General features: G+C 40.5%; 1 protein-coding gene across 1 annotated transcript; it reads left to right on the forward strand.

Moving 5' to 3' along the window:
* The first annotated feature begins 14,143 nt into the window (after positions 1-14,143).
* Positions 14,144-51,407, forward strand: LOC109404426 (transmembrane protein 26). Its single transcript, XM_029871980.2, has 7 exons — positions 14,144-14,354; positions 39,983-40,650; positions 40,844-41,012; positions 47,260-47,328; positions 47,877-48,173; positions 49,821-50,168; positions 51,002-51,407. The coding sequence occupies exons 1-6, from the start codon at positions 14,161-14,163 to the stop codon at positions 50,125-50,127; spliced, it is 1,704 nt and encodes a 567-aa protein (XP_029727840.2). The 5' UTR covers positions 14,144-14,160; the 3' UTR covers positions 50,128-50,168; positions 51,002-51,407.
* Positions 51,408-72,089: the final 20,682 nt, after the last annotated feature.

Consider the following 72,089-nt stretch of genomic DNA (forward strand, 5'->3'; position numbering starts at 1 on the left):
CTGCTATTGATCCCGTCACAGAAACAACACAGTCATCCACAAGCTGTCTTAACGTGCAATTTTCCATGAGACAATCATCTATGTCTCTGACATAAAAATTGTAAAGAAGGGGGCTTAGACATGAACCCTGGGGGAGACCCATGTAACTAATTCGTGAAACTGTCAAGTCACCATGAGCAAATCTCATCTGCTTCTCTAACAGCAAATTATACAAAAAGTTGTTTAAAATTGGTGAAAGGCCACTTTCGTGGAGTTTGTCGGAAAGAACATCGACACAAACTGAATCAAAAGCCCCCTTAATATCCAAAAACACTGAGCCCATTTGCTGTTTTTGAGCAAAGGCAAGCTGAATCTCTGAAGAAAGTAACGCAAGACAGTCGTTCGTTCCTTTGCCTCTGCGGAAACCAAATTGTGTATCTGACAACATGCCCTTCGATTCAACCCATTTGTCCAGTCGAAAGAGAATCATCTTCTCCAACAACTTCCGTAGGCAAGACAACATCGCGATTGGACGGTACGACGGTCCGACGCGGGCTTCCCTGGTTTTTGAATAGCTATCACTCTCACTTGCCTCCAATCATCCGGAACGATGTTGTTATCCAGGAACTGATTGAACAAGTTCAACAAGCGCCTCTTAGCAACGTCAGGGAGGTTTTTAAGCAAGTTGAACTTGATTCGATCCATCCCTGGGGCAGAATTGTTACATGAAAGGAGAGCAAGTGAGAATTCCACCATCGAAAACGGTCTATCCATGTCATCCCTATCTTCGGAAACGTTACGAATTATTCGCTCCACGGGTACGGAATCTGGACAAACTTTTTTTGGGAACTTGAGAATCCACCGGGGAGAGCTTTCCCGATCCTCGTTAACCGACGACGCGTTACGCATTCTTCTCCCGACGTTCCAAAGAGTTTTCATCGAAATCTCGCGCGACAAGCCCTCGACGAAGCGACGCCAATAACCGCTTTTCTTCGCCTTGATCAAGTTCTTAAACTTGCGTTCAAGGGAAGCGTACCGCTCAAAGTTTTCGACCGTACCGCGTTTACGAAACTCTTTAAACGCCGCGGATTTCTCGCGATAGATTTCTGTACACTCACTGTCCCACCATGGATTGGGGGGTTTCCTACGAACCGACGGACCTGGAACTGGCCGACGTTGTGCCTGAAGCGCGCTACTGATGATCAGTTCTGATAGAAACTGATACTCTTCCCGCGGTGGAAGAATTTCTACCGATTGCTCACCGTCGATAATTGCTTCCGCGTACTTTCCCCAGTCAATTTGTTTCGTGAGGTCGTAGGAAATGTCGATACATGGAGGTTGACGTGAACCATTGGAAATAAAAACAACGATCGGCAGATGATCACTACCATGGGGATCCTGGATAACCCTCCATGTGCACTCCAGCGATAGTGAGCTCGAACAGATTGAGAGGTCTAATCGGCTGTCTCTAGGACTGCCATCTTTAGCTGGAGGTGCTACTCGCGTAACTTCCCCAGTGTTCAAAATTGTCATGTTGAAGTCGTCGCAGAGGTCATATATCAAAGATGAACGGCTATCATCGTACAGTTCCCCCCAGCCTGTACCATGGGAGTTAAAATCTCCCATCAGCAGCCGTGGCTCAGGCATAACCGAGCAGATGTGAGCGAGATCTCTGCGAGATATCGCAGTTCTCGGTGGAAGATAAATGGAGGCGAAACTTAGGCGTCTCCCCCGGATAGTCACTGCACATGCGACGGCTTCAATGCCTGTCATCGGGTGTAAATCGACTCTATAAAATGAGTGCTGCTTTTTAATCCCTAAAAGCACTCCTCCATACGAGTCGGATCGATCAAGGCGGATGATATTGAAATCGGTAAAAGGTAGGGTCACATTAGGTGTCAGCCATGTTTCGGAGAACGCAAAAACATCGCATTGTAAATTGCTAAGTAAAAATTTAAAAACGTCTAATTTCGGTACTATACTACGACAGTTCCAGTGTAGCACAGAAATCATATCTTCGACCTCGGTGGTTAAATTAGCCATCGAAAGATACGATTGTCGCAAGAAGAGGCATTTTAGAAGCCAGCTGCTTCAAAAGAGGGGACACACAAGGAATAAGTCCTTTAATAATGTTCTTCACTGAGTCGGGAGCGTTGAAGAAGTTGAGAATGATGTCTACGATGCCAGACAGCGTAAACATCGGAGCACCAAGGGGTTGTTCCTGGTTCTCTGAATGCTGTCCCTCTGGCTGAGAAGTCGAAAAAATTGGAACATCTGGGATTTTTGATGTTCCTGGGAGCGAAGGAAAGTCCCGTTCATCTTGGATTTTGAATCCAGGAGGTGAACGTTTGGTGCCTTTCTTAACACTCCTAGAATTTGTCACGGTGGGTTGGGGGTCACTGCTAGGCAGATTCCGAGGTTTTTTGGTTGGTCTCTGGAGCCTCATCCGTTTCCTCGTTTCACCTTTGAAAACAAAGGGAACCCCGTCTCCAACCTCAGAGTCGGAGCCCTGATCATCGAGAGACAAAGACGAGTAGATGTTGCGTGATTCAACGACCGGAGCAGCTTTCTTCAGCATCTCGGCGTAGCTTCGCCTTGAACGCTGCTGCAACGACCGTTTTTGATGTTGTTTTTGCTGTATGTACTTCGGGCAGACATTGAGATCATGTGGACGGTCACTGCCACAATAAACACACTTGGGCGGCGTTTTACACGCACCGTCCACATGTCTCTCCCCGCATGTTGCACAGCGAGGTTTGTTGCCGCAGTACTGAGCAGTGTGGCCCAGCTGCTTGCAATTGGTGCAGTTCATAACCTTTGGTACATACAGCCGCACAGGTAGCCGAAGTTTGCCAATCACCAGCAGGTCTGGTAATGCTGATCCGGAGAAGGTCACACAAAACTCATCCGATGGTGTGTAAACCTTTTTCTCGCCCTTCTGGCAGACCGAATGCAGTTGCCGGCAGTCCAGTATCTGGACAGGAGGAAGAGAAGGGTTCTTGAAGCGACCACAACTTTGCATGATCGTTTCGCAGGTCAAAGATCCTTCGGCGACCTTCCCCGAGATCTCGACCTGATGGCTTGAAATGTAAACGAAATATTCAAGTGTGAAGAGCTCATAGGCCACAATCTCATTAGCCTGCTTTCGGTCACCAACCGAAACCCGAAGCTTTCCTGTACCAACCATGTCAATGGCGATAACAGAAGAAAACCGCTTTGTCAAGTCCTTGCTAATCTGAACGGTGTTCAAACGTTTGCCTTTGGGTCGGAAGAAAACAACATATGGCCCGCCAAAGTCGGGAGGGTAGGCCTTGAGGCGGGGGGACGTCGAAACAGATTTACTGTTGGTGTCCATTGCAGAAGCGTCAGGGTGAAGGGAGACAAAGGGATTAGCATTTACATCGCCATGTTGGCTCGAGCAATCCGATGCCAATAATGTAGCTTCGTTGATGCGGTACGACGTACCCCCGCCATCTTCATCATCGCCCATTGTGGTAGCTAACTACCACCACGGGGCACTCAAAAATTAACACTACCACGGGGACGAGAAATAATCGAAAAACAAGGGACAAAAATAACGCTACAGGAAAAGTGAGAAAAAAATGCTTATATACCAAATTAAATCTAATCAAAGAGTCAGTGGAGAGGGGGAACAACGAAGGGTAACTTTATGTACTTATCTTTGTGCACTCTGTATAGCCACAGGCTCGACGACGACAGCGATCGGATCGCCCGCACTGTGAGGAGGCGAGCTGCTGCTGAGCGCCCGTCACGCTCTCTGCTCTTCTCTCGGTGGGCTGCTGCTGTCGACGACGATGAGCTTGGGTATTCACTGGAAGAACCCGATCACGGCCGCGCGAGCGGCGTGGTATGCGGGGGGTGCTGCACTGCTGTGCTCGATAATCGGTCAATCCGCCACGTGATACAATAAAAACGTGAAATTTTCTCAAACTAACTGAACTTTTGCGGCAAAAATAGTGGCCTAGCCAACCGCACGCGTCCCACTAGGGATAACCACTTAAACACTTGATCACTCGGAAAACTAGCGCTTTGGAAATTAGCTACCGAACTGGGAATATCTGGAGGCAAACCGGACGAACGAAAAGTTGCTACTGTCTCACACGAACGCTCGCCAAAGAGTGACATTCGATTTTTCTTTCGATTCAAAATATTAGATTTCTTTTTTTAGAATGCACTGTAGAATTTTACCATAAAAACCAGATTAATCCACCTAGTGGTGATAGTGCCTTTCTCGTCGAATATGTACTTATGAACTTTTCGTCGACGTTAGCCAAAATGTTCCTGAATCCTGAAAACACTTCATATAGTAAAGCAACAATTTTAACAAAGCCATCATCGATTTTCGAAACTTATTGATGATACATATTCCGATGTTATGTTCAACAGCAAAACAGAGCTGAAAAATATCAGACCTCTCAGTTGACTGCTAGATCACCTTAACCCTAGTCGTGTATTGGGGTCATTATGAAAAAAAAAATAATAAATAAATAAATGTAAAATTTGACCTTCCTACGAGAAAAATGCGAAAAATGTAAATTTTCCGTTCAAATTTCAATCGCAATGAGAAGAGTGAGGGCTCAACCAGCCGCACCCAAATTGGGAGCAGTAATTTTAGAAGCATAAGGAGATTGAAGATTGAAAAACTGAATGTGTTGATGCGAGAAAATTATATTTTTTCCATAAAACGTTGATCCATCCTTCTATACATGTACACTGCAGGAATCTGAAATGGTGTGAAGAGATCGCTTTGGTCACGATTTTGTTCTCTAGCATATATGAAGACTTTGACCATTTCTTCACTTATAATCATGCCCAACGTTTACATGCTATCAAAAAAGCCACAATTTGATTTATCGCTTTGTCATTTATTTTGTTCACCTTTATAATTCCGCTATTTGATGTGCAGCTTGCATGGGTTTTGTTAAATTTTACGTTTGACCACTTCCGGCGGGACGCCTAAAACCGATTCCGGTTGTCTCAAATATGGTCTGAGACTATGTTGTTGTCAACTGTTCATCGGGTTACCTGAAAAGCCGAAAATTAATGTGATCTGAGGCTATTTTCTTGCTAACCATTCGGCAATTTTTTGCAAAAGCCGCGATTTTATATATCGCATGCATGATTTTGGTTCACTTCTATTAAAACACTTCCGATGGAACACCCGCAACCGATTCCGAAATATTATTACAAGTTCTAGATGTGGCCTGAGACTACTTTTATGTTGACCGTTCATCAGATTATCAAAAACGCTGCTATGGTTTAGTTCCCTTCTATATTTTACCACTTCCGACGCGTTACTCGTCTTGTCACCAGTTCTGGAACACTACCGGTTCTCCCAAATATGGTCTGAGATTATTTGTTGATTAACCGTTTATCCTGTTGCTGAATAAGTCATTGATATGTCGCATGTTCTCTTTTACATTTGACCATTTCTGGTGGAACACCCATAATCGGTTCCGTAACACACTGATATGGCTTGCGTCTTGTAACTGTTCACCATGTTGCCTAAAAAGCCGTGATTTGAGCTATCGCATGCATGGGTTTGGTGTCACTTTCGGCCCGGAATCGGTTGCGGAATACATACTGCCGATAGTCTCTTTAATAGTCGGAGCCTATTTGCTTGCTAAAGTTTATTAGTTCATCAAAAAAGTCATGGGTTTGGTTCAATTTTATGTTTAGCCGCTTTCGGAGGGAAACCCGGAACTAGTTTCGGCACTACTGACAGTCCATAATGTGGTCTTAGCCTACTTCCTCAATAACCGGTCATCAAGTTGTCGAAAAAGCCGTGATGTGCCGCATACAAAAGTTTTGTCAACTTTTATATACGGCCACTTCCGGCGGAACACCCGGAACCGGTTCCGAAACACTACCAGTTCAGATATGGTCTGAGACTGTTTTCTTGCTAACTGTTTATCAGTTTATCCAAAATGCCGCAGTTTGATGTGTCGCATGCATGGATTTGGTTCACTTTTACATTTGGCCACTTCCGGCGGGACATCCGGACCGGTTCCGGAACACTACCGGTGCAGATATGGTCTGAGACTGGTTTCTTGCTAATTGTTCGCCAAGTTATCCAAAATGCCGCAGTTTGATGTGTCGCTTGCATGTATTTGGTTTACTTTTATATTTGGCCAACTCTGGCGTGTCAGCCGGAACCGGTTCCGGAACACTACCGGTTCAGATATGGTCTGAGACTGTTTTCTTGCTAACTGTTCATCAGGTTATCCAAAATGCCGCAGTTTGATGTGTCGCATGTATGTGTTTGTTATATTTTTAGGTATGGCCCCTTCCAAGGGTACTGGTCCGGAACACGTAAATGGGCATAACTCCGGAACGGCTGGACCGATCCAAACCATTTTCAATAGGAAATGATGGGACCAGATTCCGCGTCGAATGAACCATCGGTCATTAAAATCGGTTGAGGTTTACTGCCAAAAAGTGATGTGAGTTTTTTTGTACACACACATACACACAAACAGACATCACCTCAATTCGTCGAGCTGAGTTGATTGGTATATGTGACTTGACCTTCCGGGCCTTCTATCAAAATGTCGTTTTTGGAGTGAACATATAGCTTTTCCAGTACACTTAGTGTACGAGAAAGGCAAAAATGTACATTAAATCGAGGTCAAATATACATAAGATAGAAGGACATAAAATCGAAGGTTTATATAATCTAGGGTCCACTAAATCGAGGTATACCTGTACATCTCAGGTTTCTTGGGCAATCCCTCCCAGGAGTCTTATTCTAATGGGATGTCCTTCAATATTGCAGGAGAATTTATCTCAGGATTCTAGGAGAATCTGCCAGGAAGTTCTGGGGATATCCTTAATAGGAATCAGGGAAAATTCCTATTGGAAGAGTTTTTCTCTCTTTTCTGCGATAAGAGTTGTGTGATAATTTTGAAGCATTTTGAAGAACAGAATTTTAGAGGAATCCTCAGAATTATGGAAAAGTATCTTTAAAAATTCTCAGCAGTATTATATGGGAATACCTATCAGAATTCTAGGGAATCTCTGGATTCTAAGGAAATGCATCTCAGGATTTGGAGTATTCCCTACCAAGCATGAAATCCCATTCAAGATTTTAAAAAATTTCTGGATGATCTGGGTTGATTTTACTAAAGATTTTGGAAGACCCTCATTTAGGATCCCACTCAGAATTCTGAGGAAATTTTTCTCAGCATTCTCAGAATTGTGGCGAAATTCCCCTCGGAATTCTGGAGGAATATTCTTCAGGATTCTACGTAAGATCCTTTCGAGAGTATGGGGGGGAATATCATTATGTGTTCTGCGGGTACGCTTCCCCTGATTATCTGAAAATTTGGCTTTCTAGTGTAATCTCCGTCAAGATTGTAGGAAAATTTCTCTCAAGATCCTGAGCATTTTGTCTTATGACTGGACTGGAGAAATCCTTGGGAATCTGGCGCTATATTTTTCAAGATTCTAGAGCACTTTCTTTCAGAATTATTAATTATTGAATAATCTGGGCAGAATTCTCTTGAGAAATTTGGATTTTGAAAAATCCCTCGGATAGATTTTGTGATTTCTCTTAGGGTTCGGAATAAATCCTTCTCAGTATTCTACGAGAACCCCAGTAGAATTCTGTTTTCTGTATTCTGGAGCAGTTGCTCCCAGAAATCCCTTTCAGGGTTCGTGGAGAATCCCTCTTAGTTATCAGGGAATTTCCCTGACAAGATCATGGAAAAAATCTTTTGAGATTCTGGTGTAATATGTACTTCGAAGTATTCTAGAGGAATCACTCTCAGAGCTCTGGGACAATCCCTTCCAGAAGTTTAGAGGATCCCTTTCAAAGATTCTAGGGGAATGCCTTTCAGGAATCTGAGGTAATTTTTCTGTTTTATGTGGGAATACTTCTCAGAATTGAAGAGAATTCTTCTCAGGATGCTGGGGAAGTTCTTTCTAGAAGTTTTCGTAATCCTTTCCAGGGAGAGTTCTTATCATATTTTCGGAAAAATCCCTCTTGGGTGTCGAGATATATTCTGAAAGAATCCCTCTTATGATCCCTCTTAGGATTATGGAGAATCACTCGTAGAATTCTGGGGAATATTTAAAAGGATTCTGGAGGAATTCTTCTCAGGATTCTGGGCGAATCCTATCTCCCAAAATTCAGTGAGAGTACAACTCTGGTTTCTTTGGTAATCCCGCGCAGTATTTTAAGGATCCCTTTCTGAAGATTCTAGAGTAATCCTTCAGGATTCAGGGTCATTTCTTTTTTTCTTGAGGAATTCATCTTAGAATTCCGAAAATCTTTTTTTTTTTTGTGAGAACCTCTCTCAGTTTTCTAGATGAATTTATCTGAAGAATACCGCTCTTGGAACTCCTCTCAGGATTTTGGGAGAATTCCTCTCGGGACTCTGAGATAATCCGTCTCAAAGATATAGAGTAATCTCTCTCAGGATTCTTGGAAAATCTTTAATAGGTTTCAGAGAGAATTTCTACCAAGATACCGGAAGAGTTTTGCTTTCTTTTCTAGAAAATGTTGCTCAGGATTCTGGTGTGTTTTCAACATTCTAAAGAAATCTCTCTCATAATTCTAGAGGAACTCCTTTCAGAATTTTGAAGGAGCCACTTTAAAGATTCTGGGGGAATTTCTCTCAGCAGCCTGCGGGAATTTATCCCAGTACTATATGGGAATATTTCTCAGAGATCTGGGGAATCTCAGGATTTTTCTTTCGATTCAAAAATATTAAAATATTTTTTTTTTTTTCAGAACGCACTGTCTCAACGTTATATCCATTTTCGAATCAGAGTCGCGAAATATTTAATATTCAATCTTAAATTTCGATATTAAATTTATTAAGATACATAAAAGATACCATGAACTTGAGCAACATGCAGCAAACGAATCATTTTATAGTTTTGTAATACTTTATAAGGTACACCGGGGCAAGTTGAAACGGGTGGGGCAAGATGAAACACGAAGTTTTGAAATAGATTTCAATACAATTTGGAATATTATCCTTTGCTAAAAGATGGTTTTAATCAAAAACTATATGCTATGGCGATCAAATAGAAAACATCATGTTAACCCGCTGCTTCATCTTACCCCAACCGTTTCAACTTGTCCCGGTGTTCCTTAAGGTTGAAGAATTCGTCACTGACAAAATCGTCATCATTGAAAATTGAAAAGCAGTTTTCTCACTCGAAACATAAATGTTTGCATTGAAAATATATTCACTATATTCATTCTCCACTCGCAATACAGTGAATACATTTTCACTGCGGAAATGTCAGTTTTGAAGGAGAAAACTATTTTCAAACGATTTGTCAATGACGAATTCTTTAACCTTATCGAATCGATGTGAAAACATCGGAACGATCTGATTCGAATCGATTCACAAAAGTCGATGTCTCAGCCAGATTCGCCCAATGCTTAATTCCCACCTCTAGGATAGCTACGTAGCCTGTAGCAATGAAGATCGATGGTTCGCTTTGAAAAATCTACCAAGGTAGCATGCTGATGTTTAGCCAGTTTTCCGAGTGGTTCTTACCAATTCCTTTGTCCTCATTAGGCAAGCAGGGTCAACCTCTACGCCCGCGCTTGAGGTTGAAGAATTCGTCATTGACAAAACCGTCACCATTGAAATTTCGAAAGCAGTTTTCTCCTTCAAAACTGACATTTCTGCAGTGAAAATGTATTCACTGTATTGCGGATGGAGATTGGAATAGAATGAATGCATTTTCAATGCAAACATTTATGTTACGAGTGAGAAAACTGTTTTTGAATTTTCAATGATGACGATTTTGTCAATGACGAATTCTTCCCAAGTAACACACTTGTCACACAACAGTTACGGCGGCACAGGTTTTTGTTTCGCAGAAGTCACTGTGACTTACTTCTAGCAAGAAAGTATTTATTTGTTAGAAGTAAGTCCTAGTAACATCTGAGCAACATAAACCTGCGCCGCCGTGACTCTTCTGTGACAAGTGTGTTACTTGGGTTCAACGTTAACTATTCTGCAAGCGTCTGATACTGCTAATACTTGCGTGAAACGCGATTTTACCTGAAGGCTCGACCCTATCAGCTAGCAGCAGAAGGAGTTGCTGATGATGGGACCTCCACTTCCCCGACCTTGCCGGGGACCCCTTTCCAACCACGGGCTCGGAGACAACCCAGTAGACTAACGCCATACAGCAACCCTACCGCAGCCACTTAATCGCTGTACCCGAGCAGAAGAAAATAGCTGTGTAATACGATATTCAGGTATGAACAATCCAATACCAACATCCAGAATAAGGTATTGAAGAGCCCTTCATACGAGGTAATTCACTTCTAAAATAATAACTTGAGTGTTTTTAACGAATATCTAATGAATAATAACATCATGTCTTGCAATACCTCAATAATAATCGATGATTTTTCCATACAAATAACGATTTCTCAATTATTGAATAATTCCTCAAACAATTCTTAATTCCAAAACAATAACTCAGCGAGGTATTTTCGGTCGGTGAGCTAATTTCACTTCTTCTCCTTCTTCTTTGTGGCTCTAAGTTCTCACTGGAACTTGGCCGGCCTCTCTTCAACTTAGTGTTCCAGCACTTTTTTAAAAAGACACTACACCGTCTTCAACCAGAGGTTGTACAGACTGAACAAGCACTAACATATGACAACGGACAACACACATAACACCCAGTGGCCCAGTGGAGAATTTTCCGTTTGACGAAAAGTTTTCCCCGACTGGAGCGGGAATCGAACCCACACTCCGAGGCTTACGAAACGACTAGATGACTGACGCCTCTAGCCGCATGGCCACGAAGCCCACTTCCACAGTTATTAATTGAAGGGCTTTCTTTGCCTGCCATTGTATGATTTTTTTTATATTGTGAGGCAAGTACAATGATACACTGTGCCCAGGTAAGTCGAGAAAAGCTCCCGACCGGAACGGGAATCGAACCCGTCGAATGGCAATTCATAACCACAAGGCAAACGGGAGGCCCCCTTTTTTCAATACCTCGATTACTAATCAATACCTTGTTTTGAAACTATACTTGACTTTGGTATGCTGCAGTTATGTGGCAGTTATTCATTCCTGCTCGGGTCGATTTTGACTGCAGGACACACCGGTATGATCTACGTAGCCAACTCTGAACCCTCTGAGCTATTGGACATTACCCGGCACAGTGCCTCTATAGCTGTGGAGGCTCTCTTGCAGGCATAACTAACGTAACTACCAAAGGTAAGTTTATCGCCGATCGTCAAATTCTTGACGATGAAGGAGCGCTTCTAAGTGATAGTGCAATCGCCTACAGTGATCACCACTTGCTGCTCTGACTTTTGGTTGTTCACAACAACCACCTCAGTTTAGTAGTAAGCCAATCACAGTTTCCTTGATCTCATCCACTCCTCCACAACTGCGATCGAGTGGGCAGCAGTCAATTCCACTTCTTCGATCGATTCACCGTAGATCTTCATCGTAATGTCCAGCGAAGCCGACGAACTCCACACCCACTGGGAACTCTAATCTCAACACTTCGTCGTACATGACATTCCATAACACCGGACCCAGAATGGAACCTTGTGGGACTCACATCGGTAATAGCCTCCTAACTGGTGCTATTGAACGAGTTCCTTACATTAAGAATCCCTATTGCACAGTAGCGAATCCCCTTCTTACGATAGAGCGCTAACCCAGCTACGGTCTACCAGTATGTACTTTCTGTTTGACGCATTCAACACCAGCCCAACCTTTGCAGCTACGCGTTTAAGGCGGGTGTCACTGTACAGCTTTCCCGAGCAAAGGCGGATAACAAAGTGATATCACTTTGATAATAAACTGTGTTATCGGTCTTATCATTTTGTTAGTTTTGTTATCATCTTTTTCAATTGATGATAATCAGATGATAACAAATTTAGTTATCGATAATTTTGGTCTATCGCGATAACATAAAAATACTAAATGATAACAAAATATGTTATCTGTTTCCAAACGCACATTTCAAAGCATTCCCAAAACTGAGAGTCTGATGAACCTCGAATCTAAAAATAGATTCCGCTTCCCACCTACAACGCGACTGCAGTACGAAAGCGTAGCCTTTCATTACTCTTACTCTCAATGAGTCCCGTTGGTATAGGGGCTATCGGCTGCGACCAACAATCACTCGATCAGGGTTCGAGACCCGCCTGGGCGCAATAGTCGAAAACATTGGTTGTAAGTTACAAGAAACTTTTTTCAATAGGTGACGATGTCGGTAAAGTAGATTTTTACTATTTTGGTCGATAAAATAGCTCTAAATGATAACTAATTGATAACAAAACCAGTTATCAGTCACATGTATTTTTTCATGTTGATAACTAAATGAAATGTTGAACAAAATATTGTATAACACAATTAGTTATCAACTTGAACTCAATGATAACTTAACTTCTTATCATCTTGGTATTCGAGAAGTAAATATGAGTTATCATTTTTGTTATGTTGGCTCTTAATTCAACCTAAATGATAACAAACTCAATTATCAAACGAATGATAACCAGGTAACAGAACTTGTTATCATTTTCTTATCCGCCTTTGCTCGGGTTGTCACCGTTCTAAATATTCTGGCGATCATTGTCGTCCGCAAAGCCCAAGACGAGTCTTGCTCATCACATTACACCATCCAGAGTGATGAGAGTCGGTCACCTTGTCGCAGTCCCTGGCTAGATTCGAATGAGCTGGATAGCTGGGTACCCGAAATCCTTACTTGAAGTCGCTGAACAGATAATGCGTTGGCACCTGGTGTTCACGGCATTTCTGGAGGATTTGCCGTGCGATGAAGATTTGGTCCGTTGTTGATTGGGCATTCGTTTAAGATGACAGACATCGAAAAAATGATCTGGAATAGCACTCTTCCAAATGGTCGCTTTTCTTGTGAATGGGAAAGATCACCCATTCCTTCCACTCCTCCGGTAGCTATTCGGTTACCAGATCCTGCCTATCAACTAGTGCAGACAGGTGGTCAACTATTTCGGGTTCTGCGATACCACCCTTACCTTCCTTTTTTTTGGTTTTGAGCTGGTCCATGGCATCATTAACTTCCATCAGCACAGGAGTTGAATGATTCTTATCGTCTGCTGCACTGGCGAAGTCGTTTCCTTCCGTTGCCATGGTCTCCCATGCCTACGTTCCCCACACCATTTAAGGGCTCATCGAAGTGCTTTTTCCACCTTTCGGTCACCTCATGTCCATCCATCAAAAGGCCCCCGTCCTTGCATATTTAGGCTCGATGTTTCCGTTCAACGTTCTGCCTGTTTGGAGCTTTCCAGGTTCTGCCTGATTTACTCCAGCAGCCATCCAGAGGAGCCACGTCGAGCTTGCTGACTGCTGGAAACCCTGCCTCGAGCGTATGCTGAGGTGATACCGGTTGCTTTAGTCGCTCTAGATTGTACCGTAATGGTCGCCGATACCATACATTGTTGATGGCACATTATTGTGGACGCAGTTTGGCTAACACCAGTGAGCGGTCAGAGTCAATGTAAACGTCATGTTCCTGAAAAGAGGCTAATGATCTCAATAGCGTCTGTATTTCACAATTCCCAACCTTTACTGTGCCATTTCTAAACAATTTAAGATTTGAAATAAAAAAAAAAAGCTGAACAATTGTTTGGCCCGCGAATAGTAACAGTTTAAGTGAATTGTAATCAAATATGGGAAAAAGAAACTGAACAAAAGTGAGACACGTTCTAGCTTTTTAGATGGTTATATTCTGAGGGATCACATTAAAGTACATTTAAACTTCGTTGCCATTCTTCCATAAAATATTTCTCCTCAAAACACGACGACCATTGACCAAGGCACGTCTTGTTATGCATATAAGCAATCTGGCGCGTCATTTTCCACGACCAGGAAAAACTTGCAACTCATGATCCGACCAATCGAAGTCCTTTTGTAATGCACGATGACTTTTCAGTGTCATTGGTTTTTGATTCCGTTCGCGCCTCGACACCTATATTTTGTATATGATCCAGCCACCTACAATGCACTACCCCTAGGTAAAAGTAAGTAGCAAATCAAACCACCAACGAATTTGATTGATCCGAGGATTTAACGCCATTAGTGTTCACCGAACCGTGATTCGATTCAGACTCGACCCCCCAAAAGTGGCGCGAAACAGTTCCGAGGTTGTTCAGTGCTGCAGATTTAAAGTGCTAGGAAAATGGCTAAACTGCTGGCAACCATCAAGGCAATCATAACGCGCATTATTTTCAGTGCCCACGGGTTCATAGCCATCTGGCAAGTGACGCAAAATAAAAAGGATCCCCTGTACTGGTGTCTCTGCGTACCGATTGGAGTGCTGTTTGTGGAAGGAATATTCACGCTGGCGATTAAGAAAAACCAGGAATGGCGCTGGTAATGCGGGTTGCGTAATATGCTGAGTTAGATTTCTGGGAGTGTATCATTATTCCGTTATTTTCCTCTTCAAAGTTTCAGAACTTTTTTGTGTAATTGGGGCCCTTAACCTTCGCGTACCCAACGTCTATTTCGGATGATTTTCGAATCTTGAATCAGCTATGAAAAAGGCATTTCCCAACCGATTTTTTTGAAGTCAATTGCATTCGCTCCAGGTTTGTCCAAATTGTCAAGGACTACTATACGGAACCGGTTCACCCATCCGTTCCGGAGTTATTCCAGATTCCGTTAGGGTCATGACCGGTCAGAAAATGACACATTAATGCATTCTTCTCTGAATCTATAGTTATTTTGGAAATTTGCACATATTATACGCCAGGAATACATAAGCTTTATTACTACAAGGAACCATTGACTTGAAATGACACAATCAAGCAGTCTCATGAACCGGATATGTCCCGGGTGCCCCCAGGGATGTGGTCAAAGTGTACATTCTAGCAACATTGTCAGAATCATGCATGCGGCACCTCAAACTTCATGATTTATCGAAACATGAAGCAAAATAGTCCTTCCACACTCCTAAGACTCCTCGCTAACGGTCTGGCCATACCCGGAATGTTCCGGGTGCCCCCAGGAATGTGACAAAATTGGCCATTTCCACAATGTTATCAAAATCAACCGTGCGACACCTCTAACTTCATGATTTGTTGAAACCTAAAGGAAAATAGCCCTTCTAGGCCCTTATGGCCACTTGGGACCGGTCTGGCCATCCCCGGAATGTTCCGTATGCCCTCAGGGAAGTGGTCATTTCTCAAACATAGTCAAAATCAGCTGTGTGACACCTCAAACTTCATGATTTGTCGAAACATGAAGGATAATGGTCCTTTTAGGCTCCCATGACCTCTTAGGGTGGCTCTGGCCACACCCGAGATATTCCGGATGTCCCCAGGAGAGTGGCCAAATTGGCCATTTCCGCAACGTTGGTCAAATCAATCGTGCGGCACCTCAAACTTCATGATTTGTCAAAACGTGAAGGAAAATAGTCCTTCTAAGCTCTTATGACCCCTCGGGAACGACCTGGCCATACCCGGAATGTTCCGGGTGCCCCAGGAATGTGACAAAAGTGGTCATTTCTACATTGTTATCAAAATCAGCCGTTTGCCACCTCTTACTTCATGATTTGTTGAAACATAAAGGAAAACAGTCCTTCTAGGCCCTTATGGTCCCTTGGGTCCGGTCTTTCCATACCCGGAATGTTCCGGATGCCCTCAGGAAAGTGGTCATTTCTCAAACATTGTCAAAACCAGCCTTGTGACACCTCAAACTTCATGATTTGTCGAAACATGAAGGATAACAGTCCATTTAGGTTCCCATGACCCCTTAGAGTGGTTCTGGCCACACCAGAAATGTTCCGGATGCTTCCAAGAAAGTGATCGAAATGGCCATTTCCACAACGTTGGTGAAATCAATCGTGCGGCACCTCAAACTTCATGATTTGTCAAAACATGGAGGGTCCTTCTAGGCTCTTATGACCCCTCGGGAACAACCTGGTCATACCCAGAGTGTTCCGGGTGCCCCCAGGAATGTGACAAAAGTGGAAAAGTCCACAACATTGTCAAAATCAACCATGCGACACCTCAAACTTCATGATGTTAAAACATAAAAAATAGTCATTCTAGGCCCTTATAGCCACTTGGGATCGGTCTGACCATACCTGGAATATTCTGGATGCCCCCAGGCAGGGAAGTGGTCAAAATGACCATTTCTACAAAGTTGGTCAAATCAATCGTGCGCACCTCTAACTTCATGATTTGTTGAAACATGAAGGAAAATAGTCCATCTAGGCCCTTATGGCTCCTTGGGATCGGTCTGGCCACACTCGAACTATTCCGAAAGGCCGTAGGGAAGTGGTCATTTCTGAAATATTGTCAAAATCAGCCGTACGACACCTAAAATTTCATGATACATGATGTATGTCGAAACATGATGGAAAACAGTCCATCTAGGTTACCATGACGTCCTGGATACACCCGAAATGTTTCGGATGTCCTCACTCCCAAAATTTTGGTCAAATCAATCGTACTACACCTTAAACTTCAAGATTTTCCGAAATGTGAAGGAAAATAGTACTTCCAGGCTCCCATGCTCCTTCTGAGCGGTCATACCTGTCATGGCTGTCAGGGAGATGACCAAATTCGCCATTTCAACAATGTTATCAAAATCAAGCGTGTGATTTCTAACTTCATACTTCGATGAAGCGATGAAGTCATTCTGGAGAACTTCAAGCATTTGAAACTTAACCCGAAATGTTCGAGATGCCATCTTTACAGTGCTGTAGTTTTTTCGAAAAATAAAATAGAATAAAGAAGATTGAGAGCAATGAGCATTCGGGATCAATCTGGTTGCATAGAATATGCTTCGAAGAATTCACAAAAATGGTGATGATTGCAATGTTGAGAGCATCAAACGTGAAATTGAGATATAAGATTTTTGAGACATGAAAAGAATGTTGTATTTGAACATGCATGGTCTGAACTTTGGTTATATTCAGGATGCCGGGTAAATTACATAACTTCAAAAATAACGTTAATTGTTAAACTTTTAAATTTTCATATTTCAACCGTTTGCAACATTCATTTTTCTTCGCATTTGCATTTGCAACAGAATGTTTGTATAATTCCGCTTGTTTCACGTTCTCTACAAATTGCCTTGACACATGAGGAACATTTACTATGAATTTTCACATCCTTGGATCGGCATCAGAAAAAAACCTTTTTTTTTCGATCGGAGACGAATCTGAAATCAGGATGCAAAACCCTCTCTGGTAAACCCTTTTGGCACAACATCAAATTAGCAGTATAAAAATGGGTTTTGTATGCAATGCATTGCAATGGTTGAACACTTATACCGCACTTAGTTCACCACTGGACTGCGCACTCATCTTCATAAGTGCGAATACAAATTAAAATGCGCGATTGCATCAAATCAATTTGATGTCTTCGGAGCACTATTTCTACGATCTATGATGAATAAGTGCTCTGAAGACACCTAGTTTATTTGTTGCAATCGTGTACTTTTATTTGCGTTTTCACACTCGTGAAAACTAGTGCGATAGTCAAGTGGTGAACTAAATGCGCTATATAACAATTGGACAAGTTATCGTTACTCGAACACATAATACAAGTCTTTGTCAAAGGAAGATAGTTACCATACATTTCCTCATAACTTTTCAGATATGTGGAAATTTCATCGATTACATTGCTTGACAAACCGAAAGGTTTTTATCGTTGTTTTGAGTGTTCAAGGGCCAATTCCTTCGCAAGCCAGTCCAGAAATTTACGTTTTATCGTTGCGGTAGTAATGAGAGTTGGCTGCTATGAACAGAAAATATGCATTCGATTCATGCGTTTACATGCGACACCACCATTCAACTTATTACAAACCAGAACCACATTCGGCTTTGGTATTGATAGTCTGAGCGTCAAATAGTCTAAGGTCTTTAGGATGATTATAATAGCATCATGCACTTTGATGTGTCGCAAGATTGAATTCGACACGTTGTGATATGGCGCTGTTTTTTTTTTATAAACTGCCATTTTGACCACTTGCCATGAGGCATCCGGAATATTTCCGGTCTGGCCAAAACCACTCTAAGGGGTCATGGGAACCTAAAGGGACTGTTATCCTTCATGTTTCAACAAATCATGAAGTTTAAGGTGTCATACGGCTGATTTTGACTATGTTTGAGAAATGACCACTTCACTGATGGCATCTGGAACATTCCGGGTATGGCCAGACCGATCCCAAGTGACCATAAGAGCCTAGAAGGGCTATTTTCACTTAGGTTTCAACAAATCATGAAGTTAGAGGTGTCGCACGGTTGGTTTTGATAACATTGTGGAAATCGCCACTTTTGTCACATCCCAGGGGGCACCCGGAACATTCCAGGTATGGCCAGTCCGGTCCCAAGGGACCATAAGGGCCTAGAAGGACTGTTTTCCTTTATGTTTCAATCATGAAGTTAGAGGTGCGCACGGCTGATTTTGATAACAATGTGGAAATGACCACTTTTGTCACATCCCTGGGGCACCCGGAACATTCCGGGTAAGGCCAGGTCGTTTCCGAGAGGTCATAAGAGCTTAGAAGGACTATTTCCCTTACATTTTAACAAATCATGAAGTTTGAGGTGCCGCACGATTGATTTGACCAACGTTGCGGAAATGGCCAATTTGGCCACTCTCCTGGGGACATCCGGAATATCTCGGGTGTGGCCAGAGCCACCCTAAGGGGTCATGGGAGCCTAAACGGACTATTATCCTTCATGTTTCGACAAATCATGAAGTTTGAGGTGTCACACAGCTGATTTTGACTATGTTTGAGAAATGACCACTTCCCTGAGGGTATACGAAACATTCCGGGTATGACCAGACCGGTCTCAAGTGGCCATAAGGGCCTAGAAGGGCTATTTTCCTTTAGGTTTCAACAAATCATGAAGTTAGAGGTGTCGCACGGTTGATTTTGATAACATTGTGGAAATGGCCAATTTTGTCACATTCCTGGGGGCACCCGGAACATTCCGGGTATGGCCAGACCGTTAGCGAGGAGTCTTAGGACTGTGGAAGGACTATTTTCCTTCATGTTTCGACGAATCATGAAGTTTGAGGTGCCGCATGCATGATTCTGACAATGTTGCTAGAATGTCCACTTTGGCCACATCCCTGGGGGCACCCGGGACATATCCGGTTCATGAGACTGCTTGATTGTGTCATTTCAAGTCAATGGTTTCTAGCAGTAATAAAGTTTATGTATTCCTGGCGTATAATATGTGCAAATTTCCAAAATAACTATAGATTCAGAGTAAAATGCATTAATGTGTCATTTTCCGGCCGGTCATGACCCCAACGGAATCTGGAATAACTCCGGAACGGATGGGTGAACCGGTTCCGTATAGTAGTCCTTGACAATTTGGACAAACCTGGAACGAATGCAATTGACTTCAAAAAAATCGGTTGGGAAATGCCTTTTTCATAGCTGATTCAAAAATCGAAAATCATCCGAAATAGACGTTGGGTACGCGAAGGTTAACCCGGGATGGTAAACGTACGGATATTCAGCAATCCACATGGTGAGGATGTATGGATTCAATTATTGGTCGGGCGTGAATCTATCCGTAATGGAAATATACTTATCGTCCTTGGATACACAGTATCTTCGTGTCTGCCACATGAAATGCAACTGCAAACTGATCATCGGCAGAGTAAGCTCTCAGTCAACAATTTTTATTTAAGTCAAACGAAATCATCTCACTTGCCTCGTCTAAACCCGCGATTCATGTGATTTGGTTTGCTCAGGCTCAGTGGCGTAGCAAGGGGGGTGCGATGGGTGCGGTCCGCACCGGGCCCCCGATTCCAGGGGGCCTCCAAATCAAGGAAGGTTTCTAACACTAATTTGAATAAAGTTCTTGAAATACCGAAAGATTCCTATAAGTTCAACACTTCGCAGAACTGCTGATAGGTATGTGGGGGCCCCTTCGTGATTATCAAGAGTTATTTTGAATGGGGCACACAGATGGCCCCAAAATTACAAGAAAAATATGTTAGAATTATTAATAGCAGGACCAAACATAGTTGCTGACTTAGGTTAAGGTAGCAGTTGAAATTCAGGGGCCGCATTTATGAAAATTAAGATCTGAACCGTCAAAACCGTAATTACAATAGTTTGTCGTTTTTTTTTGCTTTCGTATTTGATAAATAAGTACAATCAACGTATTCCAACGATTTTATGGATTGCTTCAGAAATTCGTCTAAGCATTGATTTTGGAATACTTGAATTGATACCTTCAGGAACACCTCCAAGAATTTCTTCAGGAATTTCTTCAAAAAATTATCAAGGAATCCTTCGAAAATTCTTTCAAGGATTTTTTTACGAGTTCCTTCAGGAATACCTTTTTAGATCCATTTATAAAGTTCTTCAAAGATTATGCAATGAAGTCCTTCAAGGAATCCTTCATATAACCTTAAGGATTTTCTTCAAGTATTATTTTAGAGACATCTACAAGAAGGAATCTTGCATGGAAACTATCTTTAAAACCCCCTGAGGGAATTTGTACAGGAATCCTTTGGGGATGAATGTGTTCACCCTTATAGGATTATCTGAAGGATAACTTTGAGAAATCCCTGAAGGAATTTTTGTAACGTAGCTTGAAAAAATCCTTGGAGAAAAAGAAAAAGTCTTCACTGGAATTTCTTGAACGAATCGTGATGGAGTAATTGAAAAAAAAAAATGCCCAAAGAATCTTTGGACGATTTCATACAGAAATTATTGGAAGAATTTCTGAAGAAATCTTTGAAATGCTTGAACAATGCTTCGTAAGAAATCCTTGAAAGGACTTCAAGAAAAGCCATTTGAGGCATTGCAAAAAGAATTCTTGCTGAAATTTCTAAAAACAAACCTTGAAAGAATTCGTAAAGGATTCCTCTGGGAAATTTGCTCAAGGGATCATGTGGGGTAGCTCTAAAGGAATCGTTTGTTGAAATATTTAAGATATTCTTTATGGAATTCTTGGGAATATATATTACTGGAGAAATTCCTTCAGAAACACTTCGAGGAATTCCCGAAGCAATCGCTGTAGCTACTTTCGAAGCAAATCTTGGAGGAATTTGTAAATAAGTCCATGAAGTAATTCCTAGATGAATCGTAAAAGATATCTAAGAAAGAGTTCTTGAAGTTCCTCATTTGAAACAAATGCTTGACGAACTCCTTTGAAAAGTTTCTTAGAAGCTTCGTGAAGAAAATCCGGACGAAATTGGTGTTATCGCTAAGTTAATATTTAATGGTATCAATGGATGGAAACCTTGGAAGAATGCCTAAAGTATTCATTTAAAAAATTCCAATAAAATTCCTTTGAGGATTTTCAGTGAGAATTCTTGAATTCTTACATTTTTTATGAGAATTTTCCTTTGAAATTTTCTTTTTGGATCTTTTTCAGTTATTACTTTGGAAATTCGGGCAGGAGTTCATAAAGGGAATATCTTTGAAAATTTATTTGGAAATACCTTCGGCAGTTACTCTGAAAATTTCTTTCCGAAATTGGTTTGGGAATTCCTTAAGTATTTTTTGTTCTGAATTCATCCTTCATTGTTTATAAATTTTTTTTTGGTATTTATTTTAAAAATTGTCTCGGCTATTGCGATGCAATTGCTTTGGAAAAAAATATCAATTCCTACGGCAGTTCTTTTGAGAAATTGTTGGGAAATTCCTTTGGAAACTTCTTTGATCAACTCTCGGCAATGCTTCAGCAATGACATTGCGAACTGCTTCACAATGTTTTTTCTACGGAAATTTCTTTGGATATTCCATTTAAAACTTCTCGTTGGTTTTTTTTGACAATTCGTTTGGAAAAGCCTCTGGTGATTACTTTGAGAATAACTTACTTTGGACATGCATTCGGCGAATTTCCTGTGAGCTACTCCATGGAAATCTTTCATATTAATTTTGGCGGAGTTTTTTTTTTTGACAAAGCCTTTGGAAATCCTTTTAGTCATTTTTATTGGGTTTGATCCTAAAATTTCTATAAGATTTTTTGGGTTTTTCTTGGACAAAAACTATTTCAGAAGTTCCTTTGAAATTTGATTCGGAAACACATTCGTAAATTTCTAGGCAATAATATCCGAAATTGATTTAGGTTTTTATGTTTGAAAATATCTACGGCATTACTTTCCTTAATTCTTTGTGCAGTAGCTTTTGAAATTTTTCAGGCAGACCCTGCTAGATTCCCTTCAGTGATTTCTTTGGAAGTTTCACCGGCAGTCCCTTTGCTAATATACCTGACAATTACTTTTGTAATTCTTTCAAGAGTTCCTTTCGAAATTCATTTGGCAGGTACTTTGAAAATTCCTTAGTTAATTCGTAAATTGAGGTGGCAATTTTTAAAAATTTCTCCGTTAATTTAGTGTTTTTTCGGCTTTCAGCCACAGAAAAAGCGTTAATTTCTCAGAAAATTCCTATGGTAATTCCTCTGGAAGATTCATTTGATAGTTCTTTGCGGAATTCCGTCCATTGTTACTTTTGAGATTCTATGTGATACACTCTTGCGAATTAAAAAAAAAACAAGCATTTAAAATGGAACGGCCGAAGAAAATCTCAAAGACACAAACAATTTCCTAAAAAAAATCACAAAATATGTTTGAAGGAATACCAGTAGAATTTTTGTTTTTTTTTTTATTTGCCACTGTTCTTGGGAGAATTTCTGTAAGAATTCTTGAAAGAAGTCTTACATTTTTTTATTTGAATCAGTTGAATCTTTAGAGAAATCGCAAAATAATTTATTGGATGAATTAATAAAGAAATCTTTGGAAAAACTTCTGAAGGAAGTTTGGGAGGAATTTCTAAAGGCCTCTTTGAAGGAAATTCTTTAGAATTTTGAATAAATCCTAAGTAGAATTCCTAAAGGAATCCCTGGAAAATAGTTCAAAAGTAAACCTCTGTAGAAATTATTGAATAAATCAAACAAATTTATACTTTATCCGATTGATGAAACCTTCACAGAGGTTCCTAACAAGATCTTTAAAGAAATTCCAAAAGATTTTTTTGAAGAAATTTTTAAAAAATCCCTGGAAAAAATCCCGTAGGAATTTTTGAAGCGATTCCTGAAGAATTCTCGATTGGCAGCCTCATGAAATCTTAAACGTGCCTAATCACTTAAAAGATGCTTCTAGGAATTCTTTAAAAATCCTTGAAAAAGTTGCAAAACAGTCTTATTAGGAATCCTTGGAGAAACTTCTGAATAAATCATTTGAATTTATCTTATCATATCAGGTATCTGTTCCCTTACTATTTAAGCATGTACGCTCATATTTTCATCCCACTGAAAACAAAGAAATACAGCGCTTTTTTGTTAAAAGTGGGCACGAATGATGACAAAAATTACGTAATCAATGGGTGCGGTAATCCCTTTGTTTTCGAATAGGATGAATTTGGGATTGTAAGATTACTAAGGCAAGTTGACCCTACGAGGAATCCTCAGAGATTGAATAACGTATTTTCGGAGGAATTTCTGGATGAGTCAATAATAAATCCTGGTGAAATGCTTAACAGAGATGCTGGATGGCAACTTAGAATGATTTTTGAAAAGGTTTTTTGAAAGAATTTCATAGGAGTCTGATCAGAAGTCTCTATAAAATTTTTATAAGAGTTCTTAGAGGAATGCTAGCAAAATTCCTGAAGGAATCCTTGAAGAGACTCCTAGAGTTGATGGATATTAAAGAATTCGTCGAAATCCAGAAGGATTTCCTACACAAGTTCCTCTAAGAATTTTTTTAGAGGAACTTGTGTAGGGATCCTTGAAGGTTTTTTTAAAATTATTATCCATGGATTCTTTTGAGTCTTCTTGGACGATTTCTAGGACGAACCTCGTAATAAAACTTTAGAGAAACTCCTTGAAGAAACCCTGCAAACATTTTTCGAAAAAAAAGCGTTGCTGTAGTTCTTAAAAGAATCCTTGGAGGAATTTCTGAAGGAGTCCTTGGAAGAAATTCTCAAGAAATCTTCAAAGGAACGCCAAGATGAGTAATGAATGTTTGAGAAAATGCCAAGATAAATTCTTGGATAAATCAATGGAGAAATGCTTTACTTCCGTGGAAAAATCATTTAAGGGATCGTTGGAGGATCTCCTGAAAGAAACTATGGAGGAATGTTTGAAGAAATTCTAGAACAGATGTTCCCAACCTTTTTGAGGTGGCGACCCCCTTTAAGAATTGTCGAAACATCTGGGGCCCAATGATTTTTTTTAAATTGAATTAAATGAACGAAACCGAGCTTTTTTGGGTATAGTGACGTAGCCAGAAACTTACTGTGGGAGGGGTTTTCGACGGTCAATGATACGTTTTTTTTTATTCTACGCTCAGTGATGTCATGTGTACATTAAATTTGAGTTATAGCTGAAGAATAGCGGCGCAGCCGAAAATTTTTTCTATAGAAGGCGTTTTATACTGAAAATTTGTTCCTAAAATTGTTGCAAGGCGGTTTACAAAATTGAAAATTGGTATAATTTGCACAAAATATAATAAAAATTTAACAAGTTATTGGTAACATCGCGGCCCCCTTGGACTGGCTTCACGGCCCTCCAGGGGGCCGCGGACCACCGGTTGGGAACCTGTGTTCTAGAAGGACTCCTCTGACGGAGTTCCAATGTTATTTTTTGTAAAAATATCTGATTAAAAAAAAAACATTGGAGATTTTTTTGTAGTGATTATGTTTAGAATTTCTTAATTCTTTGATATTATACAGGGGATAGACAAAATGATCGGGACAGGCAAAATTTTCACTTTTCAAAAAATGTTCAATTAGCTGTAACTTTTCGAAAAGTGCATCAAATATTTTCAAATTTTTACTATAAGCTCCTCAACTAGTTGTGTATCAGTGGACAAAATTTGGAAAAGATCGGACAATTCTTCACGAAGTTATAAAGATTCTAAGAAAAAGGTACATTTATTCGATAGCCAACTTTGAGCTGTTATATCTCCGGATTCAATGAACCGAATGAAATGAAATTTTGACCAATTATGACTTACATAATAAGCTTTAAAAAACGTTTGACTCAACTTAAAATTCTTAACACGAAAGAAAATTACAACGGTTAGATTATTTTCCTTATAAAACACTAAATTTTCCAAAACTTCAACATCGTTTCAAAATTCAAGATGCAAATTATAGTTCACTTAAATTCCCTCCAAATGACTTATATATAAATGTGTTTTGAAGAAAAGTAACAACAAAGCCGTCAATAAATTGAAAAAGTAATGGGATGCATATTAAAAATAGACCAATTTATTAAAAAATCGTGAAAAAAATAAAATCGCTTTAACTTTTTCGCTTGTTGAAAATTTCAAGTTAAGTTAAATGTTTTCCAGAGTTCATTATATAAGTCATGCATGGTCAAAATTTCATTGCAATCGGTTCATTGAATCCGGAGATATAACAGCTCAAAGTTGGCTATCGGATAATTTTATCTTTTTCAAAAATCTTTATAACTTCGTGAAAAATTGTCCGATCTTTTCCAAACTTTGTCCACTGATATACAACTAGTTGAAGAACTTACAGTAAAAATTTGAGAATATTTGATGCACTTTTCGAAAAGTTACAGCTAGTTGAACATTTTTTGGAAAGTGAAAATTTTGCCTGTCCCGATCATTTTGTCTATCCCCTGTACATGAATCCTCAGAGATATAAGTGATAGAATCCCTGATGGACTTTCTGAATAAATATCGAGAAACACGCGATGAAGGTTTTGCAACAATCTTTTGAAGTACAGGTCAGGCTCGATTATCTGGAGTCGGGTTCCGGCGTTTCCCAAAACAATATCTCGCAAACGGAATGCTGTAAGAAGCTGGAAATTTGGCTGACCAACAATCAAAATTGGCTTGATAAAATGTAAAAAATTCACCTTTATAGATCATTCCGTTCCCCATATATACGTTTGAGAAGCATCCGAACCCGACTCCGGATAATCGAGTCCGACCTGTATTCTGAAGTACTTTTGAAAACATCCTCGGAGACAACACTGTAAGAATACCTAAAAGAGTGATTAAAGAAATATTGATTGACACTCTTGCATTAAGCACTTGAAAGATTCTTGGAGACAAATTATTATTCAAGAAATAATTTTTCAAAGAATACGGTAAAGCAATCTTTGAAGGAATTCCTAAAGGATTACTTGATGCAATTCCTAAATAAATTGTTAAAAAAATTTCGACATAATTTTTTGAAAAAAAAAAATCCGTCGCTCATTGATGGAACTCCGGGATGTATCTTTGCAGAAATCCCCGAAGAAATTCATGGAGGAATACAGAAAATAATTTTTGACCTTCCGTCAGTCAGTTGGCCACCACTGCCAGCATCACTCTAATGCTGATTACAAAAATTAGAAGAATAGATTTATCATTATAAAATTGTATATGTGTAATTTTCATGGGGCCCACAAATTTGGTTCCGCACCGGGCCCCCAAATCCCTAGCTACGCCGCTGCTCAGGCTAAACACATCATTCCATAGGATTGAACATGTTTGAGTAGTTTGCAAGTGAAATGCTTGTTAAACTAGGCAGTATTTTGAAAATTTTCTTCAAACACTAAGCTAAAAACATACCATGTCTCAGTCGTAACATTGCGTTGAAATTGGACATACTTTCGGAAGAAAAAACAAAAACCCAGAAGAAGTTTGTTAAAAATGTTTAACTGTTTTTTAATTCAATATCTGGAAACATTTTTGATGCAATTCCTGATGAAATCCCTGAATTATTTCCAAATTAATCCTTTGCAGATGAAAGAACTTGTGAAATAAACCAGCCAGTTGCTTACAAAATCGAAAGAAAAAAAAACATAGGAAAAACTTCTGCAGAAACCTCATGATTTGTTTTCTAAATAAAAGACGTTTCTCTTGAAATATCTCAAGAAATCCTTTCAGTATGACTCAGTGGGGTTTCTGTCAATATCCTGAAGAAAAGTATAAATAAGTATTTGTAGAAATTTCTAAAATATTCAATTATTCGTAAATCTTAAGAGCATCTCTTCCAAAATGTATAAATATTTTCCTTCGGAACCAAACCCATTTCAGTATTTCTTTTGAACATTTCTCGGAAATTTTCCTGTAATTTTTGTTGCAAATTTCTCCAGCAATTATTACGAAAAAATAATGAAGCACTACAAACGCATATTAAAATATAACATATTGTGGTGGAACACTACAAATGCGTAATAAATTAGGACATTACATTTGGACAAAAACAATACAGAACATATATTTTGCCCTGTTACCCTAATGGATAACAATTTCCGATGACAGGATGACGAGGTTTCTTAAACGTTGTTGGTCCATCAGTCAATCCTGTAATCGTATTTTGTCTGGCAGGATGCCTTTCTTTCGCAGCATTAGTTGCTTTCATAGCTTGAGTTTCGTCTAGGAATTTCTAATCCTAAGGGGGCATGCCGATTCCGGTTTGATCACTAGAGTTCTATAACTTGAAGTCTGTGCCAGGGAAAGGTTTACATCTCAAGTACTTAATCGCGGCCCGAAATGGCCCGAATGTTGACAATCGAAATAGGATTGCGGGCTTTAATTCTACCAGAACCCTATAAATGTGCATTAAGACAAGGGGAATATTTACAAGTTAAAATACAACATTTAACACAAAAATAAATCTTGTAATACAATGGCATTGGGAAATTCCTCAGTGACGCCTTCGGAAATCGAAGTACCAGTGACTATGTTTTTTTTGGCATTTCGTTTGGATCCCCTTCGGAGTTTTTTTGGACATACTTATAAAAAATTTCGGCTAAGTTTATTCTATTTGAAAACTGCTTTGACAATTCCTTTGGGAGTTTACTTGGCTATTTTAGTGTTTGCAATTTAATCAGAAAACTCCAATCATTTTGGTATTTTTTTTTTAATTTTCTTTGTAACTGTTTTGGTATTTTTTTCTGGAATTTACCCAGCACCCATGCGGGAATCCATTTTATAATTTCTCCGGTTATCTTTTTCTTCTTGACGTAACGTCCCAATTTGGACAAAGTCTCCTTATCAGCTGAGTGTTCTATAAGCTACAGTTATTATCTGAGATCTTCCTTTTCTTTTTATCTGTCCTCTCTCTCCTCTTCTTGGCGTAACGTCCTCACTGGGGCAAAGCCTGCTTCTCAGCCACAGTTTTTAACTGAGAGCTTCCTCTGCCAATGACCATTTTGCATGTGTATATGGCAGCATCCATTTATTACGTAACGCCAAAATCGAGATTTTTAGACCCCCCCTCCCCCCTTCGTAACGCTTTTTTGTATGAAAACCCAAATTTTTTTGTATGAACCGTAACGCTTGACCACACTCCCCCCCCTCCCCCTAGAGCGTTACGTAATTTGTGGACGGCGCCTATCGTGTGGCAGGCACGAAGATACTCTATGCCCAAGGAAGTCAAGGAAATTTCCTTTACGAAAAGATCCTGGACCGACCGGGAATCGAACCCGTCACCCTCAGCATGGTCATGCTGAATACCCGTGCGTTTACCGCCTCGGCTATATGGGCCCTCTTTATCTGTATTAACGATATTTTTAGCCCTAGGCTAGTTCATCTCGGGACCCACGCTTTACTTCCCTTCCGAAGGAAGAACTCACATTTTGCGAGTTTGTCGGGTCCTCGGCGTGATAGTCAAGTGTTCTAACCATCACACCAGGTCCGCTCCACCCCAAGGGTTCTTTTTGGAATTGCTCCTGCGATTCCGTCAAAAATATCTTCCTTTGTCCATATTATGGACTCCATAACCATTTGCCATGTGTATATCGTGTGGTAGGCACTTAGATACTGTATGCTTAAGGTAGTCAAGGATATATCATCTACAAAAACTTTCTGGATCAACCGGGAATCGAACCAGTCACCTTCAGTTTGATCGTGCGCTTACCGCATCGCCAATGCCTTCCAATAATCAATTCGGAAATGTCTGGGAATTTCTTTGCATTTTTTCAATTCTCCGCCAATTCGTTTTCTACCTATACCTTTCGGAATTCCATCGGTAATTTCTTTGAGGAATCTTTCGAAAACCTCTTCAAACATACATTTTTTTTTTTTTGAGAATGCTTTCGGCAATTCTTTCGGATCTAAATTTAAAACTTTCTTTAGGCATTTCATCGACAATTTTTATTGAGAATTTCTTTGGCAAATGCCTTTGAGGTTTTGTTCCGGGAATTTCTCCGAAAAATTCATCGGTATTTTTTTCAGAATTTCCATGGCAATTCCTTCGGAGTAAGTTTTGGAAATTGCTTCGCGCATCCATTTGAAAATTCTATCAGGAATTTCTCTGGAATTGTCTTTGAAATACAGTTCGATAATTACAATAAAATTCCTCGAGCAATTCTGTTGGGAATCTCTCTCAAAATTCCTTCAGCATATTTTTTTCCTTCATAATTTTTTTATCGAAAATTTCGTTGAATTTTTTTTCGGAAATTCTTTTAGGTATTCGGTCGGCCATTTTTTTCCGCATCCGGCACTTCCAGACAGTTTTTCGGAAATTTCTTCTTTTTTTTCTATGACAGCTTTATAAAATTTTCTTTAGAACTTGCTTCTTAAAATCCATTTGCAGATTCTTTTGGTTATTCTTCTGGAAATTCAATTATAGTTTCCAGAAAGTACTCAGAAAAACTGACGAACAAGTTTTAAATTCATTACTGGAAAAAATCACTAAGGGCTTGGCAAAAAAATTCATGAAAAATATTACCGAAGGAATTTCTAAAAAAATAATTAGGATTTTTTTTTTGAAAAATAACCGAATCAATAAAAAAAACCCTAATTAATCCACCTAGCGGTGATGGTGCCTTTCTCGTGCTTTAAAATATCCTTTCAACAAAACTCGAGTGACATGTTGATGACATTGACATAAATACAAAATGAAAACTGCTTGCTAAATCTACTCAATATGGATACATTTTATATTAGCATAACATCCAATATTCATAAAATATAAGACAACGATCCAAAACTCAAACTAAACAAGTGTCATGAAGCCGCAAAATTTTGAAACGTCATTTTAGATTTTCCGGTCATCATTTTATGACTCCGGATATCTACCCCAACTAAACTGACCGCCATCTTGAACATTGAGACACCATCTTGGATGTTCTGATATTCATTTTTGGACTCTGCGCCTAAAATTACATAAAATAGTCGCTGTATTGAATTTTGGCTTGTCGTTTATGATTTTCTGGTTACCAGTTTTGGACGAAGACCGGCATGCTTCCCCATTCAAACTATAGTCATACTGCAGACCTTGTGAAACAGCACACAGCTTGGGTTTTCTGATTACAAACCTTGAATTCTGGAAATATTTTCATACAAAATATGCGCATAATGCAAGAATTAAAAATCCTATAAAATAGGCACTAACTTGAATACTGGGCCATTATCTTGGACTTTGGACCGCTTTCTTGGATACTCTGGTGGACTCCGAACAAATTTCCCATACCAAATACACTTATTTTACATAGTTTTAGAGCTCAAAATTCCTTAAAACAGCCACCATCTTCTGTTGACGCGATCAAATTCTAAATTTTCCATTCAACGTTGACCCATCCTGCTATAAATTTACACCTTAGGAATCTGAAATGGTACGATTTGATGAGATCGCTTTAGTTTTGTCTATATTTTGTTCACATATATGAGAACTTAGACCTATTCGTCACTGTTGTTCATACCTAATGTTTAACAGGCCATTAAACAAAGCCACGATTTAATTTTTCACATGAACGTTGGTTCTGCTACACAACAGCTAGTCTCTAATGTGATCTAAGGCTATTTTCTTGCCAACCGTTCATTAGATTATCAAAAAATCTGCGATCTGATGTGTCATATGTATGGGTTCGGTTCATTTTTATATTTGGTAATTTCCGGTGGGATAGCCGGATCTGATTCCATGAGTCATGGGCCATGACACTACCGGTTGTCCCAATTATGGTCTGAGAATATTTTATTGCTATTTATTCACCTTTACCTAATCACGGCGATTTGATATATCGCATGAATGGGTTTGCTTCACTTTTACTTCTAATTACTTTCGAAGCCACAGCTGAACCCGCAACACTACCGAGAATCTAATGTGGTCTGACCCTATTTTTCCATCAGGTTGTCGATAAGTCGTGATCAGTCTTGTTAGATTATTATTATTATTATTATTATTATTATTATTATTATTATTATTATTTATTTTTAAACCAAAAATTTTGAAAGATGGAAGACTTGTTAGAGATCACAGTCATTTGAACCTTATCGTCGATGTCGATGTCAAACGAATGCACTTCACCACGATAGCGGCTTCGGGAGACGGTTCGGCTTTTGTTATTCCTGTCTTCTTCCATAATAAGAGCTATGTTGCCCATCTGCACAGTTAGAAAAAATCACCGACTTTGGTAATGTTTTACCGAAATCTCAACCGTTAAGTTTGTATTGCCGTAAAACGGGGTAACTTTGATAGTTTTTCAGCAATTTTTTTTTAAATAATTTTCTATGTGACTGTATTTTTCCTAGTTTTATATTTTTAAAACAAGTACCGGGCTATCAGTTATCAATTGCAGTTGAGAGATTTGTTAATCTTAAATATTTTCTGTGACTTTTAGTTTTCCATATGAGCGAGAATCAGATTTTCATTTTGGGGTAACTTTGATAGTTCCCTGTAAAACACATCAAATCTTAAAAATAATCACAGATTGAGTTCTTAGGAGCATAAACATCATATGAGCAGGCTTGTGGAATATATACAATAGATTTTTTGTATCAAAACATTGTTTTTTTTTACAAAAGTCTACATATAAAAATGAGTTTGTGGCTAGGTTGGTGGAGTACTGAGTGAAAAACGCAGTGAATTTAGCAATCAAAAATCGTTATCTTTGTAAAAACATATGTTTAATGGTACATCAACATATAATTACATGCTATTCATGGTGAGTTTTATTTTTTTTGTAGTTTTTGAATGTTTTATTAACAAATTTTGAACAACACAGATTCATCTACATGGAAGTACACTCAGTAGCAAAAAAAAAGCCGAGCTGATGTTTTCTCCTAAAATGCGTCATGTTCAATCTGCTGAAACTTTGACAATTATCAATATTTTTGGCTGAAAATTTTATCGCCTCATCATCAATATATTGATAATGTATGGACAAAATTTCAAATTAATAGAAATTATATATTCTGAGTTATAACAACTTATATGAAAAAATTCATTTTTGGCCATACCTTTTTCAAAAATCCGTATATCAGTGATAAATTTAAGTAGCTTCATAAAAATTTCACTGCAGCGTCAGTAAATATAGGAAATGTTGTGGTCAAAATTTGAAATATTTTTATCCAGAGGTTTGGGCCACAGAAATCGTCAAAGTTAAAGTACCACTGTGGATGCCTACAGTTTTCACTCCATATTGACCACGCTGAAACACCGGTGCAGAAAAAAAGCCGAGGTCAATTCGTTCCATTAATGTTTAGATCTAAGTTTTAATAAACAATCCATACTATATGACATACTTTTATAAACTTTCGTGTGGTCTGCTAGTTGTTTATGACATTCTGCACGTAACACATGGTGCGTTACGCGTTACACATAATGCGTTACAAACATACATAAATATGTTAGTGAATATACAAGTAGTTTGAATAATTTACAAATTTTGGCAACTATAAAAAAAATATTATAAGTAAACAAGTTGTGGGGTATAATTGAGATCCACAAAGTATGATATAGAAAGGCATGTAACATCAGTTGTTTGCTTATGATAAGGTTTTAACAGTAGCCAAAATTTGCAAGTTATTCAAACTACTTGTATATTCACTAATATACGTATGTTTGTAACGCATTACGTGTAACGGGTAACGCACTATGTGTTACGTGTAGAATATCATAAAACAACTAGAAGACCACAGGAAAATTTATAAAAATATGTCATATAATATAGATTGGTTATTAAATCTTAGATCTAAACATTAATGGAACGAATTGACCTCGGCTTTTTTTCTGCACCGATGTTTCAGCGTGGTCAATATGGAGTGAAAACTGTATTCACCCACAGTGGTACTTCAACTTTGACGATTTCTGTGACCCAAACCGCTGGATGAAAACATTTCAAATTTTGACCACAACATTTTCTATATTTACTGACGCTGCAGTGAAATTTTTATGAAGCTACTTAAATTTTTCACTGAAATACGGATTTTTGAAAAAGGTATGTCCAAAAATGGATTTTTTCATATAAGTTGTTATAACTCAAAATATATAATTTCTATTATTTTAAATTTTGTCCATACGTTATCAATATATTGATGATGAAGCGATAAAATTTTCAGCAAAAAATATTGATAATTGTCAAAGTTGCAGCAGATTGAACATGACGTATTTTAGGAGAAAAAATCAGCTCGGCTTTTTTTTTGCTACTGAGTGTACAAGGGCATTGCATACTTTTAGTCGTTTATCGACGTATGGAGATTTATGTCTCAATTTACAAAATTGCTTCCATTTCGTAAAAACATACTTCGTTAAGAGATTCAAGGCCAGATTTGGAATCTACTATGATGAATCTATCGAAAATAAGAGTCCCTTTCTTATGTTTATTGATCTTCGTTCTACTGCTCGTGTTGTGTGTAGGTAAGAGGTAACGATAGCGCACGAATGTAACAAAGCCGACTGACACCCGACTGCGGCAACGAAATGAAGGTAGTAAAAAGTGTCGAATGTTTACAAGACTGGTCGTGATTTGATGTACCGTATCCATGGGTTTGGTCAAATTTTACATTTTACTACCCGGATCTGATTCCGGGTAACTACCGGCTGAACCAAATATGGTCTAACATTATTGTCTTGTTAACTGCTCATCGGTTAACCAAAAACGCTGCAAATTGAAGGTGTCACATGCAGGGTTTGACAATTTCGACGGGACTCTCGGAACCAATTCCAGAACACTACCAGTTGTCTTTAGTGTGACGTAAGGCTATTTTCTAGCTAACTGTTCATCAGGTTATCGCAAAAGCCACGATTTGATGTGTCACATGCCTGGATTTGGTTTACTTTTACATTTGGCCTCTTCCGGCCACTCAATCAAAACCGATTCCGAAACACTTGCTGGCCGTTCATTAGGTAATCTAAAAAGCCGCTATTTGATGTGACGCATGTACGGGTTTGTTTCTCTTTTAGATTTAACCACTTCGGCGGGAACCTCGGAACGGGTTCCGGAACACTACTGGTTCAGATATGGTCTGAGATGGTTTTCCTGCTCATTGTCCATCAGGTCATCGAAAATGCCGTGGTTTGATGTGTCGCATGTATGGGTTTGGTTCAATTGTATATTTGGCCACTTCCAGCGGGACGCCTAGAACCGGTTCCGGAACACTACCGGTTAAGATATGGTCTAAGATGATTTTCCTGCTCATTATCCATCAGGTCATCGAAAATGCAGTGGTTTGATGTGCCGCATGCATGGGTTTTTTTTTTTCAATTGTATATTTGGCCACTTCCAGCGAGACGACTAGAACCGGTTCCGGAACACTACCGGTTCAGATATGGTCTGAGATGGTTTTCCTGCTCATTGTCCATCAGGTCATCGAAAATGCCGTGGTTTGATGTGTCGCATGCATGGGTTTGGTTCAATTGTATTTCTGACCACTTCCAGTAGAACGCCTAGAACCGGTTCCGGAATACTACCGGTTCAGATAGTGTCTGAGATGATTTTCATGCTCATTGTAGATCAGGTCATCTAAAATGCCGTGGTTGGATGTGTCGCTTGCATGGGTTTGGTACAATTGTACATTTGGCCACTTCCAGCGGGACGCCCAGAACCGGTTCGGGAACACTACCGGTTCAGATATGGTCTGAGACTATTTTCCTGATTACCGCTCATCAGGTTATCGAAAATGCCGTGGTTTGATGTGTCTCATGCATGGGTTTGGTTCACTTTGATATTTGCCATTTCCGGCGGGACACCCGGAACCGGTTCCGGAACACTACCGGTTCAGATATGGTCTTAGACTATTTTTCTGCTTACCGTTGATCAGATTATCGAAAAAGCCGCGGTTTGATGTGTCGCATGCACGGGTTTGTAGCATTTTCATATCTGGCCCCTTCCTGGGGTACCGGTCCGGAACACCTAAATGGCCATAACTCCGGAACCGCTGGACCGATTCGAACCATTTTCAATAGGAAACAATGGGACCATATTCCGCGTCGAATGAACCATCGGTCATTAAAATCGGTTGAGGTTTACTGCCAAAAAGTGATGTGAGTTTTTTTTGTACACACACATACACACACACATACATACACACACACACACACATACATACACACACACAGACATCACCTCAATTCGTCGAGCTGAGTTGATTGGTATATGTGACTCAACCCTCCGGGCCTTCTATCAAAAAATCGTTTTTGGAGTGAACATATAGCCTTTCCAGTACACTTAGTGTACGAGAAAGGCAAAAAAAGATGAACGAATGCAATGTTCGAACCTAGGTATTTTCGGTTTATTGGCCGAATGTCGTTTGGTTGAAAAATGAATGATGAACGTAAGTTAGCTTAAGCCACATTAGTATAATATTTCTGATAAAACATTGGCATTGCCAACTTGTCCCTGATTGGTAAAACTAAAGAGAATAGCCTATGATCAAAAAAAGAAAAGATTTCCGATGATCATATTGTCAGCTAGAATGTCAATTCAGCCAAATAGCATTTTGTCAAGTTTATTCGATCTTACGACATTCTGCAAAACGGCATTCGTCCAAATGACAGGACACCCTTGCTGGAATTGCTAGAATTCATGATGAGGTTTGCACTGTAGATTTCCTGCTGCGATTTGTTTAGGATTCTTCTAGGGATTTCTTAAAAATATCCTTCAGAGATCTCTAGCGAGTTAAATTTCGTTTTACAGTTTCTTTCAAAATTCCTATTGGAAACCCTTGACAAGTTCGAGATGGGATTCCTCAAGAAATGTTTGCTGTAAGGGTCAATGCGTAAATTACGTCATGCTTATATGGGGAAGGGGGGGGGGGGTTTCATAACGTGACGACCATACATTTTTTTTTTTGAAGTCTCATACAAAAAGTGTGACATAGGGGGAAGGGGGATTGAAAATGGTCAGTTTTTGCGTGACATAATTTGTGTATCACCCCTAATTCTTCAGGGAATTTCTACTGAGATTCTTCCAGAATTTCTTTTCGTGTTCTTCCAAGAATCCCTTCAGGAATTCTTCCTTGGATTAAAGAAATCCTTCAGATTTTTGCCTCAAATTTTCCACAGACATTCCTCCTGTGGTATTCCCAAAACTTTTTTTTTTAGATTTCGCCATAAATTGCCGTTTGAAATCCTTCAAGAACGAGAAATATTCGTCGGGATTCCAGGAATTCTACCTGAGATTGATCGAGAGATTTCTCCAGGGATCACTTTAGGGATTTCTGTTGAAAAAAAAAATAAAATTATGCCTATTCAGTTACTACAGTTCTACAAACATTAATCCAATAATGTTTCCAGCAATTCCTCAGGGTTCTTCTATAGCCGTGCTTCCCAAACTCAGTTTTTGCGGCGCCCCAATGTGTCACAGGCTCGCTTTTTTTCACTCGTTTAAACGAGCCTGCTAGAGGCTGGGGGTACCTCTTGTGATTCATCTAGGATTTCCTTGTGCTACTCACGCATAAACATTTCTTGAGAATTTCTTTTGTGATTTCTTCCGGATTTTTTTCAGAGATTCTCCTAAAATTTCTTGTTGGGAATTCTCCTAGATTTTATCGATTGATTTCTGTAATTGCTCCAGAATCCTGAAAAAATAATTATTTCGTAGATTTCTCCAGGAATTTCTTTCGGAATCCTCCAATAATTTATCTCGGAATTCCTCTAAGGATGCCACTATGAATTTGTCGGAGATTGTAATAGGGATTCTGTCAGAAATTACTTGTGGGATTTATCCGGGAACTCATCTAGAAATATCTACAGAAATCCCTTTTGGATTCCTTCAGGAATTCCTTAGAGTTTTATCTTGTAATCACTCGGATAATCCGGATTAAGAATTTCTTATCAAAGTAATCTAAGAATCCTTTTGAGGTTCCAAAAACGCATTTTCGTGCAAAAATATTGCTGCTATGTGCTGGACAAAATGCAACTTTTTTCAGCCTAATGTTCCTCCAGGCCCAGAGTTCTTCCAGGGATTCCTCCAGTTATTCATTCAGAGATTTGTCGACAGATTTCTCAAACAAATCTGCAAGAAATTCTTCCAAGGATTCTTCCAGAAATTTCTTCACAGTTCCTCCAAAAGTTCTTCCATTGATTTCTCCAGGAATCCCTCTGAGAATTCCTCCAGGGCTTTCTCCAGCAATTCAGGGATTTGTCCGAGACTTCCTCCAGAAGTTGCTCCGGGAATTCCTCCTGGGATTCCTTCACGAATCAATTCACAAGATTCCAAGAATGCTACAAGAATTAATCCAGGGATTCCTCCACGCATTCGTCCAGAAATTCCTCCAAGAATATCTCCCAAGATTCCTTTAGGGACTTGTCCATGGATTTCTCAAGCAATTACTCCTAGGGATTCTTACAGAAATTCCCCCAGATATTTCCCAGGTACACTGAAACCTCTTTTTATGCACATGGCTGGGACTGCATAAATTAAAAATGTGCAGAAATTTAAAAAGGCATGAAAAGAGGGAAATTTATGCATAAATTAAGTTTGGGCTTTAGTTGGAGAATCTTGTTCGCGAGAACAGGTCTTGCTTCTGAGTAGTTGAGGTGGGGCTAAGGGAGTTTCCAGAAAGTTCCCAGAGAGCCCGAAAAGGGGGTTCCAAGGGGCTTCAGTGGCGTTTTAAGGGTTTTTTTCGGGGGATTTCAAAAGCCTTTAAGGGTGTTCTGTCAAGAAATGTTGGTGTTTACGGGGATTACGGGGAACTCTGGGGTATTTCAATAGTATTAAGTGGGTTTCAGGGGCGTTTCAAGGGGCTTTAGGGGCAATTCAAGGGATCTCAGGAGCCTTTAAAGGGCGTTGCAAGAGGTTTGAGGGGCGTTTTAAGATATTTCAGAATCTACTCTGAAACTTCCTGAAATGCCTCACAAATCCTCCTTAAGCCTCCCGGGGACCCCATGTAACGCACCTGAGAGGCTTCAAAACCCCTGAGAACCCCTCCGCTTCCGTACGCTTCCGTAACGCCTCTTAATTCCCCGAAAATGCTCTGAAACGTCTTGAAATGCCTCCAAAACCCCCCTTAAACCTTCTCGGACCCCATGTAACGCACCTGAGAAGCTCCGAACACCCTGAAAACTCCTTCGTAGCGCCTTTTAATCCCGCAGAAAATGTTCTGAAACATCCTGGAATGCCTCTAAAATCCCCCTTAAACCCCCTCGGACCCCATGTAACGCACCTGAGAGGCTCCGAACCCCCCGAAAACTCCTCCGTAACACTTTCGTAACGCGTCTTAATCCCGCAGAAAATACTCTGAAACGTCCTGAAATGCCTTCAAAATCCCCCTTAAACCCCTCGGATCCCATGTAATGCACTCGAGAGGCTCCGAACACCCCGAAAACTCCTCCGTAACGCCTCTGCATCCCGCCAAAAATGGTCTGAAACATCCTGGAGTGCATAAAAAAACCCTCCTCACCAAAACCTCAACGTCTCTGAAACCAGCTTAAAATGCTCTGAGACTTCTTGAAATGACTTCGAAACACCATTAAGACCCACTCGGACCCATGTAACGCACATGGGACCTTCAGAAACACCCAAAAACGAACCTGTAACCTTACTTTGCTCTCTTCTGTAAACACCCCTTGGCCACCGTTGTAATAGTTCCCGTCATTATTAAATATTCTTATGCACAATATTTGGTCTGAGTAGCTTTCCCTCTTTTTATGCAGGGCATAAAAAAGGTGCATAAATTAAAAGTGCATAAAAATAACATGCATAAAAAAAGGTTTCTGTGTATTCCTTCAGGTGTTCGTCCAAGGATTTTTCCAAAGAACCTGCAGGAAATCCTACATGGATTCCTCCAGGAAATCCTCCAAAGATTACTCATAAGGTTCCTTCAGAAAATCTTCCAGGACTTCATCAAAGGATTCCTCTAGCGATTTCTCCAAAAATTGCTCCAGAATTTTTATAAGAGTTCTCGCAAGGATTTCTCCATGAATTCCGAAAAGGATTCCTCATAAATTGATTTAGGAATTTGACCAAGAATTCCTCCATGAATTCCTCCAGAGATTCTCTCAAGGATTCCTTCGAGAATTCCTCCAGAGATTCCTCTAGAAATTCCTCCAGGGATTCTCACAAAGGCTCCTACAGGAATTCTTCCAGCCAATAATCTAGCAAATTATCCAGGGAATTGATCAAGAATCCCTCCAGGGATTCTTCCACGAATTCGGCCAGAAATTCCTCCAGGGATTTTCCCAGAAATTCATCCATGAATTCCTCAAGAAATTTCTCCGCAGATTCTTTCAGAAAATTCTTTACAGATTCCACAAGAAATACCTGCAGTGATTCTTCCAAAGATTCCTAGAGGAATTCCTCTTGGAATTCCTCTAGGGATCCCCTCAAGAATTTCTCCAGTGATTCCTCCAGAAGTTCTTGCTGGAATTCCTTCTGAAATACGCCTACGGAGTTCCTCAAAGGACTCTTCATCAATTCCTTTAGGGATACATTCAGGAATTCCTCCTGGAATTCTCCCAAGGATTCCGACGTGGTTCCCTCAAGGGATTCTACCAAGGATTCATTCATGGATTCTCCCAGGGAATCCAAAAGGGATTTTTCCAGAGATTCTCCCAGGGATGTTCACGATTAGAGTGAGTCTAATGTTCACACAAATCGGCCAAATTGGGATAAGCAGTGTCGATTTTATACGGATTTTCTGGGTTTTGAGTCGCGTCACGACGCTCCATGAACTACGTCACACGACGGAACATATGTATAACCACCCTTATTATCATGTACTTTTGAAAGAGGGCCTTATTAGTAGGAACAACTTTGTAGAATACCGTATTTGTCTAAACAGTAATTTGAAGGCGCTGAGTTCATCACGCGCAAAGTTGGCATTGATTTCATCACGCGCAGTGGTAGAATGTAATTCCACAAATATATTGTTCTTTCTCATTAGGTTTTGCCCATCGGTGTTCATCTACCTGTCCACCATTGTACCTGCAATATGGCTTCTGGAATTGGACAAACTGGAAAAACGCACCCTCTTCCAGGACCAGATGCTGAACGAAACAATAAATTTTGCTGCCACGGTCGGCAAAGACCTGAAAGACCTGAACAAAATGCTCGGTGTAAAAATCCAGCTCCCGGAAATTCAACTAAATGCCGACACATGGGTAACCCTTATCGAGCAGTTCCTGATGCTGGTGCTCATCATTGGCCGGTGGATGCTACCAAAGGGGGACCTGACCCGGGACCAGCTGAGCCAACTGCTGCTGGTCTACATCGGAACCGCGGCCGACATAATTGAGTTTTTCGATTCTTTCAAAGATAGCAAAATTGCAAACGAACCGGTGCTGGTCCTGCTGACGCTGAGCATTTGGTCCTGGAGTTTGCTGCAGTTTACGATTGTCCTGTCGGCCACACGTGCCCGGAAACCGCGCGGGGGCGGAAGTGCTGCCGCCCAACGAGACGAGGACACCCATTGTTGTAACATGAGCTGCTGTAACATCGACGTGTGGGGCATTGCGTTGAACATTCTGCTGCAGGATGCCCCGTTTCTCACCTTTCGGCTTCTGATTATCATCCACTACAAAATTATAACCTATATGAACATTTTCTTCACATGTGAGTACTCTTCTGTGAACGTTAACGTAAGATACGTACACCCATTGATATGAATATGTAGTCATTTTTCATCCTTTTTATGGAGAAGTCCATGCCTCAAATTACCTTATCGGAGGAAGGTGTCGGATAGCCCGGAAGTGGGCTTCGAGTCAGTCCGAGTGCAAAGTGCTACATATTTTCCTCTATCCTGCAGGTAAAAACACATTGGTTATATTGCTTCAGCTTTATCGGCTGTACGTGGTTCATTCGGAAAATCGGAAGACGGCATCGAAGAAGAAAAAGCAGCAGCTGCAGGGTAAGAAGCAGTCATCTGGAGGTGGACCTGGTCGTCATACGAAGCACCACAAGAAAACCAGCCGAAGGTAAACAAACATTGGGGCGTGTGGGCGAGGATGAATGTGTTTTGTTGTGCATGTTTGAGGAGCTGTTTGTCGGTGAGCATGGGTAATTAAATTTGATTAGACATGTAAGTTAATATTGGAGCTTTTGTGATATTTATAGACTAAGAACCAGGGCGATTGGAAAGCGAACTGATAATAAGTCCTGTTACGTGAAGACTAACATTCATTCAGTTTATTATCACAAAGATAGACGGTAGACCAATTTGACCAATTTGAAGAAAATTTGTAAGTTTATACTGCGTACAAGTTGATGAATAAAACAGACAGCACTTTGTTTTTGTTATCAATTTTTAATCATTCTGCGCTGTACTATCAACTAAAAGAGTAGGAATCTACTCTATCGACATCGTTGACAATTAAAAAGTGTCTTATAAAGTCACAGGTAACCACTAAACATTTGAATTTGTCGTACAGTAGACCGTATTGGGCATTTGAACTGCTTGCTGCCCTACATAAGCAGTTCGGATGTATAGCAGACTTGAATTAGCATAAGCTGTGTTGCTCAAAAGCTTTTGGCTGTAAAATAGCATTTTAACTGCTTGAGGTGCTTCGCTTGGAAGTATTCAGAATACTTTTCAACTGCTCTTCAAATTCTACGAGCAAAGAGTATGGAAGATATGTTACGTGTTTGACTACGCATGCTGTCTATTTCTTACAAATTCTATGCCTTTGTTGACATACTTGTACATCTGAGTTACTTATTCGGTTTCCCTTGGTTACTTCCGTTCTCATCCAAAAGCTCCGCAGCTAACATTGCTGCAGCGAGTTTAGATTGAGAACATGGCCATCGAACAATTAACATCTATTATTTCGTCAAAAAATATGTACCGAATCGTTGGTTGCTTTTGGGGGTGGAAGCTCAGGTAAAATATTATCTCCTGGGCGCCCATTAAAAACACCACCTCCGGCGAAGACTGGCGCTCGAGCCTAGCTATTTAGCACTGTAGTTGGAGGAAATGCCAATGCAGAACCCGTAGCTTCCGGGAAGGTAAGGCCAGCTCCCTGGGTTAGTGGGTTGGTGTCAGGCCCTGCGAGCCAGCCGTAAAAAACACTAGCACCGGAAAATCAACAAGAGAAGAATGCGAACCGATACCAATGGCGACGACCACAGCGACGAAAAGGGACTTGCGATTGGAAGCTCGGTACGTGGAACTGCAGATCTCTCAACTTCATCGGGAGCACCCGCATACTCGCCGATATACTGAAGGACCGCGGGTTCGGAATCGTAGCGCTGCAGGAGGTGTGTTGGACAGGATCTATGGTGCGAACGTTTAGAGGTAATCATACCATCTACCAGAGTTGCGGCAACACACGTGAGCTGGGAACAGCTTTTATAGTGATGGGCGACATGCAGAGGCGCGTGATCGGTTGGTGGCCGATCGACGAAAGAATGTGCAGGTTGAGGATCAAGGGCCGATTCTTCAACATTAGCATAATAAACGTGCACAGCCCCCACTCCGGAAGCACTGATGATGACAAAGACGCATTTTACGCGCATCTCGAACGCGAGTACGACCGCTGCCCAAACCACGACGTCAAGATCATCATAGGTGATTTGAACGCTCAGGTAGGCCAGGAAGAGGAATTCAGACCGACGATTGGTAAGTTCAGCGCCCACCAGCACACGAACGAAAGCGGCCTACGACTCATTGATTTCGCCGCCTCCAAAAATATGGCCATACGTAGCACCTTTTCCCAACACAGCCTCCCTTATCGTTACACCTGGAGATCACCACAGCAGACGGAATCTCAAATCGACCACGTTCTGATTGACGGACGGCACTTCTCCGACATTATCGACGTCAGGACCTATCGTGGCGCCAACATCGACTCCGACCACTATCTGGTGATGGTCAAACTGCGCCCAAAACTCTCCGTCATCAACAATGTACGGTACCGGCGACCGCCACGGTACAACCTAGAGCGACTGAAGCAACCGGATGTCGCCTCAGCATACGCGCAGAATCTCGAGGCCGCGTTGCCAGACGAGGGCAAGCTCGATGAGGCCCCTCTAGAGGACTGCTGGAGTACAGTGAAAGCAGTAATCAACGACGCAGCCGAGAGCACCATCGGGTACGTGGAACGGAATCGACGGAACGAATGGTTCGACGAAGAGTGCAGAACGGTTTTGGAAGAGAAGAATGCAGCGAGGGCGGTAATGCTGCAGCAAGGGATTCGATAGAACGTGGAACGTTATAAACAGAAGCGGAAACAGCAGACCCGCCTCTTTCGGGAGAAAAAGCGCTGCCTGGAAGAAGCGGAGTGTGAAGAAATGGAACTGCTGTGCCGTTCCCAAGAAACACAGAAGTTCTACCAGAAGCTCGAAGCATCCCGCAACGGCTTTGTGCCGCGAGCCGAAATATGCAGGGATAAAGACGGGGGCCTCTTGACGGATGGACGTGAGGTGATCGAAAGGTGGAAGCAGCACTTCGATCAGCACCTGAACGGCGTGGAGAACGTAGGCACGGGAGCCCAAGGCAACGGAGGAAACGACGACGCCAGTGCAGCGGAGGACGGTAATGAACCAACTCCCACGCTGAGGGAAGTTAAGGATGCCATTCACCAGCTCAAAACCAACAAAGCAGCTGGTAAGGATGGTATCGCAGCTGAACTCATCAAGATGGGCCCAGAAAAGCTGGCCACCTGTCTGTATCGGCTGATAGTCAGGATCTGGGAAACCGAACAGCTACCGGAGGAGTGGAAGGAAGGGGTAATCTGCCCCATTCACAAGAAAGGCGACCATTTGGAATGTGAGAACTTCAGGGCGATCACTATTTTGAATGCTGCCTACAAAGTGCTATCCCAGATCATCTTCCGTCGTCTGTCATCTAAAACGAATGAGTTCCTGGGGAGTTATCAAGCTGGCTTCATAGACGGCCGGTCGACAACGGATCAGATCTTTACCGTACGGCAAATCCTCCAGAAATGCCGTGAATACCAGGTCCCAACGCATCACCTGTTCATCGACTTCAAAGCGGCATACGACAGTATCGACCGCGCAGAGCTATGGAGAATCATGGACGAAAACGGCTTTCCTGGGAAGCTGACTAGACTGATAAAAGCAACGATGGACGGTGTGCAAAACTGCGTAGGGGTTTCGGGTGAACTATCCAGTTCATTCGAATCTCGCCGGGGACTGCGACAAGGTGATGGACTCTCATGCCTACTCTTCAACATTGCTCTGGAAGGTGTTATGCGACGAGCCGGGCTCAACAGCCGGGGAACGATTTTTACAAAATCCGGACAATTTGTGTGCTTTGCGGACGACATGGACATTATAGCCAGAACATTTGGAACGGTGGCAGAGCTGTACACCCGCCAGAAACGCGAAGCAGCAAAGGTCGGACTGGTGTTAAATGCGGCTAAGACAAAGTACATGCTGGTAGGTGGGACTGAGCGAGATAGGACAAGCCTTGGCAGCGATGTTACGATAGACGAGGATGTTTTCGAAGTGATAGAAGAATTCGTCTACCTCGGTTCCTAGCTAACGGCTGGCAATAACGTGAGCCGTGAAATACGAAGGCGCATCATCAGTTGAAGTCGTGCCTACTACGGGCTCCAGAAAAAAACTGCGGTCAAAAAAGATTCACCCCCGCACCAAATGTACCATGTACAAAACGCTAATAAGACCGGTGGTTCTCTACGGACACGAGACATGGACCATGCTCGAGGAGGACATGCAAGCACTCGAAGTTTTCGAGCGACGCGTGCCAAGGACGATCTTCGGCGGCGTGCAGGAGAACGGTGTGTGGCGGAGAAGGATGAACCACGAGCTCGCTGCACTCTACGCTGAACCCAACATCCTGAAAGTGGCTAAAGCTGGACGGATACGGTGGGCAAGGCATGTTGCAAGAATGCCGGACAACAACCCTGCGAAGTTGGTGTTTGCTAACCATCTGGTTGGTACAAGAAGGCGTGGAGCACAGAGAGCACGATGGGCGGATCAGGTGGAGCGTGATCTGGCGAGCGTTGGGCGTGACCGACGTTGGAGAGCTGCTGCTGCAAATCGAGTATTATGGCGGCAAATTCTTGATTCAGTGTTATCATGAATTTCATGTTGAACTAAATAAATGAAATTAAGTGAATGAATGTTATACATATGTATTGAAATGTCTCAACTTTCAATTGATGCAAAAAATTTGAAAATCGGTGGTTGCCAATATAGTGACAAACAAGTTTTGGTATAAAAATTAAAAATGACGGCCAAAATCAATATGGCCGACCCAACTTTTTATAACTGTAAAGAGTAGCTCTATCTTCCCTCTTTTCAACAACATTTCGTTTTGAGGTGGTGTTGCGGGGGGCAGAAAGAAATTCCTCACCGGGTTTGTAGCAGCACCAACTGAGTCTGGTGTAGTGTAGCTTTAAATTACAAAAATAATCATTTATTAGTTTTGATTCACAGTTCATGTAACATACGCATCTTACACTTTCGGTGTTCCAATCACTTTAGATCTAACTCTAAACTGCACTCCCAACGCAACTAAGCTAAGTTCGAACTGTAATTGAAACTTTAATTACTTGGCTGTCCTAATGCATGACAACTACCTCTTACTTCGTGATTAATAGTGATTTTAATTGCACGATATTAGATCTTAGGCTTTAGGACTTCTAACCTCTTTTGGGAACTGTAAGAATTCAATTTTAATTAAGTTTCAAATTCTAGATAGGTTTTAATAAATTCTACACTAACTTTTGTAAACTAGTAGTAGCAACTACGATTTTCCAATTAACAAAGGTAATTTAACAATTTTAACTTTATCTCGACACTTTTAGCGGTATACGAACGTTCGCTCATTAGGCTGTCTTCGATCTATCTCATTCTTGCCAGTCATCTCGCGCTGACCGATCAAACGGGTGGTTCAGCTTCGGTTGCACCAGCAACGGAGGACATGGACCAGTGTTCCCAGCAGCAACAGGTGGTTTTTGGAGAAATTTAGTTATAACGAGTTATAACGGTTCAAATGAGCCACCATTTGACCAAAATCGAGGGGTCTGCAAAAATTGTTGTGGCTCTAACTAACGAGGGGTAAATCAAATTGAGTAACCAAATGCATTTCCCTTACTGTTTTGGCAAGAACTTTCACAAAATCGCCACCTTAAGCATTTTTAAAGACAAGGTGTAAATAGTGGGCCGGTCTCAGCGAGAATTACTCAGCTAGAAATTTGTACATTTGTTTAAAAAAAAACGTAATCCCTTTAACACCGTAGAACTCTGGTTGTTCATAACAACGTCTCGATGAACAAAGTGTAGTACAGGCGGTTAAGAATAGATAGTGCCCCCTTTTAACCAGTAATTTATACATGTTAAAAACTGCATACAAGAAGCTTAAAATACACAAAACGGCAACAGATATTAACGATGAACGGTAGACAGTTCCACTTTTGAAACAGGCCAAATACAAAGGGCCGAAACGGCGGGCAGAACAAAACATTCCATTTTGATCCCCTACTTAGACTGCGAGAACCAGAAAAAATCGAAAGAATTTCCCAGTCGAATCTTAACTTCGTGTGATTATTTTTTTTACGATAAGGCTGATACAAATTTAATTTTGACTTTTTGTCTCCCCCCCCCCCCTTCAAAAATTTTTGGCTGGATTTTGCATTTTGAGGGGGCAGACAAAAAAATATTTAGCAAAATATCGGGTTTTGCTAAAAATTCTTAAACAAATTCGATGACTTTTTAATATTTTTCAGATTAAATGCTTTATTATTTTTATCCCCCCCCCCCCCCTCAAGCAACCAAAGAATGGTGGGACAAACAAGTGAAATAAATATTTGTAACGGCCTAAGGGCGTTACAAATATTTATTTCACTTTTTGTTTCATAAGTCTTTGGCTCGTTGAAGGGTGCGAGGGGGCTTAAAAATAAAAAGCATTTAATCAGAAAAATATTTAAAACTCATCGGATTCGTTAAGGAATTTCCGGCAACACCCGATATTTTGATAAATATTTTTTGTCTGCCCTCTCAAAATGCGAAGTTCAGCCAAAAATTTTTGAAGGGGGTGGGGGAGACAAAAAGTCAAAATTAAATTTGTATGAGCCTAATCGCTGCGTAATTTTATTGGCTAAATTTTGTTGTGCCTGTGCGCATACCTTATTAGACGCTGTCCATAAACTACGTGGACTAATTTTGCCCATCTCAGACCATTTCCCTAAAGTAGGCTTTTTCCGATCCTCATTAATTTAGTTTGCTTTTAATTTCCAGAAAAGTTACGGATTACAGTGACGATGAAATACACGAGATGCGAAAGCTGAAGCAGCGCAAAGCAGCAAGGTAAAAAAAAACTTCATTCAGTTAGTTTTGCTTCACTTATTGTACACAAAACGACACTCAACTTTTGCAAGATATTATCACAACCGTTTCAATTCATTATACAAATGCCTTAGGAACACGCTTATCCATATTCACAGAACAGCAGATGGTAAAACACGTTTACAAAATGAAAATAGTTGCCAGTTTCAGCTAAGAGAATACGGGATTCTAACATAAGACTGAAAACACATAAGGCTGGATTCTTGGTTGGATTGGACGTAGAAAGGTGAAACAAAGGAGTCATAGCATAACGATAAAATAACAAAATGCTAAACATTGAAAAAGGTTCTTCAAGAAAAATACCTTTTTCCTTACTTTTGAAAAGTTCATTTACACATAATAAAAAGCAATATAATTCTTTTCTGAAGATATCATGCGTAATTAAACAACTTTTAACCTAGCTTTTAACTTTGTTTTCTTTCATTCCCACAACTCTTCCGGCATCGTCGTGGTCGTGCGATATGGTGGCTCCATCACGTGCGACTTCACGACCTCACGACCAATCAAAGTCTGTCGGCAAAAACACGCAAAGACACCGGCTACTCGACGGCCAGCAGCCAAACGACGGCCGAGCAGAAACATTTGCGCAAAAAAGCAGCCGGAAAACGTTCGGTGGAGGAGGTGGACGACGAGGTGGCACTGGAGATGGGAACGGCACGACGGGGCGGTGGAAAGAAAGGAAGCTATCAGAGAAAGTTAATGACCAGCAGCCAGGAGCGCGAAGTGGACGGTGACGGTCTGGAGGAGCTGGAAAATGAACGGAAGCGGTCACGCAATCGAAAGGATGGCGGGAGAAGCGGTGATAGGTGGGTAAAGCTATACTTATATACTAGTATGCCTATAGCTGAACGGATTAGATTAGGTAGGGCGCTGTGTTTAATTGATGACGTTCATAACAGGAAGTGGTCGTTGAGATCAATCTAAATAAAACCTACATAGAGCAGGCAGTCAATCAGGCTAAGGCCGGGGTGGCCTCTGCTGTACATAATAGCCGTCTCCATTCCACTCGGTTCATGGCAGTTTGTCTCCAGTTCCGCACTCTGCGTAGGGTTCGCAGATCGTCCTCCACTTGGTCGACCCACCTAGCTCGCTGCGCTCCACGTCTTCTTGTACCGGTCGGATGACTCTCGAGAACCATTTTAGTCGGGTTGCTATCCGACATCCTGATGACGTGACCCGCCCACCGTAGCCTCCCGATTTTCGCGGTGTGGACGTTGGTTCTCTCAGCAGCTGATGCAGCTCGTGGTTCATTCGCCTTCTCCAAGTCCCGTCTTCCATCTGCACTCCGCCGTAGATGGTGCGCAACACCTTCCGTTCGAAAACTCCAAGGGCGCGTTGGTCCTCTGCACGTAGGGTCTATGTTTCGTGCCAGTAGAGGACGACCGGTCTAATCAGCGCAGCGTTTTGTAGATAGCTAACTTCGTGTTACGGCGAACTTTATGCCATCGTAGAGTTCTGCGGAGTCCAAAGTAAGAACGATTTCTTGCCACAATGCGCCCCTGAATTTCTCTGATGGTGTCGTTATCGGCGGTCACCAGTGAGCCCAAGTACACGAATTCTTCAACCGCTTCGATATCATCACCGTCGATAGAAATTCGGGGTGGCGGGCGCTGTGATTCCTCCCTGGAGCCCTTTGCCATCATGTACTTTGTCTTCGACACATTAATGACTAATTCGATTCGCCTGGCTTCACTCACCAAGCAGCTGAACGGACTTCGTGAAAATCGTTCCACTCGTGTTTATTTCCGCTCTGCTAATTACACCCTCTAACGCAATGTTGAACAGCAAGCTTGAAAGACCATCACCTTGTTGTTTTTCAACCGGCTATCCTAGATCTGTTGCCGTGCCACCTTCGGTGCTTGCAACGTGGCCATTGAGGTGCTCATCGTAATGCTGCCGCCACCTCTCGACCACCTCACGCTCGCTCGTGAGAATATTCCCGTGATTATCTCGGCACATGTCGGCTTGTGGCACAAAGCCTCTGCGCGAGCGGTTCAGCTTCTCGTAGAACTTCGTGTGTCCCTAGCGCGGTACAGCTCTTCCATCGCTTCGCGATCTCGTTCTTCCTGTTGGCGCTAATGAAAAAGGGGTCTTTCAAATATGACGTCCTTCGGTGGAGGGGGGAGGTATGTCTGAGAAAGTGAGACACTCCATGTATTAGGAATACGAAAAGGCGCGACAGAGGGGGGAGGGGGTCTGAAAATCCTGAAAAATGATGGACGTCATAGTTGAAGATACCGAAACGATCTAACGCAAAATCTCACTTTAATTTGAGATTCCGCACTTCATCTTCGTACTTTCAACTACGTTTTTCACATTTGATTTAAATACAATGAGTAGCAGATTTTAGGAAACGGTTGATGAAGCATTCTCCAAGTTGAAATTTGGGAATTCCACATCCTTTACTCAAACCTCTAACACAAACAAATTTCCCCTTCCCTTATTCCACGCAGGAAAAAGCAACACTCAAGTGGTCACCGAAACCGTCATCATGGGAAAAAGTTATCCGAAGATAACGTCTACGATAGCAAGGAGAACATTCGCGACCATGATGACGACGATGATGATGATGCCGATAATGGCATAGTTGACAAAGCCGGCGGAAGACATCACCACCATGGCGGCGGTAGCGATGAAAACGATACTAGCGAATTCGAAATCATTCACGAGAAGAGCCGCGGTGACAAGACCAAGCGGACGAAGCGGCATCGGCGAGGATCTGCGTCGAGTGCCGGGTCTACGTCTGGCTCCTATGAGTAGATTTGCTGCCAGAACGGCGGTGCCTCGGAAGTTGGATTTAGGTGGGTGAGAAAGTTGTATCTTAATATTTTAATGGCTACATCGTTGCTTTACTTTAGCATCGAGTTCCAGAAAGAAGCCAAGCTGCAGAAGAATTCCATTTTTGTCCGGCTTGAATGGTGTTCTTTTTGTTTTTTTCCATAAGTTTAGAGTTCCCATGTGTTCCTACACCACATGCAATCTATCTGTTGCAGCCGTCTACAAAGTTTCTACATTTACCTAGATGCCTACTGAACATTGTTTATTTATATTTATTTTTTTCTGACATCTCACTACAGCCCTTTTAGCCCTTTGAAGCGCTTTTCGTGGCCATTGCAGATGCAGGGTTTTGGCGCAGGCTTGTGCCACACAACATTGAAAATTGCGTAAAACCTCTGCATATTGTTCCGATTCATGCTTATACCACTCCCTGATTGAATCGCATTCAACTAGCATCTAACTTCCTGCGTCATTTTTCTCGTTCGTCACTTGTTCACATTCCTTGCCCCAATATCATCAAATGTTAAGGACAGACTTTTTAGAATCCCAAAATGGCCGCCACAATGGCCGACTTTGGCACCTACTCACGATTTTCAGGGCACAAATCACTTCGTAAACAAAACCAGCGCACCTGATCTTCTTATTTTAAGCCTGTTGCGAGTGAGCAAGAACAGAATAATGAAATGCACTGTTGTGTGAAGCTTGCTTCTTGAGATTTGTGCGTTTGAAGTTCTGAGGCACCGTTGACGCGGGATTTCAAGACGTTTGTCCTTAAGTGTATACTGTATATCTCCTGAAATGATACCTTAAATCAGAATTTGTTCCAATCAGTCATTAGTGTGTGTTTTTTTTTTAGATTTGCCCGGCTGGAATCGCCGTTTGTAACAACTTGGAACCAAAGAGGACAGTAATGACGACGAAGATGATGATGGCGACGATGACTGCTCTTGTGTAGTAAAAAGGACCATCGAGCGGTAGTAACAGTTTTTTTTTGCTGGCTGGCAGAGGCCGACCAAGGACCGGAAGTAACGTCGGAAAGCATATTATTGCCGTCAAAAGTTGCGTCGAGTAGTAGTCTTTATTTCGAATGACGACGACGTCGAAGACGCGACAAGATGATGAGTTTTGTGGATTTGCTTCGGATGTTTGTTGTGTGCCTAATAAATTTGTGGCTCCTTTGAAAGAAACCAAGGATGGAATTTGAGGACGCCGCACGGCTGGATGGCTGGCCGATGGTTGTGGCTGTACGGTTTTAATGAACACAAAAAAATAGATACCGTCGAATTTGTTAGGTTAATCCAGGTTAATTAAAGCTTTATTAAAATTTGCATTGTTGGAAAAAGAGTAATAAACAGCAATAGCGTAAACAACTGACTCTCAAAGGCATTTGCAATGATATAAACATCACATATCCAACTAATTAGTGCAATAGGCGAGTCAATTGGCTATTAAGTGCTCGTTGTTTGTAATGAATGATCAAAGCATATGACATAAATAATTATTATATTGCTGGGACGGCTCATTGCACCACATATTAAATTAGTTTACCAACTCACAACTCGAACCACCCACCACCACAATCTAATTGACAGGATGTCATATGCAGCTGACCCACCTAGTCCCATCTAGTCCAGCCAATGAGGCTATTATTGCTGCTGTGACGGAATGCTTGACCCGGGCAGGCTTGTCACCTGCCAGTTTCCACACGGTATTAGCTTTTACAATGATGTAATCTCGTCAGGAAATCCTGCTGCTGCTGCTATGCATGTGTAGTTATATGGTAAAGTTTGATGCCCTAGTGAGCTGGCCGTTCAAAAATGCCATAGACAGACGCGGCAGCTGGGTTCTGTTGAAGTTTAAAACTTTTCTATTCTATGGAAGTAATTATTATTAATTATTTCGATGCATATATTTCCATGGTATAACATGGTCGGTCAATTACCAGTAATAATGCTTCAGTGCTATAGATCTGATCATATTATCATACTATATAATTAGGAATGTATTTGGTCTGCAAAACAGTGGGACGACAACGTAGCTCTGTTTACAACAAATTCTTACCTCAACGCTAAGATTTGCTTAGCTTAGCTTAGCTTAAACAATAGAAATACACTAGAACTCTAATGGCGCTGTAGTCACTTTTCTAAATAAATTATTTCAATAACTTTAATTGCAATAATTCACTATTTTCAAGTGTCCTTCTTGTAGAGGATCTTTTGTTTTGGTAAACAAAATTAACTTGACACTTCTAGTACCGCTGCTGACGCTGTAAGGGCATGGCAAACTAGATGTTAGTCACACGAACAGTCACGACATTGAACTTCTGTGGCTAGTTATTCTACTGCTTAGACTGACTGCACATATCTATGGTTGCTACACGGAGACAAATTTCGTTCGTTTGAAACACAAATATTCATGTTTTTTCGGTAAACTGATAAAATATTTAAAACTAAAATATTAATTTTTAAAACAAACTCAATTACATATTGATTTCTACAATACCCACTGAAGAGCCCCCCGTTCCGCCGTCGAGAACATAAACAAAACTCTCATGTTCCAGCTGCATCACCAAACAAGATTTCCTCTTGCAAAAAAGGCAAGTTTCACCAAAAGTTTCCACGAAATCCCATTGATTTCGGGAGCGTATGTTATCTACATGATGTTGGCATTGAAAGTGCCACGCGGGAAGTGGATTTTCCTAGAGAAGGAAATAATTTTGTAAATTTAGGGTAAGTGCTCCAATTATGGCTATAGTACCAATTATTCGCCATAGTTGATTTTCACCCTCTGGTGATATATATCAACAAGAAAAAAATTGTGAACAACAGATCACGTTCACAAAAGATGGTTGCACTCATTTAAACTTAACATTTTGCTCAAATTATGGTAGAAATAAATCATTTTCCTTAAAATTTCAGCTTCCTTGCACCTTTTTTCGTCATAGTGTACCTATTATGGCTAATCCCATAAGGAATGCATGCAAATAGTGCGAAAAGAAACCGAAATTAAAAAATGTAACCATAACTGGTACAGGGTTCCTATCATTGGCACACGCTGTAATAAATACTAAAAGTAGTTTTGGGTCCGTTTCTATATTTTTCCTGCAAAATATGGAAACTTAGCTATCTTTTAACATATTGATGACTTTCGTTGATCTACTCGTTATTTTTGTACAAATAGTTTTCCTTAAGTAGTGCCATAATTGGTACACTTACCCTATTTGAAAAACAAATATTTCCGTAGGGCCGACCTGCCACAAAAAAAAAACAAAAATTTTTACATTTGTTTCTAACATAACCAGTCAGAAGATACATGTTTGTTTCAAAAATGGATTGAATTTGCTTCAAATGTGACGTTCGATTTGCTCCAAACACTTATTTTTGTTGCCAGAACAAATTGACAATTTATTTGAGCTTACCTGAAATATTTTTGATTTTACCATGCTTTTTTCTGCGTGTACTCCGTGATTGGCCCGAACCAATGACAGTTGCTCAATGAATCAACTGAATAATTGACTGGGAGTGGTCAACATTCTCACTGTGCACGCTTTAGAGGCTCTCTTTGACGGTACAATAACGGCGCCGGCCACGTCCTTGCAGTTAGGTTGGAAGAGGAAAGGAATGTTAATAGCAACCTTTGTTATGTGAAAGTTGGCGTTTACCGCACGTCTCCACCAAAGGCTGCAGGAAGGAGTGATTGTTAGTAGGGAAGGTATCGTTGGGTCAGGATTCACTTTGATAAGTAGTAAGACCTTTTGAAGTTGAAGCATGCCGTGCAGACTGCAGTGATGTTGTTCGCTTCACGCGGAAAGCAAACAACCAATCGCCCTCGTCAGGTGGTCGCTCAATATGTGTTACAAAAGAAGCAACAAAATATGCAGACGGAAGGGCTATTGTTCGCATCACGCGGAAAGCATCGACCACCCACGTAAGGTGATTGCTCAATATATTTATTCATAAAAATACAGATAATAAATATACACAGACAAGTACATAGAAAAACAGTAGGTCGTTAGGAGATTGCACAAAAAAATTAAATTCAAGAAAAAGAGATAATTTGTAAGATGCCATCCCGAACAGTGACAAAACGGAACAAAAATCCAAGTCGACACTCATGGTGACGAACTATATAAAGTCAATGAAAAAATATTTAAAAAGAGGACATTATAAACATATGAATACAAACTATCACCTATGGTATAAAATTGAATTAATATAATAATTGATATAGAATCCATAGAAAGAGAATAAAAAGGAACAAACTCACCGGATAATCGCCTGCCATCAATCTAACTAAAAATGCGAAAGGAAAAAAATAAATCGGAGCACCGAAGGCAACGCGCGCGCTAATCCTGTCTCCAGCTGCCGAGCCGTCACTACACACACTGATTGAAGCCGGGTCTTCTTCCTCTCTTACCTCAACGCTAAGATTTGCTCCCATTAATTAGACAAAAAATAAGCACATACCTTCCCCTTAATGCTAGAATTAGGTTACTCGAAAATCATAGTTTTGAGAAAAACGACTTTGAAAATTTTACATTTTTTCATACAGTTGTTCCAAAGGTATGGAACCTTTAAAATAATTGTTTTTGGCATTGATTGCTTATTCAGCTTCTACTCTTTCTATTACAAGAGAAAATTTTGTACTATTTTGGTTTAAACCTTTCATAAAAACAATAAATGGTTGGAAAATTTTCGAGTTACCTAGTTACAGCAAGAGCCGTAGCGTGCGGTTGGTCAGGTTGGCCCCCGCCAACGGCACCAGACTCAGAGGGGCGCCGAAAATACCAAAACAGGATGATGTTAATGTTGTCTTGAATATTTATCTAGCTTATCGACCTATGAGATTAATCTCATGTTGTCTTGAATGTTATCAAGGTATTACTATTTGTACTATTTCAGTATGGGCTGCAAAACGGTGAGTCGATAAGGAGAGCGTCCAATATAGCTCTGGTCCTCACAAGGTCCTACCTCATGCTTCCACGGGTCAAGCGATGACAAAGACCGCCAGCTAAGAGTTGTGAGCTTAGCTGGTAGTGCAGCTTGGGCACTGTTGTCCTTCTGACTTCAGCTAGATCCGAGTGTCTGTTCACCAAGGAGGTGCGGCTCAAACAGCGTCTGTTCTGGCATCCAGCGGCTGAGTAAGAAACGCTGCACCACGCCCAGCTAGATCCAAGGTGGTAGCCCCATCAGCGTGGTCGTCCCAGTGTTGGTTGGGACGTTAAACAGAACTGGCACGATGGCCCTCCGGCGAGACAGGAGTGTTGGCGTAGGCCCAATAAGCCACCCGTAAAAATCCCCATTGCGAATAACATAGGAGAAAATACGACTCGATACAATCGGCAAAGACCCATGCGACGAAATAAGGACTACGATTGGAAACTTGGAACATGGAATTGCAAGTCACTAGGTTTCGCAGGATGTGACAGGATAATTTACGACGAACTACATCCCCGCAACTTCGACATCGTGGCGTTGCAGGAATTTTGTTGGACTGGACAGAAAGTGTGGAAAAGCGGGCATCGAGCGGCTACCTTCTACCAAAGCTGTGGCACCACTAATGAACTGGGAACAGGATTTATAGTGTTGGGCAAGATGCGACAACGTGTGATCGGGTGGCAGCCGATCAACGCAAGGATGTGCATGTTGAGAGTTAAGGGCCGTTTATTCAACTACAGCATCATCAACGTCCACTGCCCACACGAAGGGAGACCCGATGACGAGAAAGAAGCGTTCTACGCGCAGTTAGAGCAAACATACGATGCTTGCTCGCCGCGTGACGTGAAAATCGTTGTCGGCGACATGAACGCGCAGGTAGGAAGGTGTGCTGTGCCTACATCTGTTTGTAATCAATATTATTCGTTTCCCAAAGCGGACCACCCTTGTTTCATACAGTTCCTAAAACTGCAACCTAAATCATTTACTGAAACCTAAAACATGTCGTAACCAATCGAGGTGACAGACCCGAATCCCACTCAGGTCAACTTACATTTCATAAGCCAACATGTGGCGTGAGAACACAAATGCGAACGAACTGCAAAGTAACAGTCAGCATTATGCATTCTATTTTACTTTACCCATCTGGTTGCTATTAACTGCCTGGCACAGCGCAACTCTATCTTTCTCCCTCTAGATGCTTAGAATGTGTAAGTGCGGATCGATACATATCTGATCGATCCAAATATCCATGTAACTTAGCAAGTAAGATTTGTTGGAATAAACATTCATTCTTAACCGAACCATCGAAGTATTCTCATGTAATACCGTTACTACATGGCGACCGTGACAGATTCTAAGTCCCAGACTTAGAATAGTTTAGTTCAAGTGTCAGTAGTGCCAAGTCAAGTGAATTTGCAAATCGAACAGTGATCTCCCCGCACATTATGGGCAAAACCCAAACTAAGCAAGCCAACGAAAACGGCGACGTGCAGCTTACCGCCATCGTAGAAAATCAACAGACACACGACGAACACCATCAGCAACAAATCCTGTTACTGTGGCTAATTTTCATCATAGTTGCCATACATACACCTAGCCATCACGTTATATCGCCTTTACAAAAAACGGGAGAAACAAATCGCCTTGAAAGCGGCGAAATCCATCGCAGCTTTGAACATGGTGTGAATTATGAGTACGACCAACTATAATAGTGTCGTGAACAACAACGACCCAGCTCATCAAAAATCCAGCAACGGTTCCAGCGACCCCAGTTTTCCACGATAAAGCAGCGACCCCAGTTTTCCACGATAGAGCAGCGACCCCAGTTTTCCGGCGCAGTATCATAACGTCCGAGGCCATAAAGTCCCAGGACTTTATGGCGCATTTTTTCGGGGCATAACGTCCGAACTTGCAGATACGCCACGAAGTCCAAGGAAAGAAGGCACATAGGATATTATGACGCATCCTAACTTTTGGACGCTATTTCGCAAAAAAACGCGACTTAATGTCCGGGACTGTATGGCCTCGGACGTTGTGATCCGGCCCCCAGTTTTCCACAAGAGAGCAGCGATTCCAGTTTTTCACGATTATGCGACAACCACCGAACAATCATCATCGACATCTCCAACAATAAATCACAAAAGCCCGGAGCAATCCAGCTCGGCGAGGCCACCCCATAGCTGCGCAGTACACCGATGCATAACATGACGAGGACGACGGTAACCAACGAGAACTTCAAAAACCATTTATGAGTGAGTAACGAAATAAAAACAAAATTTTCATTTTAACTAATTGTGTTCAGAACATGCAAATGAAAGAACGATATGAGTTATTAAAACAAATTTATAACGATTTAAAAGTGAAAGTGAATGTCAGATCGTCTCATCGAATTTTGTTACTAAAATCAAAAAAAGCCAACACCTTAGTTGAGCAAATATCGGAAATTACACAAATCGAAGACTCTGTTGAAAATCAAACCATATTAATTAAAAGTAAAAAAGTGTTAGAAGCGATTAATGCTTTAATCGAAATAAAACAAAATTCTGAACTAGTGTCATTCAAATCAATAGCATCAGCTGTAATATTCGCAAACAAACTGAAAAAAATTGCAAAGATGGCGCAGGCCGCAGAATTGATTAGAACAATCCCAATATTAATTCAGATTTACAATGGTGATGGGGAAAAATTGTCTAGCACAGTGGCAGCTCTGAAGGCATGCAAAACTTTAATTAATAACGATAACCAGGCAATTGCCCTTCAGGTTATACTTTCTCGTTTGGAGGGAAAAGCGAGAGCAGCCGTGGGAGACAATCCTCAAGATGTGGATGATATAATCGCAAAGCTTGAGGAAAAATGTCAAATTAAAATCGCACCTGAAACGATTGTTTCAAAATTAAACGCAACCAGGCAGAACGGTGATGTAGGAAAGTTTACAGAGCAAATTGAAAAGCTCACATTACAATTGGAACGTGCCTATATACACGAAAACGTCCCGGTAGACACAGCTACAAAAATGGCTGTGAAAGCAGGAGTTAAAGCTCTTGCGTCAGGTGTGAAGAATTCTGAAACCAGACTTCTTTTGAAGGCTGGGCAATTTTCTACTCTTACCGCAGCAGTAGAAAAGGTTACCGAAAATGAATCAGCAGGTAGCTCTACAAATAGTGTCCTACACTACCGCGCTCATAGTTTTAATAATAATCGACCAAGGGATACTCGTTCTTCGAATAACTACCACAAAGGCCGTGGAAGTGGAAACCGTCCTGCTAATTACGTACGAAATGACAGATATCAGCCACGTAGTACAACAAATTACCGGCGAAATAATTATGATAATTACTATAGGCAAAATAGTCAAAATTTTGACCGTAATCAGCGTGGCAGATCTCATTTTAACGCTCAGCGTGTTTTCTTTACGCAAGCGGGAAACCAACCAGCTCCTCAACTGGGCCAGGTTGGGAGCCAAAGACAACATCAAGGCCAACTCGTGAACCAAATTCAACAACCGCAACAACTTCAACAACCACAAGGTCAGGTTGTACATCATATAACGCGAAATTAAAAACTGAACAATGTTTTCAAATAAATACAACGTGTAGCAATTTTGTATATCTAAAATTAAAATTTTCGCCTACAGAATCAACTTTGTTAGTTGATTCAGGTGCCGAAGTTTCCATCTTTAAAATCAATTCGCTCGAACAATCCTTACCAATAAATTCTTCAGAAAAATGTCAAATAACTGGCATAAATAGCTTACCTACGGAGACTATCGGAACTATTTCAACTGATATTTTACTTCCAAATGGCACATCAGTGCTACATAAATTCCAAATAGTTGATCAAAACTTTCCAATACCGACAAATGGAATTCTCGGTAGAGATTTCTTTACAAAATATCATTGTTCAATTAATTATGACACTTGGGTCCTAACAACTATTTGCAACGGAGAGACACTCGAAATTCCAATCCACCACACCACATACCGAAACAAAATATTCACCATTTGAATTAGTATACGGAAGACAGTTTCAATTCCCAACCAACTTAACTAATAGAATCGATCCAGTTTATAACACAGACTCATACGTTACAGAAATGAAATATAGAATTCAAACAGCATGTGCCAAAGCGAAAGAATTATTAGATAAATCTAAAATAACACGAATTCAAAGTCAATCGCAAACATCTAATCCGTTAGACACAAAAGTAGGAGATACAGTTTGGCTTAAAGTAGAAAACCGAAGAAAACTTGATTCTGTATACTCAGGTCCATTTAAAATTACCAACATAGATCATCCAAATGTTACAATAGAAAATTTAATTTCAAAAGAACGCCAAAATGTACATAAGAACAGAATAATTAAGTAAAGCATAAATCCAATTGTAAACCAAAAAAAAATATCTACGAATGGTCTACTGCGTAAACCATTCTTCCCATTAGGGGGTAGGTGTGCTGTGCCTACATCTGTTTGTAATCAATATTATTCGTTTCCCAAAGCGGACCACCCTGGTTTCATACAGTTCCTAAAACTGCAACCTAAATCATTTACTGAAACCTAAAACATGTCGTAACCAATCGAGGTGACAGACCCGAATCCCACTCAGGTCAACTTACATTTCATAAGCCAACATGTGGCGTGAGAACACAAATGCGAACGAACTGCAAAGTAACAGTCAGCATTATGCATTCTATTTTACTTTACCCATCTGGTTGCTATTAACTGTCTGGCACAGCGCAACTCTATCTTTCTCCCTCTAGATGCTTAGAATGTGTAAGAGCGAATCGATACATATCTGATCGATCCAAATATCCATGTAACTTAGCAAGTAAGATTTGTTGGAATAAACATTCATTCTTAACCGAACCATCGAAGTATTCTCATGTAATACCGTTACTACAAAGGGAGGAAATGTACAGACCGCAGTGCGAATATAGATTCGGATCACTACTTAGTCGCTGTATGCATGCGCTCAAAACTTTCGACAGTTATCACCACGCGTCGAAGTCGAACGCCGCGGCTCAACATCGAGCAACTTCGTAACGTAGAGGTGGCTCAAGACTACGCGCAGCAGTTAGCAGTGGCCCTACCAACGGAAGAGCAGCTTGGCGCAGCTACACTTGAAGATGGCTGGAGGGACATCCGATCCGCCATAGGTAGTACCTCGGCTACAGCACTAGGCTTCGCGACTCCGAATCACAGAAACGACTGGTACGACGGCGAATGTGAACAGTTGAAAAACGAGAAGAATGCAGCATGGGCGAGAATGCTGCAACACCGTACGAGAGCGAATGAGGCACGTTACAAACAGGCGCGGAACAGGCAGAACTCAGTCTTCCGGATGAAGAAGCGCCAGCAGGAAGAACGAGATCGCGAAGCGATGGAAGAGCTGTACCGCGCTAAGGAAACACGAAAGTTCTACGAGAAGCTGAACCGCTCGCGCAGAGGCTTTGTGCCACAAGCCGACATGTGCCGAGATAATCACGGGAATATTCTCACGAGCGAGCGTGAGGTGGTCGAGAGGTGGCGGCAGCATTACGATGAGCACCTCAATGGCGACGTTGCAAGTACCGAAGGTGGCGTGGTAACAGATCTAGGAGTATGTGCACAGGATGAAAGACTTCCGGCCCCTGACCTCCAAGAGATTGAGGAGGAGGTTGGCCGGTTGAAAAACAACAAAGCCGCTGGAGCAGATCAACTACCAAGCGAGCTTCTAAAATACGGTGGAGAAGCAGTGGTGAGAGCACTACACTGGGTCATTACCAAGATTTGGGAGGAGGAAGTATTACCGGAGGAATGGATGGAAGGTATCGTGTGTCCCATCTACAAAAAGGGCGACAAGTTGGATTGCGGGAACTACCGCGCGATCACACTACTGAGCGCTGCCTACAAGATACTCTCTCAAATTTTATGCCGCCGTCTATCACCGATTGCAAGAGAGTTCGTGGGGCAATATCAGGCTGGATTCATGGGTGAACGCGCTACAACGGACCAGATGTTCGCCATCCGCCAGGTGTTGCAGAAATGCCGCGAATACAACGTGCCCACGCATCACTTGTTCATCGATTTTAAATCGGCGTATGATACAATCGATCGAGAACAGCTATGGCAGATTATGCACGAATACAGATTCCCGGATAAACTGATACGGTTGATCAAGGCGACGATGGATCGAGTGATGTACGTAGTTCGAGTATCAGGGACACTCTCGAGTCCCTTCGAATCTCGCAGAGGGTTACGGCAAGGTGATGGTCTTTCGTGCTTGCTGTTCAACATTGCTTTGGAGGGTGTAATAAGAAGAGCGGGGATAAACACGAGTGGGACGATTTTCACGAAGTCCGTTCAGCTGCTTGGTTTCGCCGATGATATTGATATTATTGCTCGTAAATTTGAGACGATGGCGGAAACGTACATCCGACTACAAAGTGAAGCCAGGCGAATCGGATTAGTCATTAATGTGTCGAAGACAAAGTACATGATGGCTAAGGGCTCCAGGGAGGAATCACCGCGCCCGCCACCCCGAATTCATATCAACGGTGATGAAATCGAGGCGGTTGAAGAATTCGTGTACTTGGGCTCACTGGTAACCGACGACAACGACACCAGCAGAGAAATTCAGAGGCGCATTGTGGCAGGAAATCGTGCCTACTTTGGACTCCGCAGAACTCTACGATCGAATAAAGTTCGCCGTAACACGAAGTTAACCATCTACAAAACGTTGATTAGACCGGTCGTCCTCTATGGGCACGAAACATGGACCCTACTTGCAGAGGACCAACGCGCCCTTGGAGTTTTCGAACGGAAGATGTTGCGTACCATCTACGGCGGAGTGCAGATGGAAGACGGGACGTGGAGAAGGCGAATGAACCACGAGCGGCATCAGCTGCTGGGAGAACCAACCATCGTCCATACCGCGAAAATCGGGAGGCTACGGTGGGCGGGTCACGTCATCAGGATGTCGGATAGCAACCCGACTAAAATGGTTCTCGAGAGTCATCCGACCGGTACAAGAAGACGTGGAGCGCAGCGAGCTAGGTGGGTCGACCAAGTGGAGGACGATCTGCGGACCCTACGCAGAGTGCGGAACTGGAGACAAACAGCCATGGACCGAGTGGAATGGAGGCGGCTACTATGTACAGCAAAGGCCACCCCGGCCTTAGCCTGACCGGTAAGGTAAGTACTATTTCAGTATTTGACAGTGATAATATTTTTTCACGTTTTTTCATATTCTCAAAAATTCAAATTTCTCTAGTTTGTTTTGAACATTTACCATGATGTTACCTGGAAATTTGTCTACTATTTTATTTTGAGAAACTGTTTTAGTTTTTTATTGAGTAACGAAAAAAAACATGTTTTCAAAATTCTAATGAAAGTTTCTTTCTATAAATTCCTAAACATTCTCACTGGGGAATGTCTTGAGGTTACTTCCGAGGATTTTCTTCACCTTCTTTGAAATATTTCCTTTATTCCTCTAGAAAGTCAGGATGTTATCTGAGAATTTATTCAGAAATTAGTCAAAGTATTTCTCCTGTTATTTATTTAAGTATTTTATTTCTTAGTGTGATTATGAATTAGCGTGATGTTAAAATAAACATAAAAAAAGTATTTTGTTAGATAATCTTCCAGAGTTTCATCAAGGAATTTCGGCCAATATTTTTGCAAAAAATCTTTCAGTGATGAATATGCACAGTTTCTTCAAGGATACCTTCAGAAATTGCTCCACAAATTCCTTGAAAAATACTTCATACTTTGATTTCTCAATACTTCGACTTTACATTTTTACTGGGGTTTTCCTGCAAAATCTTCAATGATTGCTTTAGAAATTTTACAAAGTTTCCTTCGGAAATACTTATGAAGATTCCTGCTGGATTACTTTGGAATCCTTCAAATTCAGTAATTCCTTCATGGATTCCTTTAGACAATCATGCAGAGGTTCCTTTAGAAATCCCTCCAGGGATTCATACAGAAATGCCTCCGAGAATTCCTTCAGAAATTCTTCCAGATAGTTTTTGAGAAAATCGTTTATAAAATTTCAGAGTGTAAAAATATTTGGTAGGGAGTTGATGAGTTTTTCTTAATTTTTATTTTATGGTGTGATTGGGATGTCTAGTTGATTTACTGCCGTTCTACACATAGTTGTCCCATGTTACTTTTTGACGATTTTGACTTTTTTTGCACCAGGCGCCCTATTTATACATATATTTTCATCTATCTATCTATATAAATAAAAATGGAATGGTGTTTGTATGTCACGAATAGGCTCGGGAACGGACCAACGGATCTATTTCATTATTTCAGTGTTACATACGTACAGGCCTCCGTCGTGTTCGTACGAAAAAATATTTGGGAAAATCGACCAGGAACGCACCGAAAACGAGAAAGTTCGAAATTCCATTTTGCGTGCCATTTTTCTGTAGAGCTGCATGTCAAAAACACAGTAGGCAGGCAAAAAGACGTTTGACGGGACAGCTAGTATAACATAAAAAAATACATACTTTGTTTGAAGACTCAGTGAAAAGCATGTCAAGTCAAATTGTCCCACTGTTGAATTTCTAAGCATAACAGTCCCACTATAAAATTTATGCGCAAAATTGATGCATTAGACATTTTTAGTTATTTACTTCACTTAATAACATGAATACTTCAATGCTGCATAGTAAATGCTATTATTTAGTGTTGGCATTACGATCCAGGAGGAACAGAACTTGCTTTCCATTTGAATGAAAACTGTGCATCTTCACAACTCGCAGTTTCAATTTATTAAAAGTACCTGTCGCCATGCACGGCGAGCACATAAAGCAAACATAGTGTATATTCAACTTAACTAAAGTGGCACAGTTGTTGTGTAGCATGACGAAGCCGATGTAACATGCCGTGCAAGATGTTGTTGAGATCACTGGTATACAGGGTGTTAGGTTCGTGAGTGCAAACTTTTTAAAGGGTGATAGTGGATCATAAATGGTGAAAAAATTGTTCTACGCATATGGCCAAATCTCAACCGTTACGTAATTATTGAACTTTCCATGTTTTTGATTATTATTGCATTAACTGGCTAAAACTTTAAAATGGTCAAACTTATCGCAGTTTTTTTGCCTTTATTCGTAAGATTTTTGAATTTTCTATCAAATGACATCTTTGAATCGATTGGTTTAGTTAATTAACTAAGTTTTCTAGAGCAAATAGCTCAAAAGTAGTGTGTTTCAATTTGTTTTTGTCAATTATCTTTGAAACATGCGTAATAAACTAAAATTTCTTATTCGGCAAAGTTTTTGCTCCTGTTCCACTCTACAATTCGTTCTTTGACACCAAACTTCTAGCTCTTATCGTTTTCTTGCAATTTCGATTCAAATGTGCGGCACAATGCGCAAAAAAGTGCTAACCTTGACAGTTGCAAATTTATGATCTGAAATGCGATTTTTAAATCAAATTGCCATTAAACGATAAGAGATAGTAGTTTGATGTCATAGAACGAATTATAGAGTAAAACAGGGGCCACAAATTTGCCGAAGATGAAATTTTAATTTATTACGCATTAGCATAGCATAGCATAGCCGACCGTACACATCCTGGGGTGGCTGTCAATAGAGACGTTAAATGCACCAGAAAAGTTGCCTGGGACTTGACAAGTCTTTCTTTGAACGACCTCTTTGTTCGACACCTAGCCAGGTCCTTACGATCAGCGGGGATGGGGAGGAAATGTTGATTAGATATCTACTCAGAACATGTCCAAGAACTTGGGCCACTTCATAGATATCTGGAGTTGGATGTGATGGAGGTTTCATGGGATGCCTTCCATGGCAAAAAAGCACATGACAAATTATTATAAATTTAGTTTACCAATTTACCTGGTTAATTTATTACGCATGTTTCAAAGATAATTGACAAAAACAAATTAAAACACAGTACTTTTAAGCTATTTGCTCTAGAAAACTTAATTATTTAACTAAACCAATCGATTCAAAGATGCCATTTTATAGAAAATTCAATAATCTTTCGAATAAGGCCCAAAAAATTACGATAAGTTTGACCATTTTCAAGTTATAGTCAGTTAAGGCAATAAGAGTCAAAAACATGGGAAGTTGAATAACTACGTAACACGGTTGAGATTTGACCATATGCGTAGAACAATTTTCTTCACCATTTATGGTCCTCTATCATCCTTTAAAAAGTTTGCACTCAGGAACCTTACACACTGTAGTGAATAATCTTAGAGTGTAAGCGAGTTGGTAAGAGTATTAGTTAGGGTGTTGGTGGGTTTTTCTTATTTTTTTTTGCTTGATTGATTTGATGAGTTGGTAAGTGCGTAGTGCGTGGCTAAGTAATCGCCTGCCTATTTTTCGGCATATAAAAGAGGACATTTGCAGCATTCAGATAAGATCAAATTTAAAATAAACTCGCACACAAAAAGCGTATTTCAAAATGAAAGTAGCCTATTTTTTTCAATAATGCCGTGAATTGGTGAGTGAGCAAATTATCCATTCACTTAATTGTCCCATGAAATATTGCAACAAAATATCGACATTTCCTAAAATTGCACAACGACACACAAACGCCAAAACTTTTAGATTAAAACCCAGTCCGGGAGAAAGATAGTTCTTGAACAAGTTAGTGGGTTGATGAATAAGTTTTTCACCCGAGCAGAGGAGAATATCAAAATAATAACTACGAAATGACATAACCTGTTTTTAAATCTTTTTTGTTATTATTTAATTATCAAGGCATAGCTTTTCCACAACAAGTTTTGTTGGACAATCTCATTTTGTTATAATCAAGCTATTGATATACATTCACTTAATTACATATCAATAACATGTTTTGTTGAAGTACGAGTTTTGTTATTGTTGTACTATTGATCAACTTATCAACAATAGCACATCTGTAACAAGTTTTGAAATCAAAGCAACAATTCGATAATAATGATCTGTCCTTTTGTTTTGTTCTATGTTTGTACTCAGTTAGGAAGGAAATTTCTGAACGAATCCTCTGAAAATTCATTAAATAATAATCTGAAAAACACTTGGAAGTTTTGGAGGAGCCCTTCGATATCCTGGGAAGTCTTCAAAAGAACTTCTGGCGCAATCTTCTTAGAAATTGCAGAAGTAATTCTTCTGAGCAATTATTTGCATTCTTGGCAAAATCTTTTGAAAAACTCCAAGAGAATTCCTCGGAAAAAACTACTGATGAAATTATAAGAATTTTTCAGAGAAATCTTAAGATGAAATTCGGGACAAATAATCACGGGAAATTCTGAAGAAATCCTTGAACGTATTCTGTTCATAATTCTGGAGGAATTCCTAGTGGAGTCTTTGAAAATCTGTGAATGATTCCGTGGAAGAACTCTCGAATAAATTTCTGGAAGATTTTTGTTTTACATTCTCTTAGAATGAATAAACTGAATATAGTATTTTTGATCATTTAAAGTATTGTTACTCATGTTATTGGTGGGTTTGTACGACAAAGGTAATACTTTTATATAATAAGTATCATAATTTACTTAGTTACAATTTTGATATCAAAACAAATTTTGATTTCCGATTATTATCAATAACAAATAATTATCAAAAACTATTATTAAAATATTTTTTAATTTCAATGTTATTAAGCTGTTATTGAGACTAACAAAACAAGTTATTAAAATGGTTTTCCAAGAACTTTTTTTTGTTATGATATTTGTTATTTTGCCGCATATGTCAGACAAGTTTACAACATAATATGTTATGTTAATAACTTAAAAATAACCGATTCTATTATTCAGTTATTTCACCCAAATAACACAGCTTCTTATGCTGCTGTCTTTCCCTTCTGCTAGGGCAGTGAGGGAGATGAGATATTGAATGGATGAGTTAGTCTATAAGTTAGTGAGTTGGAAAATCTGTGAGTTGGCGAGTGAATTCTTGTGTTAGTGAATTGGTAAATGAGAGTTGCTGTACAAGTAAATTAAAAAGTAAATGAGATAATGGTGAATGTATGATTTGATGAGTGAACAACGAAGAGAGATAGTTTAAGATTTTTTGACTTGGTGAATGATTTTGTGAGTGACTAGGTAAGTGTTAAAGTTAATGTAAAAGTGAGTGTGAAGTGTTGATGAGTAAGTGAGTGAGTTTTTGAATGAGTGTGCTAGTGAGTAGGCGAGTAAGCTGATAAATTAATGATTTAGACACTAAGTGATTAGATGAGTGAATGAATCAATTTTGAAAAGTGAGCTTGTGAATTAGTGGATTGGTAAGTGAGTTGGTTCAAAAGTGAGTGGCTAGCTATCAGGGAATGAAATTATCAGCAAATTGAGACGAAAAACGGCGTTTTTCGAGCAACCGATCTTTTCTGTTTTTACTTTTCCTGAGAGAAATGTTTATCGGTAGTTGCTGTTTGTCCCCGATCAAAGATAGCCGAAAACTAGAAATCGCTCTTTTCATTTTCGCTATCCAACTTTATCGCCTGCAAAGTTATCGCGATAATTATCAGAAGGCAAATAACAAAAATTTGCCGCTAACGGGATTCGAACCTAGACCCTCCACAAAAATGTGTATGAGCGCGCACCATAACCACTCGACCACACAAGCTGTTCGAAAGAGGACAGAAATTTTATACATAAAAGCTACAGCCGGTGACGACAGGACTACAGAAAGGCGAATAAAGAGCAGAAAGCAAACCAGTCAACTTTTCATTGCTGATGATAATCGATTTTCGGCGCTGCGGAACGAGCGAAAACACATTCTCGGGAGAAACCCGGGTCTGAATTTATCGCACGTCTTTTTTCGCCGATAATGCGTGTGGGAGAGTTTTCTACTATCGCGATCGTGATCGATAATTTCATTCCCTGCTAGCTATGAATATTCTAATCCACACGTACGAGAAATTAGCTTACAGCATTCCTTATGAAGCCAGTTTTCACAACAAAACGAAACAACGTGTAACACAACGTGGTAAAGTATCTCAGCCTATTGCTTCATCTCAATGACACCAGCCAAGGCTGGTAATCAGCAGTGAAGCGATGCAGCATGAAAATCCAGCGTACTGGGAATTGTTGAAACTTGACAGTTTGGATCGCATGCGTTTGAACCAATGAAATGATGTGTCCATGCCAACGAGCACACCCAAGTAACCACAGTGCTGAAGCCTTATTACATGCAGATATACGGTGTATTTAGTGCAATCATTACTTTACATCAGGCTTGACAGAAACTCACTCGCGAGAAAATGAGGAAGCGATTTTGGCGTTTTTCTGAGGAGTTAAAATAAAACTCAGAAATCACAACGCAAATACTCAACAGCACCGAGCGCGAGCTTGCCGCGCAGCGAGGAGTTCGTCCAACACTCATAATTGCTTGTTGTGTTTTTCACGTCCACTCACACTCAAAAAGCTCTCGCGAGTTCCACTCCCATATAAAGAAAGACTCTCGAGGCGAAAATCGCACTCAAAAACCCGAAATAATCATCGGCTCTTTTTTTGTTCCCCTCTTCCTCGCTCAGTTTTTATTGCCTCTCTGTTTGGGGTTCGTTCGCTCCCTCGCGACGAGGCAAAAGCAAAACACCGCTCTAGAGCATGTTGCAAAACTCTTTTGATTTCGAGGAGGATTATCAAGCCTGCTTTACATGCAAACTTAAGGTTGATTTAAAGTGGAAGTGGGCAATTATAGAATCAAATTAGGATTATACTGGTATAATCTTGAAGCAGTCGCATAATTGCCCATTTCCACTTTAAATCAACTTTAAGTTTGCACGTAAAGTAATGATTGCTCTAAATACACCGTATATCTGCATGCAATAAGGCTTCAGCACCGTGGTTACTTGGGCAATGTTGTCATTGCCAGCAACTGGAGTCAGAGTGTTTGAACAGATGGGATCCACACAGTCAACCAACATTGACATTGTTTTTATGCTGCTCCGTTTCATTCCTGTCTACAGAAACAACACTACCCATTAGATCCGAGGTTTGCACACTTTGGTTCAAGTTATGCTAGCTACCACAACATTGAAGGAGGGGAGTTATGGGTTTAATTTCCCTGTTACGGTGTCTGTCACTTTTGAATTGTACTCGTAAATTTTCTTTTAATGACAGACGCCATCTTCATAATCATCATTCGTGGCCATCACTATCGTTCACGCACACACGCTTACTCACTAATTCACTCACTTACTCAATTATGGGCTCACTCACTAACCCACTCACTCAGATCAGAAATATGTTCGCAGTGATAAGTTAATCACAACAAACCCACTCGTTCACCCGTTCACCCGTTCACTCACTTATTTAATTAGTAACTCACTACATCACTCACTAACTCACTCACTCGCTCATTAACTCACACTTTTTTTTACTAACAGGTTCTCAGTCACTACTTCCCTAACTCAGTTACTCACAAACTCATTTGCCCATCTGATCACTCTTTTATCAACTCAGTTTTTAAACAATACTTCAACTCACCACATAACCCACTACCTCATTACATCACTCACTAACAGACTCTCTCTAACTTTCTAACACACGCACTTACACTCTCATTTAATTATTAACTCACTGCATCACTTACTAACTCATTACATCACTTGCTAACAGGCTCACTTACTTACCAACTCACGCACTTCATAACTCGCCCACTCATTAAGTTATTAACTCACTACACTACTCACTAACTCACTCATTTTTTTACCCACACATTCGATCACTAACGAACTCATTCACTCACTCACTCACTCACTCACTCACTCACTAATCCACTAACTCACTAACTCCTCACTCGCTCAATCACTCATTTACTTCTCAACTCACTCTATTACTCACTAGCTCACTGTATTTCTCACTTAGTCACAAATTCATATAATAATTCACTAACACTCATTACTCACTAACTAACTAATTCACTCATTTGCTCACTAACAGGCTCACTCATTAAGACTCACTCACTTACTAACTAGCTTATTAATTCACTCATTTACTCACACATTAATTCCCTAACAAGCTCACTTATTCACTAATTTACTAACTCACTAGTTCACTCAGTCATATAATTATTAATTCACTACGTCACTTACTAGCTCACTAAATCACTCACTTGCCTTTTAATTCAACAACTCACTTATGCACTTTCCTACTCATTTATTCTCAAACTCACCCATTAACTCATTTATTTACTAATTTAATAGCTCACTCATTTTCTTTCACTCGCTCACTTACACAAAAAGTCATCAGCTCACTCATTTATCAACTTACTCACTCCTAAAGTCATTACTTCATTTTTTTTTATCAACTTGCTCACTTACTCATCCATTAACTCTTTCATTAATCATTTTACTCATTCACTCACTCATTCATTGATTTGCTAATTTACAAACTTGCTCAGTAACTCACTGAATAAATCATTTACTGACTAACTAACTAATTCACTCACTAATACACTGACTCCCACGAAACAGATCTCACATGCTCATTAATTCACCAACTCCCTCACTGACCCACTCACTGATTCACTAAATCATACACCTTTACTCACTTATTCACATATCATCTTCAGGAATCAGTAAATCGGCACGTCTCCTTCCATTTGGGAAATTTGTGCCAAAATTGGCACATAACATTTTATTAACATACTCAAATTAACGGAATAGCTCTCTGCTCAAAGCTCTAGAATTTTCTCAGTCAGCAACTGACTCACACACTAACTCACTTAATCTTGGGACAGCTCAAACTCACACACTTACCAATTCACTAACTTTATTACTCATTCACTAACTCCTTCACTCATGTGGTTTCTTCTTATCGGATTATAAAGAATGCATGAAAATGTGAAACTACACTTATGTTGCCTTTCGACTCCGTTTTGCTTAGAAACATTTGAGCCTTAAGAATGAAAGTTGTATAATGCTATATGAGAATGTAACAGTTTTTATTATCAAAAAAAAAATATATAGAAGAAATTCGTGCAGAAAAGACCACATCAAGCGATAAAAAAGACGAGTAATTATTGTGGGACTGATATGCGTAGAAATTTATTTTTTCAGTAAAAAATACTACATGTGTATAAATTTTTGATTCATAGTACCTCAGGCATGAAAACATAAATGATTTCTCACAATACTATGAAAACTGAAATTCCATTTGTTGTAGCGCTTTGTCGAAAGAAAGCAAAAACGTTTTGAAACTTAACTCACGTTTTTCTCAGCTTAATGTTTTCAACATGGGACAACTATGCATTGAACGGCAGTAAATGCAGTTATGTGTCAGTTATTCATTCCTGCTTGGGTTATGCTCCTCTGAAAAGAGAGACAGCGAAGATAGGATTGACGATTAACAGGCTGAGAAATAGGCTTTGTCTTTGGGACGGTAAATATTTGTATAAAATGCAAATCGAGACAAATTGAGATAAAGAACGAATTGTTTAGAAACAAGTTTTCAATTGCCAGTAGCTACAATTACTGCTATTATTGAATGTTCGACCCTTAAATAAACAAAGTTCTATGCGAAAGAATGAAACTGATACCATCTAATTTCCAAAGCACGAACAAGCAAAAAATCAATAGAAAGGTAAATAAACGTGCAGATTCTCGGATCAAATACCTTAGGGAACGTTCACGTCCGGCTGGTATATCAAGCTTTAAGAAAATTGTTTATTCACTGCTCTTCTGCTAGATCGCTCTTCGCCGCCAGTCACCAGTAATTGGTTTTGTTACAACATACCTATTTTGCTCGGATGCCTGCTCCGGATTCCATAGTTTGCATTCCTTCTGGCATTTTCTTGAAATGGCCATCATCCATCCGGGGAGACGACGAAAGAAAACAGCGAAAACAACGCGTGTGTGACAGTTTACTGCCGTTTTTTATGGGACATATAGATTCCTCTCAAGCACGAAGCCACACACATGGAATTGTGGGCCTACATAAAGCACGCACATACATTTTTCCGGCTCCATCGAAAATTGGAAAACATTGGTGATGAACTTGTTTGCTTTGTATGATTTTATTTTCAATCCACTTTGACTTCCATGTTTCATATCTACGCATGTAGGTACGCA

The sequence above is a fragment of the Aedes albopictus genome, chromosome 3 (genome assembly GCF_035046485.1).
Source record: "Aedes albopictus strain Foshan chromosome 3, AalbF5, whole genome shotgun sequence".
NCBI classification, from domain to species: domain Eukaryota; kingdom Metazoa; phylum Arthropoda; class Insecta; order Diptera; family Culicidae; genus Aedes; species Aedes albopictus.

Coding starts and splice junctions, on each gene's coding strand:
- LOC109404426 (XM_029871980.2), top strand. CDS start 14,161: ATGGCTAAACTGCTGGCAACCATCAAGGCAATCATAACGCGCATTATT. Junction 40,651..40,843: donor TATGAACATTTTCTTCACAT/GTGAGTACTCTT, acceptor TCTATCCTGCAG/GTAAAAACACATTGGTTATA. Junction 41,013..47,259: donor CACAAGAAAACCAGCCGAAG/GTAAACAAACAT, acceptor TTTAATTTCCAG/AAAAGTTACGGATTACAGTG.